The 72,089-nt window shown below is 29.1% G+C and overlaps 2 protein-coding genes across 2 annotated transcripts; both read right to left on the reverse strand.

Annotated features, from left to right (window-relative positions):
- Positions 1–8,988: 8,988 nt before the first annotated feature.
- On the reverse strand, positions 8,989–20,084 carry LOC135950357 (mucin-2). The gene is made up of 5 exons (XM_065499904.1): positions 20,001–20,084; positions 14,369–14,751; positions 13,986–14,085; positions 9,354–9,650; positions 8,989–9,281 (listed from the first exon to the last, which is right to left on the reverse strand). Exons 1-5 carry the CDS (start codon positions 20,065–20,067, stop codon positions 9,025–9,027), a joined length of 1,104 nt encoding a protein of 367 aa, XP_065355976.1. The 5' UTR covers positions 20,068–20,084; the 3' UTR covers positions 8,989–9,024.
- Positions 20,085–26,115: 6,031 nt separating this feature from the next.
- witty (without maturity) lies at positions 26,116–45,905 on the reverse strand. The gene is made up of 4 exons (XM_065502212.1): positions 45,809–45,905; positions 45,358–45,443; positions 26,546–26,672; positions 26,116–26,459 (listed from the first exon to the last, which is right to left on the reverse strand). The coding sequence occupies exons 1-4, from the start codon at positions 45,876–45,878 to the stop codon at positions 26,149–26,151; spliced, it is 594 nt and encodes a 197-aa protein (XP_065358284.1). The 5' UTR covers positions 45,879–45,905; the 3' UTR covers positions 26,116–26,148.
- Positions 45,906–72,089: the final 26,184 nt, after the last annotated feature.

The raw sequence follows: 72,089 nt of genomic DNA on the forward strand, positions 1-72,089 counted from the left end.
TGTGGGTGGGGTTATATTTTTCTTAAGTTTCATCAAAATCGGCCCAAAAATAAATAACATTTCGCTATCTTTAAATTAGAAATTCCAAATATTGGAAAATTTGACCTTTACGATTTAAGGTTTAACGTTTTACAATTTTAGTAAAACGTTCAGAGTATATTTAAAATTATCTGGACTATAATATTCTGAATTGATTTTACTAAAAATTCATAACAGTAAGGAAATAGAGATCATTCGCCAAATAATTGGTTTTTCTCGAAATTTTCAAAGTTTAAATCGCAGGTACGGAAAAACTACAAGAGATATTTTCATATTTTTATTCCCTATTATATTCTCAATAAATCCCAATAAGATGATCAACAAATTCTGTAATTTGTTTAACAAAATTTTTAAATATTTGAAAATGGAGTTTTGAAATTGCCGTTAAAAAATTTGTATTTTTATGGTCATACCTGCGAATAGGTTAACGGTATCCTACGAAGACAAAAACTCATAAACAAGTAAATATGGATATATTTTAAGTAAAAATGAGTTTTTATTTTAATATTTATCAAAATACTGTTACGTTTTAACCTTTTCAAAACGTTGGTTTATTTCCTTTAAATAAACCGGATACTTTTGATTGCAAATAAAAGCCGTTTAGTAGTTTGAAAATTGTAACAACTCTTTATTTATTTAAAATGTACAACAACCACAGAATTAAATAGTCACTCAATGTTTTTTTATACACGTTTATAAATTCTCAGAAATACAAACACACTTTATAATGTACACGTTTTCTCTTGAAAAACACAGCACACTCAGTTGATGTTTATTCGAAAAGCATCTCTGATCAAACTGACTAACGACTGCAACCTCTGCCACTATTTATAACACTGCCATCTGCACTCTAGATTTCCCTTTAACTGTCTAATACATACACCATCTGTGGTGTACTTTCTACAATGTTCTTTAACTGAATATTCGAATTCGAATATACGGTCGCAGCAAACATCGTTGCCAACTTACGATCAATGGTCAACTGAAAGCTTTTATTCAATGTTAATAATGCCCACAGATATGTTAAAGTTGGGGCACTGCTATTTGAAAGCATTCTGCTACTTTTAAATCAGCCGTTAAAATCGTTACATTTGAATTCAAGTACAATTTCGTAACAATATGTTAATTTTGATCCCATATTTCTTGTTCTTTTTGCCTGAGACACCTTAATGGCCTGGCAAATTTTTAATAACTTTAAAATTTTTTGACCAATTTCTGTTTTTTATGTCTCATTAGAACAACAATTACGTACACATTTCTATCCTTTTAAATTAAATTGCAAAAGTAATTTCTTAATGGCAAAATTTTTACAAAAACTGATAAAAATTCATTTTTTCCTGCTAAAAGCTCTATGTGATCATTGTGAAAATATAACATTCTAGTTTTGTTCATTAGAAAATTCATGAAACTACTGGATGATGTCACTGTGTATATAAATAGTAACAGCGTGTTGCAGAGTTAGTTAGTAATTGTAGGCGCTGTTAGACTTAACATCAATTGTATTACCTGTGTGTTTTTAAGGTGTGTATTATAAGTGTCTGTATTAACATATAATGACTATTTTATTTAGATATTCTCCAAATTTCACAATTTTCAAAATTTTTTTCTTTCTAAATTACTTTTTTCAACATTACCCTTTTGTGGTAAATTAAAGATTTTGATTGCAATATTTAAACGAACAAACCTTTATTTACGAATTCTTAAAATTTCACAATTTTCTTTAAATATCTGAGACATTTTTACACCGATCAATTTCAATCATCTATTTAATACTCATTTTTGTTAAGTGTATTTAGCGTAAACAAAAATTAAATAACTTTTCTTGCTCTTATCATACAAAATATTGAATTTTTATTGGCAAAAAGAGCATATGTATAAATACAATAATATTTTGGTTTTGCTAAAAAATAATAATAAAGCAAAAATTATTCAATAATATTAAAATATAAAAATTACCTCATATATGGAAAACACAATAAACAAATTAAGTAATAAATAAAAAAAGCTATTAATTAGAGCAACAGGCACATGATAAATAATGTGCCTCTATGATTTAATGAATTGTTTGAAATAGTCTTAACTGGGCCTGTTGTCACAATGACTTATTAGCACAAGAACTCAACATTCCAGACATACTTACAGTTGTGCCCAAAGAAATGGAATAAAACAACGAATTGAATTAAAATATTTATTTGGATGTACGATAATTTCTAGATTTTTTTAATCAACCGCTTGAAATTTGTACTGATTGTCCACTTGCTTACCAAATTATTTTCAAATATGCTGATGGTTTTCCAAAGTTTGTCATTTGTTTCCCAATGCCTTCTATACGCGCAGAGAAAAAATATAGTTGTGCATGTTTACTGTAACCATTTCAACATTGTTACAAGTTTTTTAATAATATTATAGTCACAGTAACTATTTACATGATTGTGGTAACCATAATATGGTTAATTTACGATTCACATGATTGTATCAACCATATATATGGTTCCAGTAAACATGTATATGTTTGTGACAACCATATTTATAATGAATAATTTTATCATTATATGTTGTTCTCAGATTATGATATCCATATGCCGAGAGCAACATAATATGGTAAGTCCTTCATCATATAAATGGTTGTCACAAACATATACATTTTTACTGGAACCATATACATATATGGTTTATACAATCATGTGAATCGTAAATTAACCATATTATGGTTACCACAATCATGTTAATAGTTACTGTGACTATAACATTATTAAAAAACTTGTATATCGAACAAATTATTGAAAGTATATTTGAGTTTCTATTATTTTGCCCATAACTTTTTAAATGCATATACGTGTGAGTAAAATAATTATCTTTTTGTCACTTAAACTAAATGGTTGAAAATTGATTTATTAATTTCTAAAATATTTCATTTTACCAACAATTTCTATTAATAATTTAATCAATAGTTCATAAAAATAGCAGAGTGTATAATCAAATTGTTATTTTTTTTTTTTAAAAAATAATTAATTGGCCTCAGTTTTAATTGGTTCATTGCAATATTGAGACCATAAAATGGGCGTGTTGAAGAACTTTGAGCAGATTATAAAATTCAGTTTGGTATTTAGTAGAAATACTAAAATTTATTAAGTATAAATAGCAGGGGTTTTAGTTTAAAGCATTTTGTGTATTGAGACATGCGGTCGGATATGAAAGATACATTTGTATCGTAAATGAAATCACAAAAATTTGCTTACAAATTGGGCGATATATGGACTTTGTCATTCGATTTGCAGCACATCAGAAAATATATTTACCGAATTGTAAGACGAGCTATATCCGACCCAATGTTTTCTATTGAAAGCGCGAACATCGTGCATATGTCCACCGATTCGCTGGTTGGCGAGCATTCGCAATATGTAATATCCCATGACTGGCGCATAAATCAGACTGAATTTCACCGATGACATAAGTTATGTTGGCTTTGAGCTCCGCTGTGGTTTGTGGCTTATAAACACCACCATAAAAAGTCCAATGGGGTCTAATCTATAGCAAAATTATGGAGCATCCTTCTGTCTGTATTTTAATTAAACAAGCTAATGTTTTAGTGTTGGTTATATAAGATTCAACATTGTTGAAATTTCTTGCAAAAAGTTCAATAAACCCCCAAAGCGCTGAAGTGCAACAGTTATTGAAACGTTTGTTAAGCCGCCACCACTTTATTTGTATCCATAAATAAACTGAACGTTAATTTTTTTTGGTAAATTCATTTTATATGTTTATTTTGTTTTCTTACCTGCTTCAAATGAATATTACAATCGTATAAAAAATAACATAAACAGAACTTACTTTTGCATAAAAGAGCAATTTTTGTGACATTGAACTTAGGATAATAAAGACATTTTTTTATATAAATTTAATAGTGTCTGATAACTGTTATTTTGAGTCATTTATACAACATAAATTTATTCAATTGGTCAATTCAGAAGGTCTCTTATCATGTCATATTGTCATAATGTCCTAATATTTCACAATGGTTTAAAAATATTGGCCAATAATCATAGTCAGAAATAAAGAATACTTAAACTCGACTTTACTCAAGAGTGGACTTTAGGTCTATCATAGACAAGTTGAAGTATACTTCTGACGTTGAAGTCGACTTCAAATATATAACTAGCTGAAGCTGTTATTAATTCGTTTAACAACAGCATCACCAAGTAAAAAAGTTCGGCAGAAAGTAAAAAATGTTTAAGTTACAAGATATTGGTAAAGATTTTGCCATTATTGAACAGTTATCAATAAAATTAGTACCAAAATATTCTAATTATGATATTCATCTTATATATTTCATTTTTCCACAAGAAACTATTTTTTTTCTTTAGTTGTCCCGGTTACTTTTATTGTTTACCTTTTTGGTTATTTTTTTAAATTTTATATGTCAGCTGTTCAGCGTTGCCACTTGTCTGTATTTTGCTGTATATTGTATGAAAACATTTTCTACATTTGCGGTGGCACCCAGTTAAAGTCGGTTCAATTTAAAACATACTTTAATTTTGACTATAGTTGCAAAATAATTAAAAGCAGGTTTTTATTTTAAAGTTGTATCTAAAAAGAACCGACTTTAGTGTTTGACTATGATTATGGGCCATTGTTATTAAATTTCAAGCAAAAAAATATCCTAAAATAATACTATTCTGTTTATTGTGTTGTCGTATGCAACACAATAAATATAGCTCGGTTAAGCTGAGCCGCCGAGTCGTGAAATATTAGGACATTATAACAATATGACTGATAAGAGACCTTGTGAATTGACCAAATGTGTTGGCCATTGTTAGCTATGACCTTTTCCCATCTTTTTGGCAACATATGTATTCCGAGCCAAAATAAATGGTCATCTTTTGAGATTTCGGATGGTCTATTCCAAAGTGAAACGTATCCCAGAGAGACCATTCTGCATCGATCCAAATAAATAGTAGTCGGACAGTGCAAGGTATGGACGGGTGAGGCAAAACATCCCAAACACTTCATTCTAAATTCATTTTAACAGGTATTGCAACATATGACCGAACTTTGTCAACGGTTTCATGTCTGGCCGCATATTCTGGGCGTTTTCGGTCAATGCTCCCTTCAAACGATTTAGTTGCATTCGCTACAGGTTCCCTGTGATGATTTGGTCAGATTTCCGTAGCCCTTTTGCTCCCACAAAATACAGGGCACTACCTTATCGCCATGCATATTTGGATTTGATGTCAATTTGGATGATTGACCGGTCTTCACATACGATCTCTTACGCTTCGGGTTATCGTAATGGAGCCATTATTCATCACAAGTAATTATTTCTTTTATAGCGTTCAATCATCATTTCGGGAATAAAAAATAGTTTTTCAAGGTCTCTCGGCTTCAATTCGAATGGTATCCAAGTTTTCTGCTTTGGATGAATTCTTTTTTATGATTTTGTTGAGTTTTGCCTCCGATTCTTGGTCTTCAATATTTTTTGGCTGGCCTGGGCGATCTTTGTCTTCCGCGTCAAAATTACCACTTCTAAACCGTACAAACCATCTCTCGCACATTGAAACTGATGGAACACATTCATCATGGAACACATTCATGGTGAGCTAATGAAGAAGTAAAGCAAAACACCCCACATATGACGATTCGTTGGTACAAACACGTCCTGTTTTCGTAATCCATCTGACAATTGCCATGTATTTTCCACAGGGAATGAGCAAACATTGCCAATATTTATGGAACACTATTACATTCATTTGGCTAATTACGCACTTGTTTTTTGTTTTATTTGCTGCTTAAGAGTCTGCATCATTTCTAGATAATCAGCATAGCATCGATCAGGAGACAGGATCAAAAAGTATATCCGAGGCGCCCAATTGTATTTCCCAAGGCGGCTCATAGCACGATTGCCAAATCTTTATGAAAAATCATGAGTTTTATATACTGAAATTGTTCTTTTGTTAATTTAAAAATAAGTAAGAAAGCTATATTCGGCTGTGCCAAATCTTATATACCCTTCACCAAATTATACTTCAAAATAATTTAAAAAAAAAATAAAAATTTTTTTTTCCAAATTGTTTTTTTAATTTTTTTAAAAAAAATATTTGATGAAAAAAAAATTCGGGTTCAAAAATATTTTTCCCGATTTTTACCCATTTTAGGTCCAACTTACTTATATATATCGTTGCAATGGACTTTTAAATATCTATCATTAGATATCCATATTGTCTATATTAATGACTTAAGTAATCCAGATATAGATCTAAAAACGAGGTTTTCCCTATCAGCCCAATTATGAATAAAAAAAATTCCGCGGGAGTTTGTTCCCCGGGAGTTTTTTCCCATTGAATTTGAATAGGAATAATGAGAAAAGGGAAAAAACTCCCGGGGAATTTTTATTCATAATTGGGCTGACATAGCTAGATCGTCTTGGAAAGTGATTCTGTGACAAATATTTTGATGTATTTTTTTGGACGTGGGTATTAGGATGGGTAAATTTTTTGGTCAACAAAAACGTTATCTATGAAAAATTCTAAGAAAATTTCCCCAAGAAACAATGGGTATAAAATCAAAACCTAGCTCCCGTTGAGAGGCTTCAAAATTAAATACACAGTTAAGAAATTTTGAATTTAGTCGCTTTTCATTGCTTATCTATATATTCGAAATTTTCAGGAGGTGGTTTGTAAAGAAAAAAAATTCAACAATTCCGGTTAAAACTCGAAATTCCTTTTTCTCTGTGAGTCCAGTCAACTGTAATAAAAAAGCTCTCTAAAGTATGCAGTACAAATTTAGATATTTTATTTGCAAATAAATAAGAACAGGCTGATGTGCGTGGGTTGGAGAAACTTTAAGAACTATCATTAGTAAATGCTATCAACTAGTTTTGATATAAAAGTTTATAAAAAATGTATACCAATGTATAAAGGAAATTTAGTTCTTAACAAAAGATTGTTCTAATTATTTTAAATCGGATGAAAATTGTAAAAGTTATTCAACAAGGTAAATTCTTTCGAACTTTTTTCAAAAAATTTTAATAACTTTTGCAAATATAAACCGATTATAAAAAAGTGTTATTTTGTAGCAGAGTGAAATCTTAAATCTTTATGTCTCTAGGCGTGAGCTAGGTTTTAATTTTATACCCATAATTTCTTTTGGAAATTTTCTTAGAATTTCGTGTACATTTTTAATGTGGTTCCAAATTAAAATCTAGATGGACAAAATTATTTGGCTCTCTTTTGATATAGAATTGGTGTCTCCGATTCCAAAAAAAATGTTTAAAAGATCAATATAAACTTTTTTTCAAGTTACAGTAGGGCCTAGAATATAAAAATCATTAATAAAAAAAATTAAAAAAATACGTTTCCATGTGTTTCTGAAACCAAATTTTTAAAAAGATTTGTATTTACTATATTTCAAGTTACAGTATGGTCTAGATATGTATATAAAAATCATTAATAAAGAAAAAATATTTCTAAAAATTCCATTCAGTAGAAATTAAAAAAAAGTATTTCGGCGGGTGCTGGCGGCTACAATTTCTTTACAAAGATATTCCCCAGAAGATTCTTTAAATGATGTATATAGTCATTGGACGGCCTTCGACGGTCTTTTTTGGCACGCCATATAATATCAGTATATTTGAGACCCAAGTTTAAAAGACTAAAACAGGAAAATATAAGATATACATTTAATAAAAGCCTATATCAAGGTTTACCTATGATTTGAATTATGAATTTCTATATGGTAAAACAATTCAGATATATGTAATTTAGTAAAGCAGTAACATAATAAAAACAAGTAAGAAAGTATGGTCGGTCAAGCTCGACCATATAATACCCTACACCAAGTAAATGAGTAAAAATATTTTTCTTTTAAAATATCAATAATTTATATTCGTGAGTGATTTTCGGAAGTGGGCCTTATATGGGAGCTATGACCAATTATGGACCGATCACCATATAATTAGGTCGTGTGATTTATGTCTATATGAAAGTTATTTATGTTGAATTTTGTGTATATACCAACATTTTTAAGTGATTTAAGCTCGTTAAAGTGATTTTCGGAAGCGGGTCTATATGGGAGCTATGACTAATTATATATAAAACTTATTTGGAGTGAAATTTGTGTAGATACATATATAAATTAAAGATTTATGACCGATAAAGTCCAATTTCGAGAGGACATTTGTATGGGGGCTAGGTGAAATAAAGGACCGATTTCAGTCAGTTTCAATAGGCTTCGTCCTTGTGCCGAAAAAATTATATGTACCAAATTTTATCGAAATATCTTCAAAATTGCGACCTGTACTCTGCATACAAGGTTTACATGGACAGCCAGCCAACCAGCCAGACGGACGGACGGACATCGTTTAATCGACTCAGAAAGTGATTCTAAGTCGATCGGTATACTTTAATATACTTTAAAACGCCCAATATTTTTGGGCGTTACACACATCTGCACAAACGCATAATACCCTCCCCACTATGGTGGTGTAGGGTATAAAAATTAACGAAAATATGATTCAAAATTTTTAAACTTCTGGCGCTTCTGTCGAGAAATCGAAAGCCGCACATTCCAAACTTGGCAAATTTTTAAGAAAATTTTCAGATTTATTGAAAATTTTCGAAATATCAGTCGGTAAATAACAGAAGATCTGTCAGTTTTATGAAAGAACTAAATTTTTTGCACATATTTTCCCCATTTTAAAATTGCAAAAGTTATCAACCCAATGATTAAAAGACCTTTTAATATATGTTTCCAAATTCATGAAATTTCAGGTTTAAGGTTTTTAATTTCTGAAAATTGATAGCACACATTAATTTCTTTGAACTGTTAAGCTTATAGTCCTAAGGTTTTCAATAATACCAAATACTTGTACATAAAGCTTATGTCTATTCTTTGAGGAGACTAACAAACCTTCCATTCTCTTGAAATTTTTAACGATTAAACATTTCATAACTATTTAAATAAATCCAGACATTACTTATGATTATATCATTAAAATACAGAGCGATTTATTAAAACACAAATTACTAAAACAATAGAGCCCAACTTTTCCATAATACCGGCAGCATTTATGGGCATTCCATGATCATCTTCATCACTTTCGCCGGCAAGAAATTTATTGCAACCATTTGAAGAGCAAATGCGACAAGATTCCATGGGAGCGCCATTGTATAACGTCTGACAGGTCAAATATTTGTTGGCATTGATGAAAGAGGTGCAGCCGCGATTGGTAAAAACGGTGTTATTAACTGTAATGAAATATAAAAGTAAATATTAATTGAAGTAATGAAAGCTAAACTGAAATTAAAAGTGTTAACTACCTTGATATTTGATCATATAACAAACGGGTTCATTAATTTTCAATAAAGATTTGACACTACGTCTGTCCTCAATGGGATCTTCATATTCCAAATAGTCATCGTAGTCCGGTAAAGCTACGGGTTTTGGCTTTGTTGGGGTAACAGCAGCAGCTGCTGCTACAGTAGAAGGAGTTGTCTTAATTGCTGTAGATGTTTGGCTGGTTGATTCTTTCAGAGTTGAAGACTGCGTGGTTGGTTTTTTTTGCTCAGTTTTGTTAGAAGAAGTAGTTGGATTTGCAGTTGTAGGTTTTGCAGACCCTGTTTGTGATATCCTTAATTAATGTTATCTGTATCTTAACATATATTACAAATAAATGGCATCATTCTTTTCTATGTTTTAATATTTAAATGTTGTCATACCATCTTATAAATATATTCCGCCATATCTCATTACATTACATTTTTATCTGTTGTATATGTAACAAGCGTAATATCTGTTTTCTTTAAATGTTTGATTAATACTTTTTTGAATAAAATGTAATTTCCAACTATTTCAAAACGCGTTTATCAATTATTAAGAATATAACAATTGGCGACGAGGATAAACCTAAGGAAAAAAAAATATAATATCAACAAAGAAATTATAACCTCAATCAAAATTTCTAAAGTGCACCATGAACGAAATGGAGAAATTGATCGATGCGCTGTCTAAAATGACTCAAGCCATGGTGGAACAACAATCACAACAAGCAAATGTTACCAGCGTTAACGTTATATCAAATTTTGATCCTTTCGACCCAAAGCTGGAGACTTTTGATATATACAAAGAACGACTTGAAATCCATTTGCAGTTAAAAGGAGTGTTTGCTAATAAAGATATGTGTGCAAAACTTATTTTACAATATGTAGGCTCATCAAATTATTCGCTATTGTCAACGTTAGCTGCACCAAAGAACATAAATGATCTGAAATATGAACAAATTGTAAAACTTTTTCAAGGTCACTTCTGCCCCAAGAAAAATATTTTTGTAGAACAACATAGATTTCTAAATGAAGTCCAAAATGAAGACCAAAGTATTTCAGACTTTGTTGCTGTTTTGCAGAAAAGAGCGGCGGTATGTGGGTTCGTATGCTCGTGTAATAAATCTGTGTCTGACATTTTTTCCCGTGCACAGTTCATAAGAGGTATTAGAGATAATGCAATTCGTGAACAATTATTACAAAATACAGATGATTCTTTCATGCAAATCGTCGAAAAAGCAAAGGTATTGGAGGCAGCAAAAATCAATAACAATGAAATAATAAATAATCCATCTACTAGTGATGTGAATCAAATCAAACAACAATTTCCACAAAAGCTATCGGGTACTCAAAATAAAAAACGTAATCGTTCTCCAGCTAAAGTTAATTATCGAAAACTTGGTTTAGAAGGTTTGTGTCTTCGCTGCGGACGAAATAATCATCTTTCAAAAGAATGCAAAATAAACAAAGAAAAATTAAAATGCTCAGCATGTAATAAAACAGGCCATATAAAACAAGTGTGCATAAAATCGAAATTAAAACAAAAATCGAACAATTTTTTTAATGTTGTTGAGTCGTGCTCGTCTGATGACGATTACTTTGAAGAAAACGATAATTTTGGCATTCATCAAATAATTGATATCTATAGCAAAACTGAGATACCATCTTCAGAATTACAGAAATTTTTCACAGCTGTTTTTATTGAAGGGAAAAAACAAACATTTGAGGTAGATTCGGGAGCCGGCTATACATTAATTCCAAAAAACGATTTTGATAAATTAAACTTAAATGTAAAAATGCAAAAGACAAAAATAGCTTTTCGAGCTTATACTGGTGATATTTTCGTGCCACTAGGAGTCGTAGAAGTGAACGTCAGTTATAAAGGTAAACAATCAAAAGAACAAATGTTTGTAGTTGAATGCCAACATTCTCCCCTGCTTGGACGGTTGTGGATACGACACCTTAAGATTGATTTAAATGAAGTAGATCGTGATCATAAAAAGGTAAATAAAAATTCAGACAATGCATCAGTAAAATCAATATCAGAAATAATTCAAAAATATTCTGAAATTTTTCAACAGAAGGTAGGATGTATTCCAAATTTATTATGCTCATTAAAATTACATGAAGGTGCCAAGCCGGCGTTTTTAAAAGAAAGGCAAGTTCCTTTTGCGTTACGTGAAAAGGTAGAAAGGGAGCTCGATTCACTGGAAAGAGACGGCATCATAACTAAAGTCAACACCAGCAACTGGGGATCTCCGTTGGTTGCTATACCAAAGCCTGACGGCACCGTACGACTATGTGTCGATTACAAATTATGTGTCAATCCTCAACTGGAAACAGCTCATTACCCTATTAAAAGAATCGATGAAATTTTCAACACTTTAAGGAATTCTAAATATTTTTGCAAGCTTGACCTTTTTAAAGCATATTTACATGTAGCTGTGGATGATGATAGCAAGCAGATTCAAACGATATCAACTCACAGAGGTACGTATCGAATGAACCGCTTATCGTTTGGTATAAAAACAGCTCCAAGCGAATTTAATCGTATATTAGATCAAATTTTACAAGGCCTTGAGGGAACAATTTCCTATTTTGACGATATAATCGTGCATGGTTCAACTAAAGCCGTATGTGAACAAAGGCTTATCAATTGTTTCGAAAGACTTCAGAAATATCATTTACATGTTAATAAGGATAAATGCGAATATTTCAAAGAGCAAATTCAATATTTGGGTTATGTCATAAGTCATAATGCGATTTCTAAATGTCCTTCAAAAACCGAAGCTATGACAAACCTTCCACGTCCAGAAAATGTTGATGACGTCAGGCGATTCTTGGGGATGGTTACGTATTATGCTCGTTTTATTCCAGATATGGCAACATTGACATTCCCATTACGAAAATTATTGGAAAAAGGAGGCAAATTTGTGTGGTCTAGGAAATGTGAAGAAGCCTTTAAAAAGCTAAAGGAAGAAATTTTAAACGACAGAGTTTTAGTACCTTACAATGCAAGCCTACCATTAACATTGACCTGTGATGCAAGTCCAACAGGGGTAGCGGCAGTACTTTCCCATGTCATCGATAATGCAGAACGTCCTATTGCCTTTATATCGAGAGCTTTGACAAAAGCCGAACAAAATTATAGTCAGCTCGACAGGGAAGCACTTGCAATTATATTTGCTGTAGAAAAATTATTTATGTATTTGTACGGAAGAGAATTTACTCTTGTTACCGACAATCGTCCCCTGTCGAGAATTTTACACCAGAACGCCAAAACACCAGCCATGACGTCAGCAAGATTACTTCGGTACGCATCTTTCCTACAAGGATTTAATTACAAAATTGAACATAAAAAAGCTGAAAATATAGCACATGTCGATTGTTTGTCTAGGGCTCCATTAAGAAATACCTCAAAATTTAATCATTTTCTCGATTCAGAAACACAAATTATTCAAGACCAAACCATAAATGAAATTTCAACGTTTTCAATTACAGCCACAACGATTGCAAAAGAAACTGAACGTGATCAAGAATATTTCAATTTGAAAAAATCATTATTAAATGGACACAATTTTGACCCTGAGTACTCAATACAAAGTGGAATTTTGTTCAAAGGAAATCGTGTAATGATTCCTTCAAGCTTGAGAGAACAAATTCTTAGAGAATTACACCATACACATGTTGGTATTGAGAGGATGAAACAGCTAGCCAGAAAATATTGTTATTGGAAAAATATTGATACTGACATAGAACGCCTTGTAAGATCTTGCCAAAATTGTGCCATGGTAAGGAAAAATCCACCAAAGGTTGAAACACACCAATGGGATGAGCCGACCCAGAATTTTCAAAGAGTACACATTGATTATGCGGGACCTTTCCAAAATCACCATTTTTTCGTTTTGGTCGATGCAAAATCCAAATGGCCGGAAATCCGCATAATAAAGGAAGCTCCAACGTCTGAAAAAACGATTTATTTGCTACAAAACATTTTCGCAACACATGGCCTTCCCGAAATTATCGTGTCGGACAATGCCACAATATTTCAAAGCGCCATGTTCAGATCGTTCTGTACAGATCACGGCATTATTCAAAAATTTATTGCACCGGGGCATCCCGCCACAAATGGTCTTGCTGAAAGACACGTCCAGACTCTGAAAAGAAAATTAAAATCAATGGAAGATGAAAATATGCCACTGCACATAAAAATTCAAGAAATTGTTTCGAGATATAGAGCCACGCCAATGGGAAACGGGAAAAGTCCGGCCCAACTTTATCTTGGTCGTGAACTACGTATTAAATTGGATGCTATTCGCCCAATGCAACACGCTAAAAACAATGCAAATAATTTTACAGTACGCGAAATTAGTGTGGGAGAAAGGGTCCAAGTACGTTGGTTTGAGAAAAACGTTCCCACTTGGAAATTTGGCACCGTCCTAAAGAAACTCGGAAACCTTCATTATCAAATTCGACTAGATAACGATTATATTTTGAAACGACATATTAATCAATTATATAAGTCAACGGTACAAATCCTAAATCAACCAGCTGTACTTCAAAATTCTTCGGAAAAAAAGAAACCTCAAATAGAAGAAATCATTATTCATCGAAACCACACACAGCGCTTACCACAAGTCGCTGCGGAACCACAAGAGCCACGGACGCCAGGAAGTGCCAGGCGCTCTAATAGGCCTAGACGATTACCAGCTCGTTTTGGAGACCATGTCATCTATTAGTGTGGGAGATTGTGATATCCTTAATTAATGTTATCTGTATCTTAACATATATTACAAATAAATGGCATCATTCTTTTCTATGTTTTAATATTTAAATGTTGTCATACCATCTTATAAATATATTCCGCCATATCTCATTACATTACATTTTTATCTGTTGTATATGTAACAAGCGTAATATCTGTTTTCTTTAAATGTTTGATTAATACTTTTTTGAATAAAATGTAATTTCCAACTATTTCAAAACGCGTTTATCAATTATTAAGAATATAACACTGTTGCTGTTGGCTTTGTGGTAGTTTTACTCTGTGTAGCCATAATAGTTGGCTTCGTGGTAGTTTTACTTTGCGTATTAGTAGCAGTTGGCTTTGTGGTGGTTTTACTTTGTGTGTTAATAGCAGTAGTAGTTGATTTTGTGGTTGTTTTCTGTCCAGAATTTAGAACACTCACTTCATCATGTGACTCCTCACTATCTAGATAATTGTCAGGATCTTCTGGCAACATGGGTTTTGAGGTAGGTTTCACTGCTGGTTTATCTGTTGCACCGCTTTCCAATATTATGGGTTTCGCTGTTGTCTCAATGGAAATTTCACCACAAATATGCAATTCTTTGAAATCTTCATACTCATTACAATCTTCACAGACATAACATTGGAGACCTTGAATTGGTGGAGGGGGAAACAGAACGAAATTCATTTGTAGTCATTTTGTTTATCAATAAAAACATTAATTGAGAAATTATTTATTATGCTGCATATACACTTTGTTATGATAGGTATTTATTTTTTTATCTCAATTATCTTATCTTATGCAATTATTTAGATACAACATTATTATCATCGTACTCTTAAATACATAATTGTAAATATGTACATTAGGATGGCCTTAAAAATAAAAGAGATTTTTGTCTGTTCACAACTGAAGCAAAAGTTTAATTCAAAATGTTTGTCCTGGCATCGATATTTCGTGAGCTGGATCCAAGGATAAAAATCTAGATTTTTAAATATTTTTCTTAATTTTTCGCAAAGGAAACACATGAAATAATGGTATAAAGTGAAAGGAGATTTCAATAAAATTGTTCGACATTTTGAGAAATGTTAACCTCAAACAAACTAATATTTCATTTCAGTTGGGAACATCGACTCCCTATTTTTCTTCCATACAAATGGGGCCATCCTAATGTTCATATATTTATGTTATTATTGACAATTACGTATTTAATGGTTTCCAGTTTTTACTCATGGCATTTCTAAGTTTATTACCCTATACATGACCGATTAAGTGTACATTTTATACACTAATGGATTATTCTGTGCAATAAAGATAGAATCTGAATCCGGAAAAAAATATCCAACTTTTCTATCACATTTAATTTAATCAGACGGATTTCATTTCGAAAATGAAGAAGAACTGCTGTCATTATATGTTTCTATACCATCATCTCAAAACTCATTGTAAATTTTATCAGGTTTTTTTAAATGTTGGTGTAACCTTGCTGGACAGTTTCAAGTTTTAGGAAAGAAATCCAGATATAAATAAAGAAAATGGATCGCTAATGACATTACAACACAGATTTCATGGAATAACAGTTCAAAGTGGTAGCCATCTTTAATCATCTGTATCGTTGTCCGTGCTTAAGATGTATACCAAATATAATATTCTGGAAGTTCAACTTCTACTCTTTTGATTTTTTCATATGGCCTTAAAGAATATGTACATTTCTGCTTATGTATATTTTTGGAAATTTTTCAATAGAGCTTTAGTAAATACAGGAGATCTGGAAAAATCAATATCACGATCTCGTAAATATACATTCAATTTGCTAAGGGAAGTTCACTTCGAATTTATAACGTATAAATTATGAGCAAAGTCAGACAGATACTTTTCTGTTACTGTTCTCAAACGGAATTGAAAACATCCGCAAAAATCTTCAAATATTGTTTGTTCCTATGAAAACCTTTTCAGGGATAATTCAAGTATTTAACAATCCTTTGACTAAATGAAATGAACAAAAGTATAGGAAAACTAAAAAAAAAACTCTCATAGCTTTTTTAACTAACACCACTTAGGTCTTTGACAAGAGGCTTTCCGCTCTATGTATATTTCTCTATGAACAAAATGTTCTTCTAGAGGTTTACATTCATTTTAAACCAAAGCCTAGTACTCTGTTCATATTTGCGAAAACTTTTGGTTTTTTCATGCAAAAAATTGTATATACAACAAATGATCAGCTGTTGGTTTTAATTTTGTGTGAAAGAAGTGCTGCTTATGTTATTTCGTGTGGAAAAATAAGGTTGTCAGATGTATTTCACATGTTTTCCACAATAAGAACAGAGTACTGCTTTTGCGAAATTATTTCGCATATATTTCATTCCAAATATTTTATATGTAGTTTGACAGCATTTCGCATGAAATTTTGAACAGAGTACTAAGCTTAACTCAAGAATATTTAGAAACTAATTTTCTAGACAAACGTTTCGTCCGTTTCACTTAATCAGGCTTTAATTGTCCAATAATAAATTAAATACGGAAGTGCTTTTTATTATCCTAAAATACCGAGGTAAATAAGTCATTGCTTTTGTAAAGCAGTTTTTGTTTCCGTTCTGGCTTTTCAGGTTCTTCAAAGAGCAGCTTGAAATTTTCATAACCACAGAGCTGTCTTATATCTTCGGGAACGAAGTTTCGAATAGAGGATTCGACGAGATAAACGCTTCGGCTCTCGGTAGGATAACGATTTATTATGGGAAAATAAAATACAAAGTATGCAGATGCAATCCGAAGACATAAATTCTACAGCTCTCGTTGGCTAACTATGGTTTATTAGTTATGGCTAGCTAGTTAAGGCTAGCGGCACTCGGTTGGATAACGATTAATTATGGGCAAATATAGTTTTGGATGCAATCCGTGGAGATAAATTCTTCAGCTCTCGTCGGCTAAGTCTGCTTTTACACACAGCAAGTTTACTTGAAGCAAGTCTCTTCGATTCCCTTTTAAACTTGCTCGACCGTTTACACACAGCAAGTCTGTGTTCAATTTTGTATGTCAAAACCTAATAGACGCCATAATGAAAATGAGAAAACAAAAGAGAATTGAAGAGACTTGCCAGTACAAGCAAGTGTGTACCCCTCTTCTTTCTTCTTGCCTCTCTCTCCTATAAACTCTAGACTTGCGCAAGTAAACTTGCCCGGTGTAAAAGCAGACTATCTACTACTTATTGGATATGACTGGCTAACTTATACAGTCCGACGAAATAAATGCTTCGGCTCTTGTCGGCTAACTATGGTTTATTATTTAATATTAGCTAATTAGTACAATCCGACGAGATAAATGCTTCGACTCTAGGTTGGTTATCTATGGATCTTGGCTACGGTATCAACATTAATTTTGATCTACAAAAATTCGAATATTAATAAACTAAAATACCCCTATATAGTCACCAATTTCTAATCGAAATTGTCTCTCCCAAAAATATTTTCAAAATCCCTAATGTTGGGGAAAAATCTCATTCTCAGTCATCTCATTCTTAGCCATCAGTTTAAATTTTTCTTTCCCTCCAAAGCATTGACGGCGAAATAGAAAAGTTCGAAGCTTATTCTTCAAAATATTCTCTATAAAGAAGTATGTTTTCAGAATAGCCTAAAAGTTTATTTCAAAAGCATAAACAAGGAAATTTCAGAGTTCACTATAATTTATCTTAAACATTTTATATTCAAAATGTTTACAAAATATTCCTAGAAAGCTGACATTGTTGTGGGAAAAAATGATTGGTCTAATACTCTAATACCTCTGGGAAACAAATGATGAAGTGAAGATTCTTCCAAATTTACTTAAAAAAATTATTAGGTAAAAAAAATGGTGAAAAATTAAAATTTGGTGAAAAAAATCAATCATGTTTGTAAGTAATTGGAGTAGAGTATTGCAAACCCGAAACCGAAAACCGGTCAACCGGTTTTTTCATCTTTGTAAACTCCACCGGTTTCGGTTTTTTAACAAACCGGTTTTTGTAAGACGGTTAACCGGTTTTAATGAAATATATTTTCTAAAGCTCATTCAAACATATTAATGAAAAACTTTGATATCATTTTTTAAAAATATTGATTTATTTTATAGAAAACTATAGCATTTGACAAGATTTCTTAAGAATTCAAAAATGATAAATTTCCGAAGATTTAGTACATTAACACATTTCCAATTAACGTCCAGAAATAAAAATAAATTTAAGGAGACCTTTTTCATATTAAACAAAAATTTAATATTAACCGGTTAACCGGTGTTTTCGAAGACAAAAACCGAAACCGTTTAACCGGTTTTTTTTTAAAAACACACTTTTTTGTTTAAACCGGAAACCGGTATTTTAAATTTGCCGGTTTTTTGAACATTCAAAATTTGGTAAGTCGATTTCAACAGACATAGCTATATAGACTCCACTATCTAGGAGTCACAAATGAAAAAGGATTGTCATTCGAATGAAAATTATTCGAATAATCGAGAAAAAAATATATTATTTATTTGAATGAATAACATTTTTCAATGTAGAATACAAAAATCTATCAATCAAAATTTGTTGTTGATTAATCGAATACTCGAATAAATTCATTTTCAAGTTAAAATTAAAAAAAAAGTTTTTATAAACCAAAATTTGGAGAAAAATATCTCAAAGAAACAGAACCAATGTTATTTTATTAGAAACGTCTTTTTACATTCATTTTCCAATCGATTTTGGATTAATATATCAAGCTCAGAACTTGAATTCATGACAATCCGCACCCTAGTTATGTCTTAATACTTTATTGATTTTCCTTTTCAAGCTCAAACAATAAAATCAAATTTCATTAATTAAAAAAATCAAAAGACTGAGACCTCTTGTAAAGAAAAATAAAACTGTGTCAATGTTAAATGATAAAACGATAAAAATAAGTAATTTAATTTTATTTTTGTGATAATGATTCTTATCGAAAATTTCTCCAGAAACAATTTAATTTTAATGTATTAAACGTGTACATATTTATAACAATTAATTTCATTAATATTATTGAGTTTTTCATTTAATTGGAGTATGGTGCTCCAAAAAATTATGTTTTCTCTAGGTACTTGTGCAAAACTTCTTGTATTTTAAGGTTATTAAAAGGTGAGCTTTATTATCAGTCATTTGCAATAAAGTAAACATTAATGTAGCCGATATTTTTCATACATATTTTACACGCATGTATCAATACGTGTAAAATTCTTTTCGATGAAGTACTCAAGTTCCATTCTACTCTTTCAATTACACTTGTTATCTCAATTAAAGCACTTAACAGCCACAATGGGATTTACAAATTGTGTGTCTGACTCATTTAAATGTTCCCTTTTATTTCTGTTTGAATTCTTGTAATGTTTTGTATGCAATGTGGTGGCAATGAAAAAGTCTACATTGTAAGAGTATCTTTGGGTATGAGAAATGTAAATATTTGCTAAATACTTTTGTTTGCATCTGCTTCTATTTACAACACAGCTTTATCTTTCTTTATCGTTGGGAGAATCCATCCCAAAGCGGAAAGAAAACAGCACTTTTTGTATTTGTTATCTCTGATTTAAACGAATACTACCACAATTAATAATGTTGGACATTGTATGGTTTAAAAGTTATGTTTAGTTGTATGTAAAATTTTGTAAATATTTTTCTCAATTTTCAAGACGCCATATTTTTGGACCAAATGAGGCAAATGCAATAGTTGCCCGCTTTGGAATGGATCATCCCTATTATAAATTATCAAATACTTTTTTCTTTCAGTAAATATTTCCAAAATATTAGATTTTTTCATATCAAAAATGGTGATTTTTTTATATTGAAATTTTTCTGAAAAACCTCTTATTTTAGAGATATCGAAATTTTAAAGGATCTTTTTTCAAATAATTTGTTTAATACCTTGTACAAGACACTTTGTAGCCACTCCTATCAATAAAAAACTGAAAATTACACTTTTTAAACTCATTTTATTGTTCTAAAATCCGCTTTTCAAATACGTTAAACAAATAACGTTTATTCAATATCGGCTCTTTAAAATTTCAAGAACAATTTAACCGCCAAACGTCTAAAATTATACTGATTGTTAATGAACTTTTGTTTTTTTACTTCAAATCAAATTTTAATAGCAGAATCTTCAGTTAGTTTTGTTTTTTTTTATTCTTCTTGTTACCACAAACAGCAACTGATGAATTTGTTTTTAGAAAACAGAAAATGCGAAAAAAAAGAAATTGCAATTTGAACTGATAAAATCGGCTGCTTTTTTGTCATGTTAACATGCCAATAACAGAAACGAGAACCAAAAAATGCTACAATTATTTTTTTATTGGAAAAAAATCTTTGAAGAATACTTGAAATTAAATGGTATCAGGTATGAAAACCTAAAAAAAAATGATAAAAGCAATTTACATTTTTAGTTTATCAAAGAGGAAAAAATAAGCAGGTAATGATGATAGCAACCTGCAAATATTTGTTATTATTCATTATACCATGAATCAATTTTTGACGAGAAAAAAAGATTAATAAATGTCTTATATTCTTTCATTAATATGTTTAGTACATATCTAATTATTATACTAACCATCTCCCACCAAATTGTAGCTTGTTGTTGTAGACGCTGCACAGTGGGGCGATCGACAAGAAGTGGTTATAAATCTGAATCTTTCAAACTACTAAAACGATTGCAAAATTACATATGAACGCATCGTGGAGGAGGACACTGGCTTTAAGAAAAATTAATTTGTGACCCTCCTGTTACAACACAAGGTGAGATTGACATCCTGTAGTCGGGATCCACGAATAAGTTCCTCAAAAAAGCATTTTCTCGGCTGAAAAAGTTTGAAAATTTTAACTGGGTTTATTAAATCATAGACAGATAGTCTAGTAAATGACTCTTTTAGACTATGCTCTTAAAATTTAAAAAATATGTTCTTAAAAAAACACACTTTTACATAATTTTTAACCAAAAAAAATTGACTTAAATTTTCAAATAAAAATCGTTGTCTATTGGATCTGAAAACATTTTTATACATAGAAAATATTCGTTCGAAATCAACTGATGTTACAGAAGCAAATTTAAAAGACTATATTTCTTTAACACTTAGAACGGTTAAGTTTGAATTAGAACTAAAATTTGATATTTAGATGGCGCTATTATTAAAATAGTGCTTATTTTGTATTAAAACAAGTAAGAGAGCTATATTCGGCTGTGCCGAATCTTATATACCCTTCACCAAATTATACTTCAAAATAAAAAATTTAAATATTTTTAGGTGAACAAAAATTTTTTGTCAGTTTTTTAATTTTTTGGAAAAAAAAATTGTTCGAATTGTTGTTTTAAATTTTTTTAATTTTTTGGACAAAATTTTTTTTGATAAAGTCAAAATATTCTATTAAACAGTAAAATATGCTCTAAAAACTCAAAAATATGACATAAATATGCTCTTAAAACAAATATATGCAAAAATATGAATTTAAGGGTAAAATATGCAAAAATATGCACTAACAAATCGATGCCAAAATTCTTAAATAGTTCTGAAACGTGTAAATATCTTATCCATGTGCTCATTAGACTCACCAGAAAAAACATGCATTTGCATATTTTGGTTTCCCTGCTCATAACAAACCAGCAGCATGCTGTGTTCCAAGACTTCAGCTTATGGTTCCCAAAGTATTGCTAGTATTGGCTGTAAAACTCTGTCAATAGAAAATATTTAAAATGTCAATGAATGAGTTTTAAATTTATACTTACGATCTTTAGCCACCATTTTCAGACAATTAATTTCAGGAATTTAAAGTTGGTTTAGCTAAAAAATGCATGTGTCAAACGATTTAATTTTTCCCAGGCTACATTCCACAGTAGCGCAGAATCAACATGTTTTGGAAATAAATCTGGCATTGCTAATGCTCCAGGGGCGGCACTATAGTGGCTCAAAGTAGGGTACCTTCGACATGTAAAATTTTTAAACACGTGCAATTTTTTTTGTTTCCCATCCGATTTGTCATTCTAAATAACAAAGTGTAAAAAACCTTGTCATAAGGTTAAAGGTCTCGAAAATTATAAGAGATAAATAGCATACGCAAGCATGTTTATTCAAGACCTAGCCGAGCGCTTTCCAAAAATATAAAGGGATGGGAAACAAAAAAATGGCACCGGTTTAAAAATTTTACATGTCGAAGGTACCCTATTTTGAGCTCCCATAGTGCCGCCCCTGGAGCATTTGTAGGATCAATTTTAATAACTTAAACTCGAATACTCCTTACTTAATGGATCCATTTCTCATCGCAAGTAATGATTTTCTTTTATAGCGTTTAAACATAATTTCAGACATTCTAAATCATTTTTCAAGGAATGTCGGTTTTAATTCGAATGATACCAAATTTCCTTGCTTTTAGATGAATCCTGCTGTTCGCAAACTTTTTGAAATTGCAGCTGTTATTGAATTTGATAACAATCTTCATGTAGTAATGCCTCCAATTCTTGATCTTCAATCTTGTTTGTCTGGCCTGGGCGAAGAAGTAAAGCAATACTTCCCGCATATGACGCTTTGTTGGCAGAAAATTCAACATTTTCGAAGCAAAAAAAACTTAGTTGTTCAACAACTTAGTGAGAATAAATGACTGATATATACCCTTCAAAATGACGTATACGTTTAACAATTTTAACTACTGCACAGTGGGGCAGAATCAAAATTTTTTGGAAATAAATCTGGCATTTCTAAACGGCAGGTCCGATCGGGATAACGTAGGCGTAGCTAAGGAGTATTCAAGTTTAAGTTATTAAAATGGGCCCTACAAATAATCCAGGGGCGGCGCTATGGGTGCTCAAAGTAGGGTACCTTCGACATGTACAATTTTTAAACACGTGCAATTTTTTTGTTTCGCATCCGACTTCAAAGATTTTTATATTTTTGGAAAGCGCTCGGTTATAAGCATTTCAAAATTGAAATTTTCAAATTTTGCCATACCTTGGTCCGCATTTAAAAATATAGGTCGTAATTTTGGACCGAATGGACTTGAATTTTTTGGTTAGTTAGAAAATAGAATTGCAAATATCATACAAAAGATTTCAGAGCAATATCAATTCTGGATTCAAAAATAAACGATTTTCAATTTAAATATTCAAAAAATAGTTGATTTTTGCTGTTTTTTGGACAAAAAGGTGACTTCACTCTTTTTTTATTAAAAAAAACTTTCTTTAAGAACATATAAGAATTTTATATTTTTCTATAATGTATTCTTAAGGAGAACATTTTGGTATAAAAAACATGTCCCATATTTTGAAAATGTCGCCAAAATGTATCAAAATTTCAACTTTGGGCCACATGTTCTAAAAGCCCAAACGTGGGATTAGAAAACGGAAAGCAGCTTTGGAAACCTAGATGTATTTCCTATTTACCGCCAAAGTATTTTCCCAGCCCCAAGTAAATTGTGGACCCTATAGGCAAAATTGTAAAAAACGCCATTTTTGGGATTTTCGCCTCAATTTTTAAGAATTGCGGGATTCCCTTTGACCTTTTGACAAATTTTTTTACACCTTGTTAGTTGGCCATCAGAACATCAACCAGTCAGTCTAATTTGAAGCATCGTTACATAAAGATAAATTAACTGACTTACAGTGTGCTGTATAGGTTTGTTTGCAACAATGCTGCTTTTATTTGAAATCAAAAGTATCCGGTTTATTTAAAGGAGATAACCCACCGTTTTTAAAAGGTAAAATCTTAATATTAAAACCAAAAACCGCGTTCAAAAGATACGCCATCTATTGCAAATTCCGCATTTTAATTCATACTACCAATTAAAATTCATAAAATCTATTTTATTAGAATTTTATAGCATTTGCTACATTACATAGTGCTACACGAAAAAATATAACCACATAAGGACAGCAGTACGTGATAAAAGACCATAAAAAAAGACCCGTGTCTTCCAGTTTTGCCCAAAGTCATGCACTTTTTTAAGGGCCCCCAAAGATTTCATTTTTGCAAACAAGATATCAGTTTCTCAGGCTGATATATTTCAATTTATTTGAATTTTGATTTATTCTCTGAGGTAAAGTTGTAGCTCTTGTCATAAAAAACAAAAAATGGAAACATATAAAATCAAAAAAACTTCATCTTCAAGATCAAAATCGCAACAAACTTTAAAAATATGGAAATAAATTTAGAAATATTTTTTGAAGCTTTAGTTTATAATAATTTAATAGTTTATGGCTCAAAACACTTAGGTACATTTTTGTAGTTGATTGTTTCCCTGATTTGTTTTGCGGTTTTGATCTTGAAGATGAAGTTGTTTTTATTTTATATGTTAACAATTTTTGTTCTTTATGACAAGGGCTACAACTCTGCCTCAGAGAGTAAATCAAAATTCCGAACTGTTTGAAAGATATCAGCCTGAGAAACTGATCTCTTTTTTGAAAAAATGACACCGTGGCCCCAAATCTTAGAGGCCCATAAAAAAAGTGCATGACTTTGGGCGTTGTATTTCCATGATATAAAAAAATGATTTTAAATTATTTAAAACCAATACCGCAGTTTTGAGTTTTATCGTTTTTTTGGAAATTTTATTTTAATTAATGTTTCATTTATGTTCTTCTTACCATTTAAGGGTTAATTTTTTCACAAGATGCTGCACAATGAGTCATTGCAATAAAATTTAACTCTTTGTTTAATATTTTTTTTTTTTTGAAGAAAAAACATTTTTTTTATTTATTTAATTGTCATTTGTTTTTGGTTTTTTGTTGCTAAACATTAATATACAAGTACATAGTTTTTTGTTGTTGTTGATTTTTTTGATTATTGCAAATAGTTTTTTTTTGTTTTGTTTTATATTACTAACAATTTTATTGTTCTAACAATTGCTTTAAATGTGTGTTTTCATGATTCTTTCAATACTAACATTTATTTTTTTTACGGTTTTCCTAAGTATTTTTGTTTGTTTTTTATTTTTTGCTTAATAAAATTGAAAAATATTGATTAAATTAATTTGAATTATGCAAATGTTTTGTGTGTTTTTTTTAATGAAATGTAATTTGTTGTTGGTGTTTTTATTTTAATATTTAATTGTTTTGTTTTTTGTTTTAATAAAAAAGGCATTTAGGTGAATATTATTTTTGGTTTTTCCTTTAAATACTTTCTTTGAAACTTAGTTTTTAAACATTGTCTTGGAATTGTTTGTGTTTTTTTTTATTGGTTTTAATTGTATAATTGTGGTTTTTTACGGTAATTTTTAAAAATAAATATTTTTGTGTTTATGAAAATAAGTACAAATTTTGGTTTGTTTCTGTTTAAATATATTTAAAATATTAATAATTATTTATAAATTATTGTTAAGTTTAATATTAATAACTTAAGTTGATTAAAGCATTTTTAGTTTATTCATATATTTATTATTAATTAATATAAAATGTTTGAAATTGTATTTAATAAAATTAAATATTTTGCCAAAAAGTTGTCCAATAAAGGGAAATGTAAGCTTTTCGCTACGTTACTTGTTCTTCAAGGTTTAGTTAAGGTTTAACTACTCACTGCAAGTTTAATGCATTCATTGGAGATAGTTAAAATTAGTTTAACTATGTATTGACTAAAAAAATTTAAAGTTTAAACTTTGTTTAAACCAAAAATGTAGTTAAAGAATATTCATTTAATAATTTAATTCATTAAACAGCAGTTTAACAAATTTCAACTGAAAACATTTCATATAATTTTTATTTTTCTTTCATAAAATTTAATATTCTAATAAATTTGCATAAATATTAATCATTTTCTTTTAATCCATAATAAACCAATAAATACATAGCTTAACATTTTCCTTTTATGATTTTTTCCAGCTACACATTGCTTTTAAATTTTCCTACTCCGATTTTAAATATTCACTACAATAAGGCCTATTTACACATACTCACATTTAACTTCATAAAATGTTTATTTAACACGTATATACAATAAAAATAAAAAAATCTTAAACAAAAAAATTAAAAAATAAATAATATTAATATTAATATTCAACCACTCTTTGTAACTAATCTAATCTAAATATTATTTCAAAACTTTCACCACAGCCTAAAAATCATGTATTGTACAGGAACTGTCATTAGGGCCATAAGCATAGAATCAACCAGAATTGAGGCACCATTGCAATTGTCTGTGTAGCAATTAGAACAGTGAAATTGTTCTACTTCATTTTCTTGTTGCACCATGTTGCGACGTCCATTGTTGTTGTTGTTACTGTTCATATTACTCTGTGTTGCTTGTGTACTGCCGGCCGGTGGCAGATTTAATTTTGAGCGTAAAATTTGACAGGCATCCGACTCTCCTGCACTGAGTTGACAAAACCGAGCCGTAACCATTTTGCTGGTGTTGGCTGCAAAGGTGGTGTTAGAAAATTTATTATTTTTTTAAATTAAAATATGGGATTGAAAGTGTTTCACTGTCGAAATTGATACTTACGATCTTTGGCCACCACTTTCTGACAATTCATTTGAGGACTCCTATTGGCTCCCGTATCAAAATATGCAATTTTGTTTAGCTCAAAAAGCCATGTGTCAATCGATTTCATTTTTTCGAGAGTACATTCCTGGAATAGAAAAAGAAGAGAAGAAAAATGCACATATTTAATAAAAATCAATATTTAAATTTAATTATAATTTTAGTATTAAATGTGCTGCACAAAATATTCTCAATTCAGCCCTTTAAGATATAATTTCTAAAATCTATAAAATTAAATTTTTTGAAATGTTGAAACGGTACCCTGAAAAACTTTCGTAATGACCTAAAATACCACCAAAAAAATGTTTAGCTTGTTCTAAGAAGGGCAATCTGTTCCGACTTTCGATTTAGTTTTGAGGTGCATTTACAAGGGGAACAAATTCATTTCTATTCAGTTGAGATATAAAAGACAAAAATTGGTTAAAAAATGTTAAAGTTATTAAAAAATCGCCATGTAGGAACAAAATTAACATATTTTGAGAAATATTAAAACAAAAGTCTATTCTTAATTAAAATATATCCATATTTACTTGTATATGAGTTTTTATCTTCATAGGATACAGTTAACCTATTCGCAGGTATAACCAAAAAAAAATATTTTTTTAACGGCAGTTTCAAAACTCCAATTTCAAATTTTTAAAAATTTTGTTGAACAAATTTCAGAATTTTTTGAACATCACACGGGGATTTATTTACAGCATAATAGGGAATAAAAATGTGAAAAAAGTATGTGAATACCTCCTATAGTTTTTCCGTACCAGCGATATAAATTTTACGATTTTCGAGAAAAACTAATTTTTTGGCCATATTTTGGCGAATGGGCAGAATTTCCTTAGTGTTATGATTTCTAAGTAAAACCAATTCAGAATATCATAGTCCAGTTCAATTTAAATATAGTCTGAGGTACCGTGAAATAGCTCCCAAAAGAAATAACTCCCAATGAGATAACTACCATCAAAAATGAAATAATTCCCAAACTTGAAAAATGAAATAACTACCAAAGGGTATAATGAAATTACTCCCAATAATAGGCGGTTTCATAATTTCAAAAATATTAGTCCAAAAAAAAGCGAAAAAACTCCCAATGAAATAAATTCCAATAGATATGAAATAATTCCCAATCCGAAGCAATTTATGTAATCTAACTCCCAATGAAATAAAGATCTTCAAAAGTGAAATTATTCTTTGCTTACCAAACATTTTTTGCATTGCAGGCCTATGGCGTAGCGCTATGGTTTTCTCCTCTGGGGTGTATCAAAATCTGGCTTCGCTCATAAAAGTTTTTTAAATTGCCGGCCTTTGGTCGGGCGCTAAGGTTTTCTCCTCTGGGTGTATCAAAATATGGCTTCGCTCAGAAAAGATTTCTTTCATTGCAGAAATGTTTTATAATATTTCAGAAAGCCGATTTATATTTCACACCAGATTAAGAAATCATTGCGACCTTACAATGGCCGTCAATGTAAAAATAATCTTTTCTGAGCGAAGCCGGTTTTTGATACACCCAAGAGGAGAAAACTTTAGCGCGCGGCCGAAGGCCAGCAATGCAAAACAAATTTTCTGCTTTTGCAAAGTAGAACCCAACAAAATGAAATAACTCCTAATTCCCTAAAATAAAATGAAATAAAACCCAAAAAAAATTTCATTGGGAGTTGTATCTTTGGGAGTTATTGCATTATGAAATAACTCCCAACAAAAAATTATGAAATAACTCCCTTGCGGTTGGAGTTGTTTCATAATGAAATAAGTCCCAAGTTGTATGAAAAATTACTTGGGTGTTATTTCATTTTTTTGTGGGTAATTATTTCATTTGGGAGTTATTTCACGGTACCATAGTCTGAATGTTTAACTAAAATCGGAAAACTCTAAGCCTTAAATCTTGAGGGTCAAAGTTCAAATTTTTCAATATTTAGAATTTTTCATGGAGTGATAGCGAAATATTATATAGATTTTGGCCGATTTTGATGAAACTTAAGAAAAATATAACATGAAGTCTAGCATTTATACACATACACAGGATCCGTAATAGTTAGAATTAACAAAAATTGGACTTTTATTCTTTATTATTCTGGTACTTTTTAAATAATTTAGATACAAGGATATTCAATAGATTAACCGTTAACCGATTAACGAGTCTTTTATCTGAACTTTTCAATACTATTAAAATCTAAAAAATCCAAAAAGGACTCCAATGGTATAATGAAGGATTGTATATGCTTAGGAAAAACTAAAAAAATAACTGAGTATTGGATATTCTATATCATGTCTTACTTTCGATTTCTCTAACATCTACAATCAGCAAGAGAATTTTTTTCCAAGTCGAGTTTTATTAAAACTAAAGAACATTATTTATTTGTTGGTTGAATTGTTATATTTTGATTTGTTTTTATGTTTTGTTCTTTTTATTAATAAACACTTAAAGAAGTACACAAACATCGTGGTTTATTTCCAGTTAAACATTTAAAATTAACCGATTATTAATCGATTAAATCTAAACCCCGATTAATTATTTGCTCGACCAACCCATTAAACCAGAAATCCGATTAATTATATACCCTATTATATACACAAGATGCTGAATAACTTTGAATCCACAAAAAGTGGACTTACAGGTATATTTTACTTTTTTAATATTTCATATAATACATAGAAACATGAAATTAAGCTTAAATGGTTCTGTGTGAATGAAACTCCGAAGAGGGTTAGATAAACATGATCCGGCAAAAGTTAGAATTCACGAAGGGGGACTTAATGGTACTTTCTATAATAATGTCCCTGAAAGAATGAGAAACCACATAAAGGTAATTAATAGTACTTTTTCTTCATTTTAAAATTCCGTTTATTTGCATCCGAGTGTGTGCGAATGGTAAATATGGTAAACAAATTTATGAAATTTTTATAAAAATCACAAGTGGGGTAGGGGAGCGCACCAGGTTATCTAGTTCTACATATAATCACTAAATTTAAAAATATTTGTTCACTGGAGATGAACAAGGTCATACAAATTATATATTCCAATTTTTATCTCTACAACTTTTTGAATAATTCTACAAAATTTACAATGTGTGCTGCAGATTTCATCCTACTATGACTTTCGCAAAGACATGTTTAAGTTTTAATTGTTTTTTCTAATTTGAAGATGTAAATTTAACAAAGTTTTTCCAAAGAAACAGGTACTCAATTAAATGTTAATAACACTATGCATTTTAACTACAGTTACAATATTAACAAGCTCTAATGGATTACTATCACAACTGTAAACCTTTAGTATTTTTGAGTCGGAAAAATTATATTTCATTTCATATATCATTTTTTCATACACAAATTTTATTTATAAAAGGTTTATAAAACAAAATTTGCATGGAATTTTTTGGAAAAATTTTAAAAAGTTTTTACGAATATGGAATAAAATTCTGCGTTACACTTAATAGCTTAAAAATAAAACTTCCTCCGCCTAAAACCTTTTAAATTATGAACTACGCCAATGTATTTTTATATTAATAAAACATATTTACAACTTGTCCATAAAATAAAAACTTCATGTTTATTGACAAACTTTTTGCTGTTCCAGTCCTGGCAATTGCGACATGGAGGCAAAATTTGGCAATTGAAAAGGTCATTATCGTTGGCTTCACCCAAACAAAAAAACTAGAACTAAAGAAAACTACACAGGATTTAATACAGAGAAAAGAAGAAACAAAAAAAAATAAACTCACACAACTAAATATAGAATTTCCATGTATCCGTGAATGTCATACAAGGAAGTCATAACTTAAGACAACAAAAAAAAGTAAGTCGCTCAAGCCCGACCATATAATACCCAACACTAAGTAAATGGGCAAAACATTTTTCATTTAATATAACAATAATTTATTTTCGTGAGTAATTTTCGAAAGTGGATTTCATAAGGGAGCTATGATCAATTATGGACCGATCGCCATTAAATTAGGTCACGAAAGTGGATTTTATATGGTAACTATGAGCAATTATGGACCGATCGCCATGAAATTGATTCTGAGTCGATCGGTATACTTTAAGGTGGATGTTAATCTAATATTTTTGGGTGTTACAAACATCAGCTTAAACTCATATATAAATACGAAAAACAATCCACCTGAAAAGGGAAAAGTGGACTTTATATGGGAGCTATAATCAAATTTGGACCGATCGCCATGAAAGTACTTCTGAGTCGATCGGTATACTCTAAGGCGGGTGTTGGACTAATATTTTTGAACGTTACAAACATCAGCACAAACGCACATGATTGTGTAGGGTATAAAAACGAAAAAAAACCCACCTAAAAAGGAAAAAGGATAGAAAAAACTCTAAGGCGAGTGTCAGACTAATATTTTTGAGCGTTACAAACATCAACACAAACGCACATGCTTGTGTAGGGTATAAAAACGAAAAAAACCCACCTAAAAAGGAAAAAGGATAGAAAAAAAAGTTTAAAAATAAGAAAAAAAAACTAAATAAAAATGAAGACATACAACGGAAAGACATACAATACCGACTCGTACATATAAAATGCAGTAAAAGTGATACATGGAATATAAATTTTCAAATAAAATGTCATTTGTGTAGAATTTTCATCTGTGTTTATTTTCATTTCATGGGTTTTTTTTGGGGAAATTACGACTTTAAATAAAAAACGACAAATAAATAGAAGTACATAGATAATAAAATTCACTTTTTTTATGCCAAACCTAAAAAACTTGTACTTGTTCACATTTTATTTGGGTCAAGAATTATTGAATGGATTTTTAAGTACGAAATAATAAAAATAAAAAAAAAATAAACTGAAAATAAACTGCCATATAAACCCCACTTGTAAAACTACTTGAACAATTAAATTAAGGTTAAATGATAAATAAAATAAAATGTTGTTGCATTACGACAAGTACTTACGAATAAAATTGAAGAAAAATAATCAAAATAATGCACTTTGTAATACATATTTATTTACAGACAATTGATTGCAAATAAATAAAAAAAATTAAAAGCTCGTTAATATTTTGTATGAGTATGAGGATTTATAATGTTCGAGGACTTATTTGAGTACGTTTAAATGTCAAAGGAGTTTATCAAAAATAATGATGTTACAAACTCATTGGTATTCAATGATTTTTATACCCTACATAACCATAGTGGGTAGGATATTGTATGTTTAACCTTCGCTTTACCAAAGGTTTTTTATGTACGTGGTTTACCAATACCCACTCGGGTGATACTGCACTTCTATACATATATCCGATGAACAAAATTTTAAAAAATATAAAAAACTTTATAAAAAGTTTAAAATGTTTTTATTAAATTATATAGAACTCTAAAATTTGTTCATTGAGTCTAAATTTTATTTAAATCTAAACAAAACGAAAAAAATTATTAAGCTAACAAAAACCGAGTGGTCACCCGGGTGGGTATTGGTAAAGCGAAGGTTAAGCTGATGTTTGTAACACCAACCTCAAAGTAGGGACCACGGTGTAATTTTTGCAAAAAGTGTTAATATTCTCAGGCTTATATCTTGCAAAAAGTTAGAAATTTTGATTTACTCTCTGAAGGAAAGTTGTAGTCCTTGTTATAAAGAACAAAAATTGCGAACATATAAAATCAAAAAAACTTCATCTTCAAAATCAAAATATATTTAGAAATAAATTTTTTTTAAGCTGCCTAAAAGTATGCTTTAGTTTATAATAATTTAATAGTTTATAGCCCAAAACATTTAATTCCTTTAATTTTTTCTTACATGCTTATATTGACCGACCTAAACGGTATTAAGAATCATTCCTAGGAAGTTCATATGTTCTACAAAGTTGTTTATTGAGATCTTAGGTACATTTTTGTAGTTGATTGTTTTCTTGAATTTAGAACGGTTTGCTACCTACGGATCTGAACAGGGGAAAAAAAGTTTAAAAAAATCGAATTTTTTAAAGTTTTTTGAGATTTTGATCTTGAAGATGAAGTTTTTTGATTTTATATTTTCAAAATTTTTGTTCTTTATGACAAGGGCTACAACTTTGCCTTAGAGAGTAAATCTAAATTCCGGACTGTTTTCAAGATAAGAGCCTGAGAAAATTATCACCTTTTTGCAAAAATGAGGCCCAAATATTTGGGGGCCCATAAAAGAAGTGCATGACATAAAAAATGCAGTTACTTAATTTTATGATTATAGAACCATAATTAGTCATAGCTCGCTTATAAGGTCCCCTTCCGAAAATCACTTTAACGACCATAAATCTCTTAAAAATGTTGGTATGTGCCAGAGCTGTAAATGAATCATTCAAAAAATTAATTGATTGAAATTTGAATCAATTCATATGAATTTGGTAAAAATGAATTGCAATTCATTTCCAATTCAAATGAATTTGTCAAAGTGAATTTCAATTCATTTCTAATTCATTTGAATTGAATGGATTTTGAATTAGAAAAAATAATTGGAAATTCATTTCCAACTCATTGGAATTGAATTGACTGAAATTTAAATTGATTTTGTAAGTAAATCTATAGTAAATGCTATCGTTTTGTTATTCAACTAATTTCTCAACCATTACTCTTGTTTTGTATACCAAAACAAAAAATTCTTAGATTTGAAATTCCCATGATATACTGGAATTGTCAGGTAGCGGCAGAATAGGAATTGAATTATTAGATATCAGCGAAAATCCTATCAAAATGGGAAAATTTTGTTTATTTGCTAAAAGAAACTTAATGTTGTATTTATCATTCCAACTAGATCTGCTCTTGAATTTGATTGATGGCAACTAATTTTTGAATCAAAATCAATTCAAACGAATTGGAAATGAATTGCAATTCACATTAACAAATTTATTTGAATTGGAAATGAATTGCAATACATTTTACAGATTCATTTGAATTGAAAACTAAATGTAACTCACTTTTACAAATTCATTTGAATTGGAAATGAATTGCAATTCATTTTTACCGAATTCATATGAATTGATTAAAATTTCATTCAATTCATTTTTTGTTGTGAAAAGAATTAATTCAAAATTTAGCTAATTCATAACAAATTAAAATCAAAAAAAAAATGATTCATTTACAACTCTTGTATAAACATAAAATTCACCAGAAACTTGTTAAGAAAAATATTGAAATTTTAAAAGCTAAATATTTAATTTACTCAGTGTAGGGTATTATATGATTGGATTATACTTTCTTACTTGTTTTAACTTGATTTACTTTTATTTTAGGTTCATTAATATTACAAGTAGTTTTTAGGATGAAAGTAATAAGTAAGTATGAATACAGTAAGCTAACCTTCAACAAGTCCTTCTGAGATGCAGTTCAATTAAAATAAAAATATTAACTTGTTAATGTTTAGAATATTTATTATAATATAAATTAATTTCAATAGAGTATGAAGATTAATTGATGGACAAAAATAAGATTTTTTCCATAAAGTTGATCAAAAAAATACCCTTCGAAAATTGTATGTACATTTATATATATTTCATTTCTTTCATTAATTATTTAAACATTCTACTTAATCATTAAACAATTCAATGAACTCCTAGAGTTTGTTGTTCCTACCTTTAATTATTCGATCCTAAGTACCTCATTATACATTAAAGTATTACATATAAAATTTCTTATTTACCAACTAATTAACTGATGTCTGCAATACAATTATTTTCTGTTTAAATTGATTTCAAATCAATTCACTCACATTTTCTAAAGCAAATATTGGCAAAGCAAAGACAGACAAATTCATGAAGCAGTGGTGGGGAGAAAAGTCTTCAACCAATCTTTCCATTGCGATAAAGACTTATTTATTTCTGGCACAAATCACAGAGACAACATAAAAAAACAACATGAGACAATAAATAATAACAGTATTGAAACAGCATTTATTCTGGGAATGTTAACAATTGTTAAGTCAACAAATATAAAGAAATATGAAACGAACGAACGATTTACAGAGCTGGAAATTCTGCATACAGGTGATGACATTTATAACGATGGAATTACTTCCTCATATTTTAGCCTTTTTTTAAATCGGAGATGAAATATAAAGATTTCAAAACATGTCCTAATGAATCATTAACTATAAACAAAATAGAATACGAGCCATATTTTTAATAAATTCATGGAAATCGCATTTGAACATGTGTCATACGAAAGGAATTACTTAAGCTCAATTTTGAATTAAAAATAAAAAAAATTATCCTAGGCCAGATTTGTTTTAAAAAAAATTAAACAAGCATTTTAAGTTACGTTTTTTAGGAGTTTGAGTTTAAGAAATTGAAATTTATTCATTTTCAAAATAATTGCAATTAAATGAATCATGCTAACGTATGAGTAATATTGACCAATTATAACAAGTATACTTAAGAATTGTAAAATAAACAATGGTAGCGTATGAGTAATACTGACTCAAGTAACAAGTATACTTAAAAATACCATTTTTTAAGTATATCTGATAACACTCTGCTACAAAATGACACTTTTTGTCAGAACTTGAAAAGCGACCTAATGGGGGTTGTAGGCCTAGGTGAGGACATGCTAAAACCGTTTTCAAAGATTTTGAAACACCCTCAAAATTTTGAGATATTTTGAAAAAACTGTTTTAGGGTAGGTCGTAGTACTTTAGTACCTCTAACTCACACATTTTTAGACCGATTTCAAAATTTTATACAATTATGGATAGACAAAGAATTAAGGTTTCATAAAATGTATATCGAAAAAATTGCGTAAGTTTTTATAAATAGTTTCGCTTTATTTTTTTAATAATTTTTCAAATTCAACAATAGTTATTTTAATTTTTTTCTATAAAAACCTATTCTTTTTTGCACAGTGTTTTAAAGACAACTTTATATGGGAAAAAATGAGATATTACTTGTTAAAATCGGTTTATATTTGCAAAAGTTATTAAACTTTTTTGAAAAAAAGTTCGAAAAAATTTACCTTGTAAATTCAAAATTTTACAAATATTTTTTCTTCTTTGAGAGCTTTGGGAGAAAATACTAAAAATGGTGTTAATTAAAAGTTGAATAACTTTTACAATTTTAATCCGATTTGAATAATTAAAACTTATTAAGAACTAAATTTCCAAAAGAAGCAAAGACGCTCTAAAATCAAAAAAGTTGATAAATTTTGTTTTTCTTTTAGATATTCTTAAGAAAAACAATACTTTAACTTACAAATGTATAAAAAACTGCACGTTTTCAGTTTTCGTAATCAGTTTTCTTTCCAACCCCGTTAACTAATTTAAAGTCGGACAAAAACTTACTTAGTTACATCTAAGTTGACGAACATCACTGAAAACGGTTTTTTCAGAATAACTTCTGAATTTGAGGGTGTTTTTGAAATTTTTTGACACAATTTGTAATGTACTCAGCAAGCCCTATAACCCACGCTAGGTCGTTTTCCAAGTTTTTTTTCCATCGTAGCACCGTGTAATTTTTCTCACTTACAGTAGGAAAAAAGTTGCTGCTATACTATTTCTATAGGGATAAAATTTGTAGTGTTTTACAAACCTGGTTTAGCTAAAAAACATCAAATGATAAAAAATATTTACTTAAAAATTTAAAAAAATAATAAAACATTAATGAATGTACTAAGCAAGCAATAAAACATGTTGGACAAGACTGGATATGTATGAAAAATAAAATGAAAATGACAATTTTTCAATTAAAATTTCAATTGAACATCATTCTTAACATCACGATAAACTAATATCAAAAATAACTGCAATGATTATCTTTAAATATTTTAAACAAAATAATATATAAATAAATTATAGTATTAAATTATTTGCCATTTTATACTAAATTAAATTTATTTTCTATCAATAAACTTAAAATGACTGGAACAAGGACGAATGACCCAAAAATAAATTTTGCATTGTGAAACTATTTACCGAGGCATTCGACCAGAATGTACAACAGATAAGGAACATACACGTCAGCTTCTGGAGTTTTTCTCAATCTATCGTTAACTGTACGGACTGTAAAAATAACAGCAGTTTTAGCTTGGTTCAAAAGCTATAGAGAAGCACAATCTGCTTCATGAAAATTAGTGTGTCCCAAGACAAGTTTTTTTCTTATTTTCATGGGTGCTCAAGCATAATTTGAAAGCTTATAGGGTAGAGTATTTTTGATATTTTTTTCAGATTATTCGGAAGTGGTTAAGAGGTCGCTCAAATCGAGTTTTTGACAAAAATAGGGTTTGTCGGCCTTTTCTTGAGTTTTATTCATAACTCTGTCAAGTTCCACGATTTTCATTACCTTTGAGGACACAGTTTAAAAGAAAAATGTCCGAGCTTTATTTTGGTGTGCAAAAACTATTAGTTTTTGCAATGAATTGGTCCATTAATGTGGTCCTTTTGTTAAAAAAAGTACGTTTTATTAAAAAAAAAATTAATAAATATGGTTTTTATGCGTTTTTTTAACGATAATATTTTAAATGAATGTTTTTAATCCTGATCTAATATATAAACAAATTACATATTGAAATTAAATATTTATTTTCGTTTTATACTAGTATTGTAAAATTAGCTTTTGTTCTGCGGCTCCTCATATCTTAAATTAAATAATATTCCATATAAATAAGATACAAAAATCATGTCTCCAAATTTTATAACGACCGGTCCATAATTAGTTATACCTTCCGAAAATAATTTAACGAGTATAGATTTTTTAAAAATATTGGTATCCAAATAAAATTCAACGCAAAAAAGTTTCATATATGGATGTATCAGATGCTAAAAGGCTTAACTCCACAAAATAAAAATTAGAGTAAATTAGGGATGTTTGAAGAATTGATTTCCAAAATTTATGAAAATGATAAAAGGTAAAAAATCTATTTAAAGCTTAAATTTCCGAAATAAAGAAGTTTTTTAATAAGATTCCTGAACATTAAATAAAATAGTATGCGGTTAATTGGTTTATCACTAAACATTTTATTATTTTATGTTATTATTATACTAATTCTAATATCATTTTAAATATATATACACGCAGAGAAAAAAATAAAGTTGTGCATGTTTACTGTAACCATTTCAACATTGTTACAAGTTTTTTAACAATATTATAGTCACAGTAACTATTAACATTAATTGCACCGAAATTCTTCGTTTGTGTAGAACTGGACTGTATTTCAATTGCATGCTGTATGTTTAATCTTACTATACTTATATTTTTATGGTATTTAACAGAATAAAAGACTGGGGATAGGATTCCCACGAAACAGTTGTGTTGCTTAATTTTAGAAAATTTAAAAAAAACATGTGATGTTTCGCTTGAGTATTACAATGCGTTTAATTAAAGTAGAGTTAATTCAAATAGCTTCTGAAGAAAATCAAATAATAATGGAAAATATTTAAATAAGAGAAGTACAAAATAATTTTCAAAGAGTTCACAATTAATTAGATAGTAATATATCAAAATTGAAAAATTTCGAAATTTTTAGCTTCTGAGCTATTTTATGGCGATCCCATATAAATATTAAAAGAAAACTGTTTATAATCACATAATCGGTGTAGGGTATCATATGGTATGGCCGACTACTTGTTTACTTAAGAGTTGTTTTTCTTTAGCAAAAAATAAAAACCTACACCAAAACTTAAGCTTTTGCTTTATTTAAAGAAATAATTTTTATTCGTATTATATGTTTTAATAATGATAGTATTTAACAAAAAGTGAAATAATAAAATTGGTTTAATTTTATTCAGAAAATTTTATTATTATTGTTATTTATATGAATGAATTTTAATTTATTAATTTGTTTAATAAACAATTTAAATAAATTATTCAAATAAATTAATTGATTAGATAAGTTTTCATAATGTTCAATTACCCAAATTTGTTGTGAATAATTGCACAATAATAAATAATTGTCGGGACTTTAACTATAAAATCTCCGGACTCGATTCGTGTGTAAGTCCAGGACATTTTAACATGAATTTCTAATAGCTATAAAAGTAGATTTGTTATAATTGAAAATCAGCCATTTTCGAAATGATGCTTAAATAATATGATTTGCAAAATATAAGAAAATAAGTTATATGACTTTAATTGGTATTGGAATTTAAAATGTTTAAACATAGCAAAGCCAAAGGTAATAAGATTATCATTTTATGGGTGCAATTTTAAAATTATATTTCAAACATGCATTTATTTTTAGACTAACTTTTTTAACATTTTTTTGGTTCTTAAAAGAGCAATTACTTACGTGTATAACTACTAACACATATGAATAATAAATAAGGCAGTATCAATTTGCAATATACATAAATGATTTGAAGTAATTGCACACAGAGTAAAAATATAGTTGTGCATGTTTACTGTAACCATTTCAATATTGTTACAAGTTTTTTAACAATATTGTAGTTACAATAACTATTTACATGATAGTGGTAACCATAATATCGTTAATTTAGGATTCACATGATTGTATCAACTATATATATGGTTATGGTTAATGAATAATTTTATCATAATATATTGGTTTCAGATTATAATATCCATAAGCCGAGAGCAACATAATATGTTAATTCCTTCATAATAAAAGTGGTTGTCACAAACATATACTTGTTTATTGTAACCATATATATGGTTGATACAATCATGTGAATCGTAAATTAACCATATTATGGTTACCACAATCATGTAAATAGTTATTGTAACTACAATATTGTTAAAAAACTTGTAACAATATTGAAATGGTTACAGTAAACATGCACGCACAACTACATTTTTTCTATGCATGTGGAAGTTGAACTCTGACTCTGATTAATACTATTACATCATAGAATTTATCATATGAGTTGTACAAAAAAATCTGGTAAATATTCAGTAGGTTAAACTTTAAACTATTTCATCTTTTCTGATTAATTTGATGAACAAATATATATATAGGTATAAATAAGATAGTTTGAAATTTAAAGTCAGCAACACATGTCAATAAAATCCAATGATGGTAGAAAAAATTGTGATAAAATTGTTTTTTAAACTTTTTAAATTTATAATTTAGTGCCAACCTATTTGTCTTATAGACAACAATGTACCTTCTACTAACTTTCTATTGATATTATCGGCACTATCAATCACACACTTGAGGCAAACATACATATAATAATAAAAAAAAACCTGACAAAAATTCTATTTCAAACAGGTTGACTGTTAAATAAGTACAAACAAATTTTAATGGAATATGCCAGTTAAACACACGCAGAAACCCAATAAACAAATATGAGGGGAAATGAATACAATTTATAATAAATACAGTGTATAAAATCTTCAAATATTATTTATAAAAAAACTTTATAAAACTACAAATCGGTAAATATTGTTACGATTCTTTTAAAAACGGTGGTTTATTTCTTTTAAATACAGCGCATTCTTTTAATTGTAAATAAAAGCGATCAGTAGTTTAAAACAGTCTAACAACTATTTATTTATCTAAATTAACAAAACAATTTAAATAGTCACTCTCTTTTAATACACACACTGATAATTCGGTTGATGAAAACTCTAACATTGACTGCTCAGCAACTAGCTTATATTACGGACAACCAAAGAATGTTCTATTTGCACAACGATCACCTGCAGCTTTTAGCAGTTAATGTTAGCAGCTTTAACAGTTAATGTTGTCATACTTATAAACAATGTTATTAACAGCATGTTATCAACATTGTTGATAAGTAAAAGATGCTATCAACAGACCATTAAATTCAAATTGTTAATAAAATTTCATCACAATATCCTTTTTACTCCACCACAATTCATTGGGTAAAGGTGGCAACAATCGCGTTGACAACGCCTGAAATACGAAAGTAAATGATTTTTTCAATTGTTATTTGCATGAAAGCATTTATGCATGTGAGCACTTGTAGTTTTCTTCAATAAATAAAAAAGCCAACCTATTCGATTTATACAAGCGAGCATTCACATTCATATTGAAAATTTATTTACTTGTAATTTAAATATTGAATTTCAAATGAGTTTTCATTCTTTAGAATTTCGTTGAAATGTAAATTAAATGCATTTTAAATGACGACATACTGTTGAATGGAAACGTTTAGACATTTTTAATGTAAAGTTATTTAAAGTCTAGGTGATTTAACATTTTTTTTATTAGCATACGATTTAAAGGTATTTAAGGCAAATAACAAGCAATTATTTATTTAAATATGTTTATGAATATATATGTATGTACTGCAAATGTAAAACGTAATAAACTTTATGACGGAACAAAAGAAGACAACATATTTAGTAATAAAAAATTTATAGAGTTTTATTTTTTCAAAATTTTATAATTTCACTATTCTACACCAAAAATATAGTAATTCTATTGTATTGAAGACCATAGAGCTTGAAAGTACCTATAGTTATTCTCGATCACTTCGTTCAATACTTTTTTTTATTAGAAAATGTAGTGAATGTTATTAAAAATATACATAAACCTATCAAATAGAAGAGATTTTTTGAAAATCTTCACACTCTAAGATGATCGTGAAGTAGTAAAATATGTTGTTCTTACTTTAGTGAAAAAGCATAGTAAAGTAACTTTCCAATATACATAAGAAAATAAAAATCAATTAAAAATTAGTTATGCTAATTTTTGTGACAAATTTAAAAGTAGTTATTTCACTAAAACAAAGTTATCGAGAAAAACTAAATGTATTTCCATACTCTATGTACTCTGTAAAGAACTCAGAAGCCCAAAACCAATCAACAAATTTTGGATCTTGAGAGAAAGCATCGAGAAATCAATTTCAGTAGTGAAAAATTAACAAGTAAAAGAGTTATATTCGGCTTGGCCGAATCTTGTATACCTGCCAATCAATATGTGATAATAATAATATATTTTTCTGATGGAGTTTATATGAGTTGGTAGGTAGATTTAGTTTCATATTAAACTTGTTTATGCCCAATTTCATGACGATATTAATTGTTATAAAACAATTATTAATGTTCTGAAAGGGACCTTTTATGGGGACTAGGGACAAATGTTGCTCGATTTTCGCCATGACCCGATATTGGCCATTTCAAATGCCAAACAAACCTTATCAAAATATTTGTGGAAAATTTCAGCCTGTTCGGACGAATATAGCTAGTTCATTTTAGAATCATATGAGTACCCAGAATATATACTAATGTGGGTCTGCGACAAATATTTTGAATGACAAAATCAATATACCCCCATCTGTTGCACCAAGGTTAGTCCTATTGTATAGTAATTTAGACTAAATTGTTCAACAAGATCGGTCAAAAACTCTTTGAGTTAGAGGTGTTTTTCTTTGGCAAACAAGTGTTTTTTCTTATCCTATTGTTCTTAGCAAAATTTATCCCAAATATTTTAGATAGCTATTTCTTCAATCTATTCAAACTAAACAAGTAAGAGAGCTATATTCGTCTGTGCCTAATCTTATACACCCTTCACCAAATTATACTTAAAAATAATTTCTTTTTAAATATTTTTATTTAAACAAAATTAATTTTTTTTAAATTGTTTTTCAAAAAATTAAAAAAAAAGTTTTTTCCAATTTTTTTTTAATTTTTAAAAAACAATTTATAAAATTTTTTGATGAAGAAAAAATTCGAGTTAAAAAATATTTTTTCCGATTTTGACCCATTGTAGGTCCAATTTAAATTGTTTTTCAAAAAATTTAAAAAAAAAAAATTTTCCAATTGTTTTTTAATTTTTTTTTAAAAATGTTTTTTTATTTTTTTAATTTTTAAAAAACATTTTTTTGGAAAAACAATTTATAAAATCTTTTGATGAGAAAAAAATTCGAGTTAAAAAATATTTTTCCCGATTTTGACCCATTGTAGGTCCAACTTACTATATCCTTATATACTTCGTTGCAATGGACTTTGAAGTATCTATCATTAGATATCCATATTGTCTATATTAATGACTTAGTAATCCAGATATAGATCAAAAATATGGCAAAAATCTCGGGTTGTCCCTGTTTTTTTCTTATATCTCAGCCATTTGTGGGCCGATTTTAAATAGCAAACCGAGCCGGAAGAATTCCCGATATATTGATTTATGAATCATGTATGTAAGTTATTCGGGGGCTACATACAGACGGACATGGCTATATCGCTATCTATAACGATCCAGAATATACATATATACTTTGTGGGGTCGCAAATGAAAAATGTAGAAATTACAAACGGAATGACAAACTTATTTCCAATAATAAAATAAAAAAAAATATTTTTTTTCCTTTCAAAAATCAAAATCTTTTTTGATTTTTTTCAAAATGGACCCTTTTTTCTCATAACAAAGCTCACGTCTTTTCCTTGAAGATCTTTAAGGTCGCTTAGTGGGATGCGAGTTGGATATCTATCAAAATAAATTGACTTTTTTACAAAATCAAAAACATGTTTGATTTGTTTTTTAAAATGGGCCCTTTTTATTTTTTTTTTTTTCAAAAGGTCATTTAGTTGGCTGAGATTGGGATTAGGGTTTTTATCCCTGGAATTCCCGGTACAAATTTCCCAGGAATTTTGCCAATTTTTCACTACCCGATTCCCGGGCTTTTTAGTCGGGAATCCCGGGAATTAAAAACTGACGAAAATACATAGAAAAAAAGTTAGAACTCTGTTTTTTTTTTACCAAAAAACAGTGAAAAGTTTTTTTATAGTTTTTTGCTTATATCTTGGCAATAATAGACCGCTTATTATTATTAAGAGAATTCATTATTTATAGAATTTATTTCTTATTGAATCATTCTAATTTCTTTAAATATCTTCTTCAAATCCATAACAAAATAGCTCAAATATTTATTAAATAATTAAATTTTTCAATTAAAATCTAGTACAAAAAGGTTTAAGACAATTTTTTCAATTAATTTTGTAAATGATTTGATTTAACAAAAATTTAATCATTCAAAGTTTGAATAACTTCTGTTATTAATTAACTTTAAAATTAATACAGTTTAAACAAAGGCTTTGGAATGAATTTAAAAAATTAAATATTAGGAATGGATTTATGAAATGAAAGACCGACATTTTTTAATTACGGATTAAGATTTTAGTGAATTAAGCTCCAATTTTACAGTATCATTATATATTTCGGGAATAGCCTGGTACCCGCGGGAAATTAAAAACTCTAATATATAAAAATAAACGTTTTAATTCAAAAACTGAATGTCTTGAGTTAATATCCGACTGAATTTGATCGATGGCCTATGTTATTTTGTCTTTGAGGGCATCGGTGAATTGCGGCTTATTGGTACAGAAAAGCCCACACGAAAAAGTCCAGCTTGATCAAATACCCCACGATCATTTTGGCCAATTCACGTCACCCGTGTAAGGGATAACAATACACTCTAACCTTTCATATGACACGTTGCCAAATGAAACTGACAAATCTCGTTTTCGAAGAAGTATTGACCAATGATAACGCCGGCTCAAAATACTTACTAAACAGTTACTTTTTGTTAAAGAATATCATGTTTGTACTAATGAACGCTATTGGACTTGAGACTCAATCATGTAATTTGCCATGAAGTGACTGATAAACGCCCTTCAAACAATATGGTCGCCACAGACTGTCAACATCATCAGCTTATCTGAGGATTTAAACACTGATTTTGAGTGACACATTTTACAGAAAAACAACAGCTAGATTTATTAAAATGTTACTTAAAATATACTATAATTAATATTTACTTTATATGAAAAATGCCACGCCTACTATTTTTAAGTCGCCGTTTTTTATCGTAAATGAATATATGTATTGACAATGTTACACACACAAAATTTGATGACACTAACTATAATAGATTCTTAGATACACTTTAATGAATATTTACTTTATATGATAGGTGCCACGCCCACTAGATGTAACTCGTATATTTCTGGCTCAAATTAGCATGTTGACAACAAGTTTACACAAATGAAATTTGAAATCTTGTAGAATAATTTTAAATAAGTTACAATTTAAAAATGTTAGTATAATAGGCAACATGCCCACTAATCTCTACACGCCCATTTTTACGAAAAATAAGCACATTGATAACGGGGATAATTCCACAAAGTTTCAATATCTGTTGCAGTTTCCTAGATATATTATAAACAAATATCCACTTTATATGGGCGGTACTACGCCTACATGTCTATTTTTCCCAAATAAGTAACAGAAAAGTTACTCACACAAAATTTCAAAAATTGCTTTGTTTTTGTTTCTTAGATATATGATAATTAGTATTTGCTTTTTAAGCCCACATCGCCAAACACGCCCCTTTTTTTCAAATATGCATATGGACTATCGCAAAGCTTTAAGATAAGATAGGCATACTTATTAATATTTACTTTATATGGAATGCAGAAAGATACTGTGAAAATTTCAGGAAATTGGTCCAGCGATTTAGCATCTTATAGACTCCAACTAGCCAAGATTTTTTAACCAGTGTTCAAACAAGATTTTAATATAAATGACATAGAGTGTCAAATGTGTATGAAAAGCGTAACTTATCTTTTTGTAATCAACTATATCTAAATCTGCTCAAAACCTTTAGAAATGCTGCTTATTCCGACAATAATTTAAATACCAACTTAACTTTCATATCTCAGCTTAAATCGTAATAATAAATCCCTTGTGTTTTATCATTAAATTCCACTTACGTGGCAACTGCAAAATAAAAAAGTAAAACTAACATCTAACAAATGTAATCTGAAGATTTAAGAACAAAATCTCAAAAAAAACCCTGCTTAAACTATAAAGATTCGTAAGAAAAAAATAAAAAAAAATAAAATTTGTTCATACAGTCATTTTCATAGCATTAAGAACTAACTTACCTCCGCAACAATGCTGCTGTTTGATTCAATATCTGCACAACTGGGATTATCACTGGAATCGCAGACAAAGCACTTTATAGCAGAGCCTTGGATGGATGGATGGATGCAGTAGAAGAATTTTTTAAATATTTTTTTTATTTTTTGTTTTTTGCCGAATATTTATTACACAGAAATTGGCAGCACATTCATTTTACCACAAACACGAATTTGAATTTGGAAAATAGCAAAAACAAAGTGAAGAACGTAAAACGCATTTGCCACCACAGCGCACAAGAAACCACAGCAGCAGAAGTAATAAAACACATCATTTCCATCATCATCAACAATATTTTTTTATAATTTTTTTTTTGGCAAAAAAATACACAGATTTTTAGAGAATAAAGAAAAGATATAAATAAAAGAATTAAATTTAACACTTTAATTAAAATTTTTTAATTTTTCTTTTACCAACCATTTACAATGAACTGCATTAATAAGAAAACCGTTAAAATTGAATAACTTTTTAATAAATTTAAAGACATTTTTCTTTTGTTGCGTTTAGTAACTTTTTTTTAAGGATAATTATATTAATATTACTAATTAGATATTTTTTTATTTATTTCTTTTGTTATATAAAAATAAGGCTTCTTTTGCTTGTAAAAAAAACTATTATTGCAATTTCACTTTTGTTTTATTTTTAAAAAATAAACTTTCACGCTTTTCTACACGTTTTTTATTAAAAACTATTCATTAAAATTTTTTAAAATAATTTTTCTATATTTTTCTTTCTATTTAAACCGATTTATTTCACAGTCAACTGAAAACTGAAACCAATTTTGCTGAAACTCATCAACTGCTCAACGGTTCTGTACTATACTGTTCTGCTCTGCTTTGCTCCAACATTAAAGGATGCCTTCCTGCTATTGCTCATACACATTGGATACACACACACATATCCTGTCTTTGTCGTTTGCTTGCTTAATCGTTCGGCTGGCCACTCGTAACTCAGTCGTTCGCTTTGACTATTAGTCGTGTTTAACCGTAAACGACTCAATGTTTTATTGAATGAAATACGAAAGGAAAATAGAAAATCTCACACCACACACTCACTCACTCACTCTCACCAGAAAAACATGCAAATAGAATTTTTCTCTAGAAAAAAATTCAATACAAAAATCTATGGGGCACGTCTGTGTTAGTTTGCCATTTCATTTCGTAGCTTGCGAATTGAAGAAACAAATAAATGTTAGCGAAAAATAATATTTGGCGTACAACAAGAAAAAAAACATTTATTTGATTTTATGTTTCTAACTTGAAGTTAGGCGTGGGAGAACTTCTCCTTGGCGCCACTTTTTTTTTGTTTTTGTCTTTGTTGTAGACGCACAAAGTAAGTGAAACGAATTGTTGTAGGTCGACTTGTTGGCTGTGGTACAGTGTTTTTACTTATTGTATTAATTTAAAGAATAATAATAAAGAACTAAGAACAGAGCTGTACAGCAACTGAGTTGAGTTTTTTGCCGAAGCAATAGCCGATCGAAGAATGACCATGACTGGTTTATTACCATTGTGATCACTGATTTATGTGGAATATTTAAAGCAGAATTCATATATTTATATCTTAATAGAATGATCACTAAGTTGTCTGGAATATTTAAAACATAATTAACATATCTTAACTCTTGGTGGTCACTTTACTAACCACCTTTTCTATACATAGTATTTGAAATATAGTTTATTGGCATTTTGCTAAACAATTATATTTTTTGAAGTCATCGTTTATGTTTTTTTTGCAAAACTTTACCGTCAGGTTGCTCTGGTTAGATAAAAATATTAATTTTAAAATGTTGTAAAAACCAGTAATTTTAAGAGACTTTCACGCATTCAATAAAAAAAGCACAGAGTGTTTACTGTTTATCGAATTCAGTGTTCCTTTGGTATTTCGTTTGTTTGGTTAGAAAATTTAGTCAAAAATATTCGATTTTATCATCATAATTATTTTTAATTCCAACCGCCATCGTGGTTAGTAAACTAACCACCACACTCCACAAAAAACCTTGGAATGGGGTGGTTTTTTTATGGTTTGATTTATTTTTTCTTACTTTTTATAATAAACTAACTAAAAATGCAATTGTTTTGATTTCAAACTTAAACACAAAAAAACGTGACTGAAAGAGTTAATAGAACACTACCAAGTTTTCTTGCGGAAGTTGCTTCCAGAAGTGACTTTTAGAAGTTTTTGTCGTGGAAATACATATTAGAAGTCAACTTCCAGATGTCACGGCTTGTAGAAGTTACTTGCAGCAATTATGTGGAAACACGTGTTTGTTGCTTGCTGGAAGTAAACCACAAGTGTTTTGAAGACTTGCAGAAGAAGTTTAGTAAACGGTTCGTGAAAATAAATTCGTTTCGAGTAGTGAAAAAACACATTTGGTAATTGAAAAACGAGAAATTTGTCCTCAAAATATTTAAGAATAAAATTAAAAAAACATTTTTCTTGTTTTTTTCTGTTGCCAAAAAGACGCATATCCAATCTCATTTTGTTTGAATTAATAATCATCATTAGACATTCTCAGGAAATTTTTCAGCTGCATGGAATCTTTGGTCACATTGTGTGGCAATACGTCTGCAATTTCATGCAGCAAAATCGTCGTAATAACTTCTACAAATTACTTCTGGGAGCAGACTTCCGCAAGTTTTGGTTTGAATGGAAACACTTCAGCAAATACTTGCAGAAATTCTTCCGCAAATGGCTTGCTAGTAGACACACGGCTTTAGGAAACATAGCTTTAAAGCTTCTTTACTGAAAAAGATTTTAATTTTCTTAAATTAACAAGGCTTTTTAAGAGAAATGCTTTCTTCTCTTGAAAAAGTGAAAAAGATTTGTTTAGTTATTGAAGCTTCTCATTTCAAAAGCGATATTTAGTAAATATTTGTGTATGAAGACTTGTGTTTTTTGAATGAAAAAAATATTTTCAGTAAAAACGGATTTTTTAAAGTAAAATTTCTATATAATAAAAATTATTTTTTTTTTGAAAAAGCAAAGCGTAATTTTCTTTTAATAAAAAGTTGTATTTAATAAAAAAAAGTTTCTTTTTTGGAGAACAATTTCTTTTTTGAAAAAATTAAAAGCCTTTGTTTGTAATGATTTTATGCTTCATTAGTAAAAAAAGGCGTTTTCAGTCATATAAAAGCTTTGTTTAAAATAAGTTTTTTTATTTAAAATTAAACGCTTTCATAATTTTTTTATTAAAAAGCTGTAAAAATTATTTAAAATGAAAAAGCTTTGATAAAAACACAGCCTAACTACAAAAGCCTTAAAGTCGATTTTAAGTCTATAAAGTTGACTATTATTTTAAATTTCGTACCATAAAACAAATTTCAAATATAATTTAAAATGTTGTTTTATTGTTATTAAAAAAGCTTTTTGTTTTGAACTTTTATGACATTTTTTAATTTTTGTAAATTTATTCCTTTTCATTATTTCATTTATTTGAATGTATGTATTGGAAACAGTTTTGAAAGCTTTTTATATAATATTTCTTATGGTACGAAAAAAGCAAAAGTTCTATTTTAAATTAAAGTCGACTTTAACAAAAATTAACTTTAAACTTTTTTTATAGTTAGGGTGATTGTTTTTTAGAAAAACTTTTTTATGAAATTTAAATGCTTTTGTAAATCTATATTGCATAAATAATAAAAAACATTTTTTTTAAATTTTTTTATTAAATGGCTGTATTTATTACAAAATAATTTTTAATGAAAAAGCTTTGATTAATAAAATTGTTTATTTAGAAAAAAAATTTTATGAAATCAAAAATGGTTTTGGAGAAATGTATGTTCACTAAAAAGCTATGACACCAATAAGAGCCTTAGACATTATTTAGTAAAAAAGAATTTTTTAAAGAAAAAGGATATTGAAAATAATTTTATTAAAAACGTATTTTCACTAAAAAAGCTATTTCATTAAGCTATAATTAATTTAGAGTAAAAGCTCTAAACTATGACTTTAAAATGCGGGTTTTTTTAATTTTTAGCTTTTCTTTTGAAACATTTGTACAATATAAATTTATTCAAAGTATTAGCCATTGTTAGCTATGACCTTTTCCAATCTTTCTGGCAACATATGGATTCCGCGCCAAAAGAACTGCAGATATATTGAGGCCAAGAACGAATCAATCCAATATCGGATACACTGTTCCAAAGTGAAGAGTATCCCAAAGAGAGTGCTCTGCATCGAATAGTATTTAAAAGTTATTGGAAAATGTGGCCGTGCGTTTTCATGATGGAATATTACGGTTTTATGTCTGGACGCATATTCTGGGCGTTTATAGGCCAATACTAGCTTCAAACGAATCAAATGCGTTTGGTACAGGTTCTCTGTAATGCTCTGACCAGATTTCAGCAGGCCATAATAGATAGGATCCTTTTCGATCCCATCAAATGCAAAGCGCCATGAATATTTGACTTTGGTGTCGATTTGGCTGGTTGGCTGAGCTTCATATATGATCTCTTATGCATCGGATTATTGTAATGGATTCATTACTCGCCGCAAGTAATGATTCGGTGCAAAAATTATTTAGTTTTATAGCGTTCAAGCATCATTTCGGACATGCAAAATCGTCTTTCAAGGTCTCTTGAATTCGTATGGTACCCAATTTCCCTATTTTTGGATAAATCTTGCTGCTCTCAAACGTTTTGAGATTTGCTGATTGAGTTGCTCTTGTTGAGTTTCACAACAATATTCAAGGAGTTAAGCCTTGAGTTCTTGATCTTCAAATGTGTTTGAATTCTGAACCGCACAAACCATCTCTCGCATGCTGAAACCGATGAAACACATTCACCATAAGCTTCGGAGTGCTTCAGCGGCACTTTTTTCAAATTAAAGAAGTAAAGCAAAACTTCCCACATATGACGCTTTTTTGGTACAAAATTCGAAATTTTCGATGCAAAAAAAAAACTTAGCTTTTTACACTATAATGTTCAATAACTGAGAATAAATTACAGATATGTACCCTTCAAAATAATATATAAGTTATTCAAAACAAAACCGGCGTTCAAAAGATTCGTGATAGCAACCGAATGTGCAACCGAATCATTCGATTGGCAACAAACTCGGTTGCTATCACGAATCAGTTTTCTCTGTGTAATTTTAGAAAAAAGAAAAATAAGATTTCTTTCAAATATTACAGAAAATTATAATTTACACTATTTAAAACAAATTATAGATTTAAAGCAATTTTTAGATATCTTTCTGATGCTTTTGAGATATTGAAATTTCATAGAAAAATTACCTGCTTTAGCAAGCAGACGAATATTTTTGCTATACTTATCTTAATCTGGAACAAAAAGTTTAATATTTTGGAAACTTTTTGGATGGCACTAACAATTGTTTTTGTTACTTTTGTAAAGTAACATATTCTTCAATAAAAATTAACTAGAAACTCTGAAATCATATTACTGCAAAGTACTTTTCGCAGTAAAATTTAATTTTTTGTCAGTTCGTTTAATGGTTATTGAGTCAGAAATGTTTAATAATGTATTACAAAATTGAAAGAAGACAAAGAGTTAAATATTCTTTATTGATATTTGTTGCTTATTTTTAAATTCAGCGAAAAATTATTTTTATTTTATGGTAGATACTTTTTCCAATGAATAAGAAATTTTTACAATATTTTTAAATAACAATTTCCAAATCCATGATGGAAAGGAGCAATTAATTTTTGGAGAAAAGTTTATGTTGGCGCAAAGTACTTATTTGAGTAAAATGTCTTTGAATCTATTATAACTTTATACTAAAATTTATTAAATGATGATAACACTCTGCTACAAAATGACACTTTTTGTCAGAACTTGAAAACTGACCTAATAGGGGTGTAGGCCTAGATGAGGACATACTAAAACCGTTTTCAAAGACTTTGAAACACCCTCAAAATTTTGAGTTATTTTGAATTAACTGTTTTAGGGTAGGTCGTAGTACTTTAGTACTTTTAACTCACACAGTTTTAGACCGATTTCTACATTTTACATAATTATGGATAGGTAAGAAATTAGGCTTTCATAAAATGTATGCATCAAATGTATAATTGCGTAAGTTTTTATAAAAAGTTTCGCTTTATTTTTTATTTTTTTAATAATATTTCAAATTCAACAATAGTTATTTTAATTGTTTCTATAAAAACCTATTCTTTTTTGCACAGTGTTTTAAAGACAACTTTATATGGGAAAAATGACATATTACTTGTTAAAATCGGTTTATATTTGCAAAAGTTATTAAACTTTTTTGAAAAAAGTTCGACAAAAATTTACCTTGTAAATTCAAAATTTTACAAATATTTTTTTTTTCTACAGTTTTTTGTTTTTTTATTCATATGAGCTAGTGGAGAAAATACTAAAAATGGTGTTAATTAAAAGTTGAATAACTTTTACAATTTAAATCCGATTTCAATAATTAAAACCATGTTTTATTAAGAACTAAATTTGCTATATACTTTGGTATAAAGTTTTATAAACTTTCATATCAAAATATGCCATGAAAAGCGACTAAAATCAAAAAAGTTGATAAATTTTGTTTTTCTTTTAGATATTCTTAAGAAAAACAATACTTATAACTTACACATATATAAAAAACTGCACATAATTTTAAAGCGTAATCAGTTTTCTTTCCAAACCCGTTAACTAATTTAAAACTGACTGAGTTACAGATCGATAAGTTGACGAACATCACTGAAACGGTTTTTTCAGAATAACTTCTGAATTTGAGGATGTTTTTGAAATCTTTTGACACATGTACTCAGCAAGCCCTATAACCTACGCTAGGTCGTTTTCCAAGTTTTTTTTCCAGCGTAGCTACGTGTAATCATCATTAGACATTCTCAGGAAGTTTTTCAGCTGCATGGAATCTTCGGTCACATTGTGTGGCAATACGTCTGCGATTTCATGCAGCAAAATCGTCGTAATAACTTCTACAAATTACTTCTGGGAGCAGAATTCCGCAAGTTTTGATTTGAATGAACACACTTCAGCAAATTTTCTTAAATAAAAAAAACTTTTTCATATAAGAAAGCATTTTAAGTGAAAAAGATTTGTTTAGTTATTAAAGCTTCTCATTTCAAAAGCGTTATTTAGTGAATATTTGTTTATGAAGACTAAAAATTAAATTTTTTTTTAATAAAAAAAAAAATATTTTCAGCTAAAAGGGATTTTTAATGTAAAATTTCTATATGTACAATAAAAATACTTTTTTATGAAAAAACAAGCGTAATTTTCTTTTAATAAAAAGTTGTAATTAATAAAAAAAAGTTTCTTTTTTAAAAAATGAAAAGACTTTGATTGTAATGATTTTAAGCTTCATTAGTAAAAAAGGAGTTTTCAGTAATATAAAAGCCTTGTTTTAAATAAGTTTTTTTTTATTTAAAATTAAAAGATTTCATACATTTTTTATTAAAGAGCTGTATTTAGTAAAAAATTATTTATAATGCAAAAGCTTTGATAAAATTACAGCCTAACTACAAAAGCCTTAAAGTCGACTATTATTTTAAATTTCGTACCTTAAAACAAATTTAAAATATAAATGTTAAAATGTTGTTTTATTGTTATTAAAAAAGCTTTTTGTTTTGAACTTTTATGCACATTTTGTTTTTTTAATTTTTTTAAATTTGTTTCAATTCATTATTTCATTTATTTGAATATATGTGTTGGAAAAAGTTTTGAAAGGTTTTTTATAATATTTCTTATGGTACGAAATAAACAAAAGTTATATTTTAAATTAAAGTCGACTTTAACTAAAATTAACTTTAAATTTTTTTTATATTTAGGGTTTTTTAGAAAAGCTTTTTTATGAAATCAAAAATGGTTTTAGAGGAAAGGCGTAATGCACTACACAATTTAAAATTTATTTATTTATAAAACATTAAAAATATATCAAAGACACAAAAAATAATTATTGAAAAATCTAATTTCCAAAATCATATTTAATAGATTCCACATATTCGACAGCACTTTAACTTGTGTTTCCAGAAAGTTCTTATCAACCTTCAATTAATACCACATCCTAAACTTGTCACCAGTTATCTCACAAACCCAACTTACCACTGTCACCAATTTGTAATGTGGTTACACAATATGACGCAAACATATTTTACATACATAAAATATTACTTTTTGTTTTTTATGATGATGCTGCTGCTGATGTTGCTATTGGAGTTTTTCTTTCTCTTTTTTGTTTTTATACTTTTGTAATCTTTATGTATATTCTACCTTTCAGAGTCTGTGAAATATTTTGTTTGCTCAAGTATTTATGTAGTTTTACTATGTATGAAATTTAATAACTTTTTCTTCGCCATACCCAAGCTAAGGGAAAACAAAATTTTTGTAAATAACTTGTTTACTTAGGTTATTTCAGTATTTATCTTAACGAAAAAAAAAACTTTTGAAAAATGTTTAAATAATTTTTCACTTTTCTATATGTAATGAAATGTTGAACATAGTAGATATTATTTAAATAGTTTTCACAACTGCAAGTAAGTAGTGAAATAAATGTATGTCAGCTAAAGAAAACATTTGTGAATTTTTAGTTAAATTCTATTAGAAGTTTGAAAAATATATTGTATGAAATGAAACTTAAAAATTTTTATAAACCATCATCATGAGCCATCATGCGTAACGTATGAGTAACATTAATTATGTTTTACAAATTCATAACACTTATACGTCAGGTTGTCTGGCAGAAAATGAGGTGAAATGAATGAAATAAAATAAAAGAAATTTATGAAAATTATTGTGTGCATTTTCAGAGGAAATGGCAGTAGATTTTCTTATTCATTGCTATAAAATTGTAGAAATAAAGTAAATTTATTTAGTGTCTAAGTGAAATAATGATTTATGATTTTTTTTTCGTTGGAAAATTTTATAAAATGAAAGAAAATTTTACAGGGCAAGTGAATAAGTTTTAGAAAAAAAGAAGTACACATGTATTTGGCAATGATTATATTTAAATATTAAAACTTAAATACAAAAAAATGTTACACCAAAATATTTGGAGTATAACTTAGAAATACGGGATTCACAATAGATGTCATATCGTTTGCCTTTATTAACATATTGTTTTGAACGGTATATATCTGTCATTTACTCTCACCAATTTATTGAACATTACAGTGTAAACAACAAAGTGTTTCTTGCTGCGAAAATGTCGAATTTAACCAACAAATGTAAAGTTTTGCTTTACATCTTTAATTTGAAGTAAATTCGCTGAAGCACAGATTGCTCACCAAATCTTATGGTGAATGTAACACATTATGAGATGGTATGTGCGGTTCAGAAGTGTTAATTTTGATACAGAAGATTAAGATTGCCCATGTCAGCCAAAAGACCAAGAATTGGAGGCATTACTCCATGAATATTGTTGAAAAACTCAACAAGAGCTTGCAGAATCATTGGGAGCTATTCAGTCAGTAAATGTTTGCGAGCAGCAGGATTCAGCCAATAGCTGGGAAATTGGGTACCATACGAACTGAAGCCGAAAGAATTCGAGCAACGTGGCGCCTGTAGAACAAGTGAGATTGCAAAAATCAAAAAATTTCGTGTGCCCCTAAAAATTACAAAATAAACCTAAACAAATTCCAACTCTTATTTTGGAAATTTGTTATCTGTTTCATTTGGACTTTGTGAAGAGTTAACAAAGTCGGTTTAACAACAGCGTTGAACGTAGCATAAATAAAATTGGAAATTTATGACATATAACCGTAAAAACCCATTAGGTATTTTACAAAAAATAAAAAAAAAAATTTTAATTTTTTTCTGGAATAATTTGAAATCATAAAAGACTTAATTTATTTAAATAAATTTGATTTTTCCACACATTTCAACATTGCTAACCCATAAGTAGGCACCTGAAAGGCGTAGAAGCCTTTTAAAACACTCATTTCATAGGCTGATCAATTATCTATCTTTTAAATTTTTTGATTATCTCATTTGGTACAAAAGTTAAGATTTTTGGAAAGAAAAAACTCAAATGGCGACACTGTGCGATGATTTTGCATATCCGAAATGATGCTTGAATGCTATAAAAGCAAATTATTTTTGCACCAAATCATTACTTGCGATGAAAATTGGTTCCATTAAAATAACCCAAAGTGAAGAGATAGTATGTGAATCTCGGCCAACCAGCCGAATCGACATCAAAGCCAAATATTCATAGCGCTAAGGTAATTCTCTTTATTTGGTAGGAGAAAAAGGATCCTATATATTATGAGCTGCTGAAATCTGACCACACCATCACAGGTAACCTGTACCGAAAAAAGCTTGAAGCGAGCATTGGCTGAAAACGCCAATATTCCATCATGACAACGCTCGGCCACATGTGGCAATAACTAAATAAAGTGGTTGGGAAGTTTTGACTCACCCTCTTTATAGTCCAGACCGTAACCCGTCCTACGACAATTTGTATCGATCTATGCACAATGCCAGGATACGCTTGACTTCTGAAAAGAGTTTCCGATATTGGATTGATTCGTTCTTGGCCTCAAAAGATAAGCAGTTCTTTTGGATCGGAATATGTTGACAGCTAACAATGGCCAATACTTTGAATAATTTTGTATTGTACAAGTGTTTAAAAATAATAGCTAAAAACTTGAAAAAATTCCAAAGAGTGCCCTATAGCTTGGTACTATTTTAAAAAGCAAACTCAAGCTATTTGCTGCTGATATAAGTAGTTAAGGAAAATAAAACACAACTTAATTTTTTTCCCAAACTAATCACTTCTTTCATAATATTTCATCACTTACTTACTTACATTCATAAACTCTTATTTAAGCGATCTATTATAACACCCTATACACAAAATTATGCAAAATTTATATCAAGAGCATTATATTTCATTTTATTCTAACATTTTTATTTTCACTCAATTCCATTTAGTTAAATAAAGTAGAAAATTTAACTTGCAAAGCAATTTCTTCTACTTCACAATCATAAAAAGTATAATTTTGAAAGAAACTGTTAAAATTGAAATGTTAAAAACAGATAGAAAAAAAACAGGAATAAGAAAGAAAAAAAAACATTGCAACAAGCACGTCCTTGTAACTACAAGAACTCACAAGTACAGAAGAAGAAGGAGGAAAAATATTAAATGGGGAAAAAAGGATGCGTCACAATACTCTACAACTACAAATCATACTTGGTTACTAAGTTTATTTGTATGTATAGATATACTTTTCGATTTGATGATTGCAATAATGCCACACAGCGTGCAGGATGATGCTGCTGATGATGACGATGATAATGTTGCCATTAAACAAGATAATAATGAGGAGGCTAAAGCTACAGCTAAAGCTACAACAATAATAAAATCATGATTATGACGTTAAGTACTTTTGTTGTTTTATATATTTTTTGGCAACCATTTTTACAACAGCGGAATTCCACACAATGCCACACAATAATGGCAAGAAAAAAAGCGAATGTTAAAAAAGAAATGAAATGCTATGAAAGACAAATTGAAAAAAACCACAGCGGAAAATCCAGCAGTCAACATACTTCTCATCATCAAAATAATAAAAAGAAAATGGCTTCACACAGTCATAAAAGCAACAAAAACTGTTACAAAAAAGCATTTTTTTTTCAAGAAATTTGTTAAAAATCATAGAAAATTGTTTGAATTGTGTTAGATAAGAATTAAGTTAGAAAAAAAGCTATACAAATTGTGGATTATAAATGACTTTTGGTTGCCCTAATAAAAATGCATTAAAAAGGCTTGAGGTTTAGAATGTATAATTAATTTTGGTAGCTTAGTAGTTAGAATTCTTCCATTTTATTTTCATATTGAAGCTAGATATATTTTGGTTGTGTATTAAATATTTTAAATATGACAAATATTTGTTAATTTCACTGTGCGTAATTTTTAAGTCATGGAAGTATAAACAGTTACGGACACCAGACGTGACAAAAGGCCAAAACAAAAAGAACCGTGTCTCCCAGTTTTGCCCAAAGTCATCCACTTGTTTATGGGTCCCCAATGATTTGGGGCCTCGGTGTCATTTTTGCTAAAAAGTGATCATTTTCTCAGGCTCATATCTTGCAAACAGTTCTGAATTTTGATTTAATCTCTGAGGCAAAGTTGTAACCCTTGTCATAAAGAACAAAAATTGTGAACATATAAAATCAAAAAAACTTCATCTTCAAGATCAAAATCGCAAAAAACTATAAAAAACTCGAAATGTTTAAAGCTGCCTCAAAGTATGCTTTAGTTTATAATAATTTAATACTTTATGGCCCAAAACACTTAATGCCTTTAGTTTTTTCTTACTAGCTTATATTGGCCTACCTAAACGGTATTAAGAATCATTCCTAGGAAGTTCATATATTCTAGAAAGTTGTTTATTGAGATCTTAGGTACATTTTTGTAATTGATTGATTCCTTGAATTTTGAAAGGTTTGCTACCTATGGACCTGAACAGGGGAAAAAAGCTAAAGCAATTCGAATTTTTTAAACACGTCCGATTTCAAAGATATTTATATTTTTGCATGTGCTTTTAATCTCTTATAATTTTCGAGTTATATTTAGTTAGACAACTAAATTAGAAATAATATACAAAAGCTTTCAGAGCAATATCAATTATGGATCCAAAATTTAACGATTTTCAATTTATAAATTAAAAAAATAGTGGATTTTTGCTGTTTGTTATAAAATAAACTTTCTTTAAGAACATATAACAATTTATTATTTTTCTACTAGGTATCTTTACAGAGAACATGTTGATATAAAAAACATGTCATATTTTTCGAATATGTCTCCCCTACGCTCTTCGGAATATGACCTATTTTTTTTTATCAGAATTTCAACTTTTGGCCACAGGTTTTAAAATCAGCTGGGATCTGAAAACGGAAAGTACCCTACTTTGAGTCCCCATAGCGCGCCCCTGCAGCATTTATAGGGTCTATTTAAATAACTCGAATACTCTTTGTCTACGCCCACGTAAAATTTTATCCCGATTTTATCCCGAGCCGTTTAGAAATGCCAGATTTATTTCCAAACTATTTTGATTCTGCCCTACTGTGCCTTCTTGTAATAAAATACAAATGGAAAACTCATATAAATCCAGCCAACTAACCATTAATGTATAGGGTGTCGTAAAATAAAAAATATTAAAAAAAGTTCCCTTTATTATTTACTCTCAAAGCTCAAAGGGTTAAAGGTTAACAGTTATTTTTTTAGCTGCACTATTTTTCCATTTTCCATTTCCCATTTTCTCATTCAAAATCCAACATTGTAACAGTTTGTGGGCAAAGATTATATTTTGTTGATTGTTTTGACATTAAATGTAACGAGGCGGCAGCAACCAACAAAAGTCTCAATGACAGTCATTTGTTGCATTTAAAAATAATAAAAAATAAAACACAAAATAGACGACGACTTCTCATTTAGTTTTTTTTTTGTAAGCAGCCACAAACTGCAGCTTAAGTTTCAATTATTCGCAGTGAAAAATAAAATCCATTAAAATCACGAAAACAATTACATTTTGCCATGATGTTGACTCTGAATACTGTACATTTTGAAAAAAAGGCTCAAATGACTAAATACTTGTGACACAGTCACTGACAGTACCCAAAGCCAGCGTCTCTGCTGGCTGCTTAGTAAATGTCCTGGTGTGTTGGCCTGCGAATCAGTGTGTGTTTGTTGGCTGGCAACTTTAAAGAACCTTGTAAATTTACTAGGTTTCATTACGTATCGTATCGCATTTTATTTTACATTTGGTTTCCGGCTTTCATAAAGGTTTATTGTTGCCTACTTCCAGGCTGTTTAACTGATTGCGCCATTCAAATGTAGGCGAATGTGCGACGTATTTCTCTGTCGTCGTCGCTGGTTGTTGTTGTAAAACTTACAAGTATTTGTAAATATGTAAATGTATATCTGTAAGTTTATGTGTTGTTGTTGTTGTTTTTGTTATTTGTGATTTACAAATAAAAATAATTGTTTATTGTGACATTTCAATGGTACTTTTGCAGTTGTAGTTGTATTTGTGTAAGTATGTGTGTATGTGTTCTTTTTTCTTCTTCAATATTTCTTTACAAATTATATATGTCACACCAGCTGCCATTTTGTATGTGTTTGTGACCTTAACCGCCATCACAATAATAATAATCATAAAAAGAGAGTGTTTTTCCTTGTTCTGTTGTTTCATTAATTCAAGGAAATGTCTTAATTACAAGTCAGTAATTAGCTAGAATATACATATTGAGTTGGAAGAATAATGAAGCAATATGATCAGGTATGACTGAAAAATAAAAAAAATCAGTACAACAAATTATAATTATTTAAGATAATGTACAATAAAGATGATACCACGGAATTTGTCTGCATTCCAAGAACTTAGATCAAGATGGAAAATTAAACTTTTGATCGGTATCAAAATAATATTCAAAGAGCGATTTTCCCATAGTATTTAAAAAGGCTACCGTTAGTTATGTTATACTAAAATTTATCTATAGAAAAAACTCCATCACACAAATTTTTATATAGCAAAACTGTTATACTCATATTAATCTATAGAAAAAAACGGTTATACTCACATTTTTCCATAGAAAAAACTGTTATACTTAAATTTTTCTATAGAAAAACTGTTATACTCACGGTTTTCTATAGATGAAACTGTTATACTCACATTCTTCTGTGGAAAAAAACTGTTATACGCACATTTTTCTATAGTAATAACTGTTATACTCACACTTTTCTATAGAAAAAACTGTTATACTTACATTTTTCTATATAAAAACTGTTATAGTCACATTTTTCTATAGACGAAACTGTTATACTCACATTTTTCTATAGAATAAACTGTTATACTCACATTTTTCTATAGTAATAACTGTTATACTCACACTTTTCTATAGAAAAAACTGTTATACTTACATTTTTCTATATAAAAACTGTTATACTTACATTTTTCTATATAAAAACTGTTATACTCACATTTTTCTAAAGACGAAACTGTTATACTCACACTTTTCTATAGAAAAAACTGTTATACTCACATTTTTCTATAGTTATAACTGTTATACTCACATTCTTCAGTGGAAAAAAACTGTTATACTCACATGTTTCTATAGTAATAACTGTTATACTCACATTTTTCTTTAGAAAAAACTGTTATACTTACATTTTTCTATATCAAAACTGTTATACTCACATTTTTCTATAGTCGAAACTGTTATACTCACATTTTTCTATAGAACAAACTGTTATACTTACATTTTTCTATAGAAAAAACTGTTATACTCACATTTTTCTATAGTAATAAATGTTATACTCTCATTTTTCTGCAGAAAAAAAACTGTTATACTAACATTTTCAGCAGAAAAAACTATTATACTTACATTTTTCTATAGTAATAACTGTTATACTCACATTTTTCTGTAGAAAAACTGTTATACTTACATTTTTCTATAGAAAAACTGTTATACTCACATTTTTCTATAGATAAACTGTTATACTCACATGTTTCTATAGAAAAAACTGTTATACTCACATTTTTCTATAGAAAAAACTGTTATACTTACATTTTTCTATAGAAACACTGTTATACTCATAGTTTTCTATAGAAAAACTGTTATACTCACATTTTTCTGTAGAAAAAACTGTTACAACAATTCCTATAGATGAAACTATTATACTGTTATAAAAGTTTCTATAGTTGAAACTGTTATACTCACATTTTTATATAAACGAAACTGTTATACTCACATTTTTTCATAGTAAAATACTGTTATATACAAAATTTTCTATGGATGAAACTGTCATACACAAAAAGTTCTATATAAAAAACCGTTATACTTAAATTTTTTTTATAGAGAAAATAGTTATACATAAATTTTTCTGTTATACATAAATTTTTCTATAAAAAAAATTTGAAACGCAAATTGTTCTACAGAAAAAACTGATATACGTACATTTTTCTATAAAAAAAAACTGTTATACAAAAATGTTTCTTCAATAAAAACTGTTATGCGAAAATGTATTAAATTTATTGCTCGACAACGGCCTTGAAAAAAACTGATATACACATATGTTTTTATGAATAAAACTGTTATACACAAATCTTCCTATAGAAAAAACTGTTATAAACAAATATTTATTTACGTTTTTATAGAAAAAACAGTTATACACAAGTTTTTGTTTAGAAAGGAGTTAATTTTAGTGGAATTCGGTCAACCTTTTGATGCCAAATGTAAAAGTGGAAAAAACACCCGAATATACAATGAAAATCTGATATATCTCACAAATATGTTCATTTGCAATTTTATATATCAAATCAAGAACCTATTTCACTTCCATTATAAAGAATAGTAAGGAGAAATCGTCTTTCCTCGCTGTTATTTTAATATTAACCAATATAAATCTTTTTAATTGAAGTGTTAGTTATCAATTAAGAGCTATCTTGTTGACATACCTTTCAAAAAAATACAAAAGCTTTATAAGTTCCCTAAGAATTTTTTTTTATGTAGCAAAGAGTAATAAAAGTTTTTCGGACAAAAATATACGAAAATTTAGGATTTTCTAAATTTTCAAATTTAAAATCGATTATTTTTGATTTAAAACTTTTTCAGGTGATTGTCTTATTTATTGTTTAACTAACCAATAATGAATTAATGAAATCTGGCATACATTGTGCCTTATATAAAGAAAAAACTGGCCCAGGGTATGGTAAAATTTAAATTTTGAAATTCGTATAACTCAATAGCTATAGAAGATATAAAGCACATACCACTATGTACTTTGAAGGCCTAATCAAGGGCTTTAAGAATATATTTAAAATCTTTAATTTAGATAAACCATAATGGATTCAAAAATTTGCATATCTGAGGTTCCCTAATTTGAAACCACACAACGCTGTCTTTGTTGTCCTTCTTCAAAAAGTAAACTCAAATTTTCCTTGTGTAAAATTTCATGTCAATCGCTTCAGTCAGTTTGAAATGACATATTTATTTCCAAAATATTTTGATTCTGGCCCACTTTGCATCTCTGCATGATAGAAGTTAGTAAATGTACGTATACGTAATATTCAATTGCAACATAATAATACGTATTACTCATACGCAGGTGTCTCTGCAATAAATAATAGAATTTTAAATAGAATTTTAAACAACAAAATAAAACTTTCACATATCCATCTAGCCATTAGCTTTGTTTATTTATTATTAATTAAACTTTCAAACAAACTACGGCAAAACTGCTGCATCATTTTACAATTTAATTTTAAATTTTTAAACAACTGTGTACCTTTTAATTTGATTAATTAAAAAACACTGGCTACAAATGGTTCTTCCTAGTTTTTCCACTATCTAGCCAGCAAACAAACAGCAAATGTTGGTTGTAAAGCAGGAAAAACTTTCGTGATGAAATAGAAAACCATCAAAGCAGATCAACAAAATCTACAACAAACTTTATCGTTAGATAAATTCAAAACAAAAACAAACTTTAAATAAAAAAAAATAAAAAATAATTTAACACACACCAAGCAAAAAACAAAAAGAAATCGTTAAGTTGCTAGAAAAACTAAAACTATCACAAAACTAAAGGAAAAAAAACTATAAATGAGAGATGAAAAAAAGGACTAGAAATAAAACATAAAAACCAGCATCGTTTGCAGTTAAAAGACAAATTGGAAAACGTGTTAAAGCTTTTAGGGATTAAAGCAAAAGATGAAGAAAGTTACAACAGGGGCCAAAAGCGGCAGGGGCAGACAACAATAACAAATAAAGCAACGGAAAACAGCTTTAATTGCTGGACATAAAAATACTTTCAAGTAAAAATTTCAAATATTAATCATGGCAGTACTTAAACTAAAGCCAACTAAAAACAGGAAAAGGAAAAGGAAAGTATTTTGTTGGTTTATTTATTTCTACGAATGTATAGGAAAACTTTGTTTTCAAATTTTAAAAGAAATCAATTTCAAATGAAATGAAATTGAAAATGAAAATGATTTCTAAAAGAAATTAAAAAAGCTTAAACTAAATCAGAGTATAAAATTACTAGCAAATAACTTGTGAGAAGTTAATACAATATAAAGCGCTAAATATCTTTACAATTGAGTTTGTTATAAAACTAAAAGTCTTAATATTAATTTAAACATATCAATTTCAAATAATATTGAAATCCTTAAACCATTTTTATTAATTTAAGCATTTGCACTTACACACTTTATTACCCAACCGCATTAATAAACATAATTCTCTTATCATTACTCATAAAGTATACATTATTAAAGCATATTTTAAGGCGTTTTGTTATTTTAATAAATCTTGACATGCAAGTGAGTGAGTGTTGTGTTTTATTTACTTTTTCCCCCTGTTGTTGCTATTGTGCATGTTGACACGCGAATTGTTGTTGTTTGTAGTGTTTTCTTTTTTAATTATTACTTAACTTTCTTCACATTTTTTGGGCTTGTTTTGGACACTAAACCATTAACCTTTTCCAAACAATCGCATACTCACATACTATTCATAAAATCATGACGATTTAATTAATGTTTATTCTTATCGGCCAGTTTGTGTTAATAAATTATACGCCATAATGTTGACCGGTAACGAACGTCATTAGTAGTAGGTTTATCCAATGCGTGTTTTGTGCGTATTTTTTTTATTTTTTGCACTGTCGTGAAATTTGGTAATTTATTTGTCTGTATTAAAAATTATTGTCTTTTTTAGCCGGATTGTGATTTTCTAAGGTTGGCATCTATGTAGAACACGTGCAAGATAATTGTTGTCTAAGTAATGAGTTAGCTAAAACCGTGCCTTATTTCTAGGCGTCAGCTTGCTATATCCTGCATGAAATATGCCAATTTTTGGCAATATATTCCTTTGTTATATACAAGCAATTGTAAATTGTTAACAATGACGTAGATATTGCAGGTTGTTCATAAAAAAGTATAAGTCTAAGTCATATAGTAAAAACTACAGAAACCACAGAAATTATGATATAGCTATAACACTTTTAAGAATTGAGGCAATTCAAACGATGAAAGTTTCATCAATCAATCAATGAAGTGCCTCAGAAATTTTTAATTTGTAACCATAATATGCTATATATCAGATAGATGATACGTAGTAAGTACACAAATTAGTCTCCTGAGAATTTTTTTAGATAATTTCTAGATTTTCTTCTTTTTCAGTACTCTATATTCAAATCAAATATCATACATCAATGAAATCAATAGCTTTTCTTGTTTATTTGCTAGTTTTTACTATTTTTACAAACTATGGACATTTTCAATACAAAAAATAAAATACTGAACCTAGCAGGCAAATGAGTAGACTGAATATTTCATTACATTAAAATCACCACTATCGAATCAATATGATGATAAACCTATTCCATTCTACAGCTTGGTAAAGTTACTAAATTAATTCTGGATCTGTCTTATTTTACCTAACTATACTCATTATTCCACTTAATTTTTATACACTATACCATCATAGTGGGAAGGGTATAATGCGTTTGTGAATATGTTTCTAACGCCCAAAAATATTAGTCTAACACCCACCTTAAAGTATAGTGATCGACTTATAATCACTTTCTGTGTCGATTAAACGATGTCCGTCCGTCCGTCTGGCTGGCTACGACAGTCAATTTTGAAGATATTTCGACCAAATTTGGTACATATAGTTTTTTCGGCCCAAGGACCAAGTCTATTGAAACTGGTTGAAATCGATACATTATTTCGCCTAGCCCCCATACAAATGTCCTCCCGAAATTGGACTTTATTGGTTTATATATTTATCCACAAAAATTTCGACCCAAATATGTTTTATATATGCGAAATTCATGTCACTAAATATTGTTATGATCGGTCCATAATAAGTCATAGCTCCCATATCGACCCGTTCCGAAAATCACTTTAACGTCCATAACTCTCTTACACACAAAATTAAACATAAATAACTTCCATATAGTCATAAATCACACGACCTAATTTCATGGTAATCGGTCCATAATTGATCACAGCACCCATATAAGGCCCACTTCCAAAAGTCAGTCATGAATATAAATTATTGATATTTTAGAAGAAAAATGTTTTTGCACATTTACTATTATATGGCCGGGCTTGACCGACTTACTTGTTTAATTTAATAATTTTGGATTGCACGTTATAGTTGCTTTGGCGATAACATTTTGAGTTTTCAATGTTAACCGAATCTATGTAAATGACCCTCTTATAATGTCTTTCAATTTAAATTGATACAGACACATCAATTTCCATTGTAAGACATCATAAGAGGATCAACGTTTATGTTTGCAGTGGATTAACGTTTCTGTTTGGTTAATATCATCTGATCATGCGTAAAAAGAATATGATCGGTGTCCCTTGAGCCCATTGTGATATCATCAATCACACGTATAATGTTAATTGTACGGGGTTAGTAATTGAAACCGATCTCCCTAATCATGAAAACCAACCCGTATTCCTGAAAAATTTTACCAGATTCGTTAGTGACACTTGAGAGATATAATCCGAGATATTTCAGTATATGCTCTTTTACCAATTATTACGTGTTTAACCCATGCGTTCCGGCATTTGACATCTGATCGAGGTACTATCAAATGTCAAGTTGGTTAATTTTCGTGTTAGAAAAGGCATTTGACATCTGATCGAGGTACTATCAAATGTCAAGTTGGTTAATTTTCGTGTTAGAAAAGGCTAGATCGTTTTATATGCTCTACTAGTTCTAACCGAGGCGTTCGTATCTTTGAGCGTCAAATAGTCAATCAAGTTCGATACTGCAACCACATACATAGCTATCTTGAGATGATCCGTTTATCGCACATCTTAGTGTCCAAGAACCCATATTAACTCGACATAGTGATTAGAGTATCCAAAACCGAAATCGAAAACCGGTCAACCGGTTTTTTCATCTTTGTAAACTCCAGTGGTTTCGGTTTTTTTAACTTTTCGATTTTTGACAAACCGGTTTTTTAAGACCGTTAACCGGTTTTAATGAAATATATTTTCTAAAGCTCATTCAAGCATATTTATGAAAAACTTTGATACCATTTTTAAAAATTCTTGATTTATTTTATAGAAAATTATAACATTTGACAATATTTTGTAAAAGATATAAAACAATTGCATAAAGATAGAGCCTTATGAATTCAAAAATGCAAAATTTCCGAAGATTCATTACACAATTCTTAACACATTTTCTATTAGCGTACACAAATAAAAAAAATTTTAGGAGACTTTTTTCATATTAAATAAGTGTTTAATATAAACCGGTTAACCGGTTTTTTTGAAGACGAAAACCGAAACCGTTTAACCGGTTTTTATAAAAGACAAAAACACACTTTTTCGGTTAAACCGGAAACCGGTTTTTTAAATTTGACATTTCGCCTTCATTATATTAGAATTGAGAACCTTGATTGATGCAAAGCTATCCAAGTATAGTTCACTGACAACGAAGATCAAATATCCCATATGTCAGTCTTACATACAGAATCCGCTCAAAATTTACTAGCCTACATTTAGAAAAATGGAGCTATGTTCATTAAGATCGTACTTTAGTTCTTTTGAGCTAAGAGCCGTGTTAGCAGAAATTCTGGTATCTTGGGGAATATGTTTAGCATCGTTTCCAGAATTCATGGCTCAAATAATAGCGACCTTGGTATAAAGTAGGATATCCATTCAAATAATGTTCGTTCGAATAATAGAGCAATTTATTACAATTAATTATTCGAATAAAATAAGTTATAATGCCTTATACTACTTCGTTATTGTTTTGTTGGTGAAGCTAAAATATGAAATTATATTGACAATTTTGAATTATTTGAATTATCAATTTTAAAATATTATGGTCACTGTAATTATGTATATGATTGCGGTAACCATAATATGTTACCATTCTCATGCTTTTAGCAATCTTTCATTAATCATAATTAAGTATATGTTTATGGTAACCATTTTAATGATGTAATAATTTACGTTATTGTGTTGTTCTAGGATTATTGTTAACATACTCTGAGAAAAACCTCTTATGGTATAACGATTCATCATCAACATGATTGTCATAAACATATATTTATTTATTTTTTTATTTTATTCATTCAATTACAGAATCCTAGCCAATAGGACATAATCGGTTCCAATTATACTACTCACAATTATTTATTACAATCAAATATATGATTTATACAATCATGTCAATTGTAAATTAAACATATTATGGTTACTGCAATGATATTGTATAAATAATTAAAGTGACCATAATATTGTAAAAAAACACACTGCATTTTTTTAATTGAATTACCGATAGTGCGGACAACATCCTGCCAGACCATCATTGGATAATTCTAGGTGAGGAATTTAGTTGTTAATATTCAATCTTACATTTGGTTATAAAATTCGCATCCATTCATTGTTTATTTAACCAGGATGTTGGAACATATCCAATTTCTGGTATGTTTTTAAATAAAACTTTCGCATATTTCCAATTTATTTTAAGTTTTCCTCTTTCTATCGCGAGTTTATTCGATTTACTACCCAATCGTCATTAGTTTTACATTGTTTGTGTGTCATACTTTCTATGATTTATATTTTACCTTCATAAAACTGTCCTCGAGTGTACTAACATATTTTATCACAAAAATCACTTTCCAAGAAGCTGATACAATTCCAATATACTTACTATTTTCTCTTAGATCTTTCATTATAATAATAGAGTTTTAACATTTAGCAATCCGTAAGATGTGAGTATTGAAATAAAATCCATTGGAATATCTGAGTACTAACTTGCTACCACTTCTTAAGCTGCATTTGCACTACTTAAGTTCTAATAATTGATAAAAGAACTAATTGTGAAAAGATTCTTCTATGTACTGGCAGCAGTGGTCGGTTGGCAGTCATTACTACCAAGGGACGATGATCTCAACTCATCTTATATTTAAACAAATCTAAAACTATAGTTAAAACCCAACTGAATGTTGTTGATTTTTATAAGTGTAAAAACAGTTACTTCGTTTCCCAATTCTTTGGACCAAACTCTCCAAAGAGTTAACTAATATATAACTCCAAAACATTTTTTATGTTTTACCAATCGAAAATATTTTAAAATATTATTAGCCAAAAATAATTCTTTAGACCACTAGTCTCCTAAGGGTTAACTGCAAACTCCAAAAACATATTTTATTATATTTCAGCATTCGAAAATATTTTAAAATAATTTGACTAGTAGTAGTTATTTGCCAAAAACAGCAATAAATTTAAAAAAAATATTTTTTGGTTTGAATTTTATCAGACATAAATTCTCGAGTGCTAAAACATAAAACAAGTAACTATTCTTCCTAGGTACTCATATGCAACGATTTAAGGTTCCAAAAAGTACGAGTACCAATGTAAGCAACAAACAAAAAAAAAAGATGGTAATTGGAAATGGCCATAAATTAAACAAAAGGCAAAAAAGCAAACATACATATGGGAAATTACATGAATATGTCAACCGCAACCAAAGAAGGATTTTATTTAAATATCATAGATTGTAATGGAAAAATAATTGGTTTTGTATAAGATATTAAAAGTATGTATGTTGTAGTCATCTTTCCGTAGCTTCCAAATAACTTACAAGTATGATTGATGAAGCCGCTATAAGCCCGGTTCAGTTACTATTTAAAATCGATCAAATAGACTTACAAATAAGCAAAAAATCGCTGTTGTATTTTTTACAATTTTTTTATCTATATCTGGATTAATATGAATATTAAATGATTGATTGTTTAAAAATCCATAGTAATTCAAACCTACAATGGGTCAAAATCGGAAAAAATAAATTTGTAACCCGATTTTTTAGTTTGGCCGTTAAGAAATACCATGATTCTACTCGAAAGCAGTTGGCAGTGTTTATAAATAGTGGCAGACGTTGCAGTCATTAATTAGTTTGTCATAGGCGCTGTTAGAATAAACATCAACTGTATTACCAGTGAATTCTTGTCAAAAAATTCCGAGCCAAAAAACTGTTCATATATTGAGGCCAAGAACGAATCAATCCAATTTTTCTTTCTGTTCCAAAGTGAAGAGCATTCTCCATCGATCAAAAAATATAGTAGTCGAATAGGGCACGCACAGTGGATTATATAAAGTGTATGCATCTAATAATTGATTTTTGCAAATTATTGAAATTAACCATAAAACAACTTGTATCGTAAAGCTAAGATGTCAAGCAATAATTATTTGCAGAAATTATAGTTATTATGTCAACAGAAGTATTCGGAAATGGCGACAGAACATACTACTTTCGAGATTTGGGGAGTTAAAATTATATCATATTCAATGGCGTATTTTTAATATTTATAATTTTTTTGCAGAATTGTTATACCTTGTTGGAAAGGGTATCTTGTCCAGATTATATATTTGTAATAAATTTTGTATATATTGTTAGCAGATTTTAAATTTATTCATTTAAAATATATAATGTTTTTAGGCTTACCTACGCAACTTTGACTACGATTTTAACTATTGGCGCCGTTTGCCGCCGATCTAGTTTTAACATAGAATTAAAGTTTAACTTATTATCTAAAAGATATATCAAAATTAGCTGCCTTTGGTGCCTATAAACAAATACAAAAGTGTTGAGCAACTCAGAAATATAAGAAAAAAATTATCAACTTGTTTTGATTTTAGTTGCTTTTCATAGCTTATTTTGCTATGATAGGTTATACAAATTTATAACTATATATAAAGTAAATTTAATTCTTAACAAAAAAACACTGTTTTAATTTTTTTAACCGGATGAAAATTGTAAATGTTATTCATTAACACCTTTTATAGTATTTTCTCCCTCAGCGCATATGAATAAAACAATAACAAAGAACTAAGTATTAACAAATTTTTTTGTGCAATTTTTAATTTACTAGGTAAATTTTTCGAAAAAGTTTAATAACTTTTGCAAATATAAACCGATTTTAACAAGTAATGTCTCATTTTTGTCTATAAAAAATTATCTTTAAAACACTGTGCAAAAAAATAGATTTTAATAGAAAAAAATTGATCAGAAAGTTACCAAAATTTTCCACTGTGGCACGGTCTGGACAATAAATCGGGTTAGGCAAAACTACCCAACCACTTCATTCTAAATACTTTTTAAAAGTTATTGCAACTTTTTTACGAGTGTTGTCATGATGGAATATTACAGCTTCATGTCTGGCCGCATATTCTGGGTATTTTTAGGCCAATGATCGCTTTAAACGAATCATTTGTGTTCGGTGGAGATTTCAAGGTCAGCTTCAATTAGTATGGTATCAAGATTCCCTGCTCTTGGATAAATCCTGCGTTTTGAAATTACTGATTAAGTAGATCCCAATGATTTTGCAAGCACTTGCTGAGTTTGGTAACAATCTTCACGGAGTAATGGCAGGCCTGGGCGATCAAACTATATCTCGCCATCTCTCTGCCATAAGCTTTGATAAGCATTCTATGTGTTTCAGTTGCACTTTTTTTACCCTACACCACCATAGTGGGGAGGGTATAATGCGTTTGTGCAGATGTTTGTTAAGCCCAAAAATATTAGTCTAACACCCACCTTAAAGTATACCGATCGACTTAGAATCATTTTATGAGTCGATTAAACGATGTCCGTCCGTCTGGTCGGCTGGCTGGCTGTCCATATAAAGGTTGTGCGCAGAGTACAGGTCGCAATTCTGAAGATATATCTATCAAATTTGATATATATTATTTTTTCAGCCCAAGGACCAAGCTTATTGAAACTGGCTGAAATCGGTCCATTATTTCTCCTAGCTCCCATATAAATGTCCTTCCGAAATTGGACTTTATCGGTCATAAATGTTTAATTTATATATGTATCTCCACAAATTCCGGTCCAAATAAGTCTTATATATACAAAATTCATGTCACCAAATTGTGTTACGATCGGTCCATAATTAGTCATAACTCCCATATAGACCCGCTTCCGAAAATCACTTTAACGTGAATAAATCTCTTACAAATGTCGGTATACACATAAAATTCAACATAGTTAACTTTAATATAGACATAAATCACACGACCTAATTTCATGGTGATGTGTCCATAATTGGTTATAGCTCCCATATAAGGCCCACTTCCGAAAATCACTCAAAAATATAAATTATTGAAATTTTAAAAGAAAAATTATTTTGCTCATTTACTTAGTATAGGGTATTATATGGTCGGGCTTGACCGACCATACTTTCTTACTTGTTTTAATTTAAAGAAGTAAAGCAAAACTTCCCGCATATGACGCTTTGTTGGAACAAAACTTGTACGTTGTAATGTTCTGTAACTAAGTGAGAATAAATAACAGATGTGTAGCCTTCAAAATAACATATAAGATATTAAAAACAAAAACCGAGTTCAAAAGATACGTCATCTATTGTAAATACCGCATTTTTAAGTCACACACTCAATAATAATATTTTTTCAGCTAAAAAAATTTTTTTCACCAAAAAAATATTTTCAATCTTTATCTTAAATTATACTTTGGTGAAGGGTATATAAGATTCGTCGCAGCCAAATATAGCACTCTTACTTAATTTAATAAAGTACCTTCTGAATGGAACATGATGATCAAATTAGTTTTCAGTTTTTCTTATTTTTGCAAAATCTATTCCATTCTATAGGGGTTGACATGGAAATACCCATAGGTATAACTTCAACACCAGAAATATAAATTTCTATTTTTCTAACATCACCAAGAGCACTTTCAAAATAGAATCAAAAGGAAATAGAAAAACCAAT

The sequence above is a fragment of the Calliphora vicina genome, chromosome 2 (assembly GCF_958450345.1).
Source record: "Calliphora vicina chromosome 2, idCalVici1.1, whole genome shotgun sequence".
NCBI lineage: Eukaryota > Metazoa > Arthropoda > Insecta > Diptera > Calliphoridae > Calliphora > Calliphora vicina.

What these genes read in the sequence shown, in the direction of transcription:
- witty (XM_065502212.1), bottom strand. Translation starts at nt 45,878, where the DNA reads ATGTCTTTAAATTTATTAAAAAGTTATTCAATTTTAACGGTTTTCTTA. An exon ending in AATGCAGTTCATTGTAAATG is followed by an intron (nt 45,444 to 45,808) that starts GTTGGTAAAAGA and finishes CATCCATCCAAG; the next exon opens with GCTCTGCTATAAAGTGCTTT. An exon ending in GAAAGTGGTGGCCAAAGATC is followed by an intron (nt 26,460 to 26,545) that starts GTAAGTATCAAT and finishes CCACCTTTGCAG; the next exon opens with CCAACACCAGCAAAATGGTT.
- LOC135950357 (XM_065499904.1), bottom strand. Translation starts at nt 20,067, where the DNA reads ATGAGTTTAAAAAGTGTAATTTTCAGTTTTTTATTGATAGGAGTGGCT. An exon ending in TACAAAGTGTCTTGTACAAG is followed by an intron (nt 14,752 to 20,000) that starts GTATTAAACAAA and finishes CACCAATTCAAG; the next exon opens with GTCTCCAATGTTATGTCTGT. An exon ending in CCACAAAGCCAACAGCAACA is followed by an intron (nt 14,086 to 14,368) that starts GTGTTATATTCT and finishes CCACACTAATAG; the next exon opens with ATGACATGGTCTCCAAAACG.